The sequence below is a fragment of the Sminthopsis crassicaudata genome, chromosome 4 (assembly GCF_048593235.1).
Source record: "Sminthopsis crassicaudata isolate SCR6 chromosome 4, ASM4859323v1, whole genome shotgun sequence".
Taxonomy (NCBI): domain Eukaryota; kingdom Metazoa; phylum Chordata; class Mammalia; order Dasyuromorphia; family Dasyuridae; genus Sminthopsis; species Sminthopsis crassicaudata.
The window spans coordinates 178,820,768-178,892,856 of record NC_133620.1 but is presented as its reverse complement, the minus strand read 5'-3'; the positions used below and the strand labels follow the sequence as shown (position 1 = coordinate 178,892,856).

General features: G+C 34.0%; 1 long non-coding RNA gene across 1 annotated transcript; it reads right to left on the bottom strand.

Moving 5' to 3' along the window:
- Positions 1 to 21,022: 21,022 nt before the first annotated feature.
- Positions 21,023 to 53,707, bottom strand: LOC141566017 (uncharacterized). Its single transcript, XR_012489219.1, has 3 exons — positions 53,575 to 53,707; positions 27,488 to 31,657; positions 21,023 to 21,951 (listed from the first exon to the last, which is right to left on the bottom strand). It is a non-coding gene; the product is annotated as an uncharacterized LOC141566017 (long non-coding RNA).
- Between the last annotated feature and the right edge of the window lie 18,382 nt (positions 53,708 to 72,089).

Below are 72,089 nucleotides of genomic sequence, written 5' to 3'. Positions count from 1 at the left end.
GATAGAGGCCACCTGGTTCAACTCCCTCAATTTAGAGATGAGAAAACTGAAACCCAGAGAGATCAAGTCTCTTAGCCAGTGTCACATATGTAGCACCCATGAGAAGATTTTAATTCAATTCCTTGAACTAAAGCTAGTGTTCTTTCTACATTACCATAGTATCTTTTATTCTGGGTAAATTTCTATTTCTTTGATTTGTAATTGGATGCAATAATGCCACAAAATATGAAGGGAAAACTAAGGAGTTCTGGCTTGTTAAAGACAGGAAAGACTGCTTCCCAAGTATTTTTTAGATTTTGTTCCAAGGTGTACTTGATTTTTAGATTTTTTCATGAGGCAAATTTGAGATTAGCTTTGAGAGAGAATAGAATAATTCAAAACTAAAGCCATATCTTATTTCTAATTGTATATAGGCCATCTTCATTTAAATGTACTATAACACCACAAAATTAATCTATCAAAAACTGAACTCATCATCTCCTCCAAAGCAGCATTTCTAATCACTATCAAAGATACTATCATCCTCTCTATTACCTAGACTTTTATTATTAATTCTGTAGTATCACCCCCTCTTTTTCCATCACCCCATAACTAATTCATCTAATTCCTAAATATTTTGTTTACAAAATATGCCTTTACTTATGACATTCTCCCTAAATGGAAATACTCCCTCTCTTTGAATATGCATTTTTTACCAGCTAATATTTCTCTGGGATGCTTTGACATTCAACCTGATCTGTCTCTGTAACTTCTTTAGCCTGCCTCTCTTCCTCCCCTATTTTTTAACTTGTACAGATTACATCATTCACATTTTTTCATTCTATTAATTTTTGTCTATTTCTTTCCACATGATTTTTCTGCAAATCTTTTATCCAATACTCTTAAACCTTCCTGGTTTTTCTTTTTTTTTCTTTTTCTATTCTATGATTACCAATGAATTAGTTGGGATATCCCAACTATGACCCCCCATTAGTCTATGTTGCTAATCAACCTTATTTTCTGGTCATATATATCTTCAATAAAGTGTGTTATGCTACTTTTTACCAGTCATCATTAGTAATGATGCTAAAGTTCACTTACATGATGCTTGTTTCCTTGCTTTGTGTGCTGGAAATTAAATTATACCACATTGACCTATATCTGTTACTATATGACTGAAATTAGCCAATAAGTGAATGATAGTTTCAGTAATTTAAATTCATCCATGTCGCTACTTCCTCCAATGAGATAAGATACAACTCCAATGTTTAACATATGATTCAATGAGTTGATGAATCATTAAAAAAAAAATCACTCTTCAGGTAATGAGCTTGTATGAACACACATTGACTAGTCTTCCATTAGTTGTACTACGGCTAACCCCATATTTAGTGCCTTTTTAACTTAGTTGAATCTTACAGAATGTGTAATCTGATGGGTATACACAATAAGAAGCTTGGGTCATTACTACATCACAATGAAGAACTGAAGCAGAATTTTAATGGTGGAGCTCTAGTATCCTATTTAGAATCCAAAAACAAAAAGCAATTACTTGAGGGTAAGATGATGATTTAGTATAATTGATTTTCTTTCTTGGACATCAATAGCTTTGTTGTTGTTGTGCAGTCTTCATGACCCTATTTGAGGTTTTCTTGGTAAAGATACTAGAGTGACTTATCATTTCCTTCTCCAGCTCCATCATTTTACAGATGAGGAAACTAAGGCAAACAGAGTTGAATAACTTATTTAGTTTCATATAGCTAGTAAGTATCTATCTGAACTCAGATCTTCCCACTTCCAGGCTCAGCATTCTATCCATTGTGCCATCTAGCTGCTCTAGCTACTAGTTCAATATATAAAAGGGCTGGAAAGTCTAAAAACAAAATATCCCACAAGAAAATTATTCCATAATTGTTTCCAAGTTTCCAACAGAATCTTTTTTGGTCAATCCAGATGGCTACTATATAGTTTATTTAGATGAGAGAATGTTTTTTGAAAAAAGTTTGCATGTACATACCTTTTCAGTGAATTAGTAATCACGTCCAGGTAATGCCTTTGTTGTAGAGTAAAAAATATGGGCTATGCAACTTGGAAAATAATGCTTTTATTTAATACATCTATTTTGAGTCATTTTTGAAGCAAACATCTGGATCTTTGGTATCAGAATATTTACTTATATACTTATCACTAGCAGAAACATGGTATGGTGGGAAAGAATTAATGAATTTAAAGTTAATAGAAACCAAATAAACCCTTTATTTTAGTGGAAAGAAAAGTAAGTGGAAGAAATTATTTTATAAAACTCTGGTTATCTCTTGTAGTGGGAAAAAAACATGAAGATAGAAATTAATAAATCTCCCGTTCTTTGTGATTTTGTCACACAGACAGTAAATCAAAATTTTTATTAACCACATAGAAAGCAAAACATGACTCATGTGTCTTTATGAGGTTTTTTTTCTTGTATCCAAAAATCCATTTTAGTCTAGGTTATACTTAAAGTTAATCAATGAAATTCAAGTAGGCAAAGCACCTCTTTTGTATTTCTTTGTTAAAGCTACAAAAATTGATGGAATGTATGTTTTTCCTTCTGTATATTTTGTTAAATTTTGGTATTGATGTCAGAAAAAAAAATCAGTACTCAGATCCAGATCCAGTAATCTTTACTGCTATAATCTTATAAAAGAATAGAAATTAGATATATCCAGGAATACTCTCACTATTTTACAGCTAACCAGAATTGTACTTTATTTTAAATTTTTATTTCAATAATTCACAAAATCTCACACTTCCACCATTGAACGGGAATTGGCATACTATTTAGAGCATCCCAAACTTAAAGAATACTAATTACAACAATCTGGATAGTCATCCAGTAGTGCATCATCTAGTAAAGGGGAACTAACTACCTCCAGAGACAGCCACTTTGGGCAGCTTTAAAGGCCACAACATTTTTCCTTATCTTAAGCTTAAATATTCCTCTTTGCAAATTCTTTCATACTTTGTAGAATCCCTAGTTTTCTTCCAAGCCTACTTCAAGTCCTTTCTCTCACATACCCCCAGCTATTATGGTATCCCACATTACCTTGTGTTTATTTTTCACCTACTTAATTAAATGTATATTGCCTCTAGAATATAAGTTCTAGGGTGACAGAGACCATTTAATTTTTATTCTATTATCACCAGAGCCTAGTACAGTGCTGGCTACATATAAATTCATATTCACTAATTAATTGTACTAATGACAACTGAAAAATCTTCAATCAACTGGATCTTTAAATCTACATAACCCTAAGCACCTAGATATTTAGAAAGATCATATACATATTCATATATATTTTATATATATGTACATTTTATATGTTTATATATTATATGTGCATATGATAAATATATATGTGTATATATACATATGTATGATATATATATATATAATTCCCTTTATATCTAGATGTTTTATCAAACTATATTATATGATGATATTTTTACCTTGCTTTGATGAAATACACTACTTGAAAGAAGAAAGCTTTTTTTCTCATTCCATTTTTAAATAGCCTATTGGGAATGTAATAGATAGCAGGTAAGGAAATATAAAATGTCAGAGGAAACAATGGAATGTTTTCATTTAAGCAGCTTTTTACTCATGATATAGATTTCCATGGTTAAGTTGGGGGTCTTTCATGTCTGTCAAAAACTTTGATCCTAACCACAAGGAACCTGCAGGATGAAGAAAATTAAAGGAAACATTTTGTGAAGTTCTCTTTTCTCTGAGAGCTTTGAAGTGCCAGAGATGGAAAATGGTTAAATGCTGAAAAAGCCAATCCAAAAATTATAACTAGACTTTCATATTTATTCATCTTATTTATCATAAGCTTATTTCAAATAAATGAGCATGACCTGTTTGAATATGATTGCAAAAAACAACATTTTTAACTACCTTCCTTCTGAAAAAAAAAATACAACAGCAAAATGTGTTTTTAAAAATCCTTTTTTAGAACTGGAAGGAAGGACTTTTAAGACAAATTAAAGCAAAAGGAAGAAAGCAACACTCCAGTATATAATCATTTGGCTCCATATATAACCAATATCACTATCTCAGACATCTAAACCTCATTTCTCCCTCAGTCATCCTGCTTAAGGAAGTATTTTAATTCATGTTGGTCATTACCATTGATCACTATTGGAGGTCTGGATCAATAAAATATTAGATATACTATATGATCATATACTATATGATCGTAGAAGAATCAATTTAGAATTTACAAGGATTTGAGAGAAAAAATGAGTTATGAAGATATAAAAAAGAGATTATAACTGGATTACATGAATATTTTTATGTTCTTCATTATAACTTGCTGTATAAACCCCAAATAGGAGCATATGAAATCTGTTTTATGAATGAGACCCAAAAGTAAATGGTAAATCAGAAATTGATCTGTACTTTGAAGATTGAATGACTGAGGTAGTAGAAACTATTAAAATTTAATTAAATATTCTTAAGTCTCCAAAAAGCTACCTCCTCCATAATGAGAATTTAACTTCCCAATTCATTGCAGACAAGTAAGAAAAAATATGATTCATTAAGAGTCAAATAAGAGTTGTATTCTGCAGGGGCAAGGAGTGTTTACAGCTGGAGATGGCATAAAAATTAGCACATTACATAGTTGTCTCTTTGCAATTTGGAAGTCTTCTATTCATTCAACTCTGAAAGGAGTTGAGTGCAATACTTGGGAATCTCTTAAAAACTAACATATGCCAAAGAATCAAAGATTCCAATTGGACTTGAACCACTGCTCATCTGCTCCTGACTTTGCATTCCTTTGGGATCCTAATCATCAACAAACAGTGTTTCCTAGTAAGACTAATAGAACCTGGTAATTAGGAAGCACATGAAATGAACTTTGTGTTTTCTCAATTTGTACAGTATTTTCTGAGAAACAGAAACACTGTTTTAGAGGAGAAATGGCTCATCTGAATAGTTGAAAATAAAAGTTTATCCTTAAAATTAGTGCTTCTAATTTCCACAATAAAGGGAGGGGTGGAATCTGAGTTTGAGTTTTTTAAGTCAAACCAATACAATGCTTACCAATTGCTGCTTTTCTGGTTGACAATATTCGTTTTTCATGGGTGATAACCACAAAAAATGTTTTAAGAAGGAAAGGACAATGTCAGTAGTGGGATCTGTTAATAAGTTGTTTTTGTTTTTGTTTTGTAAATGAATGGTGTACTCACTTTGCCCACAGATAGAATCTAAAGAAATTCCAGCATATAGATAGCTACAGAAGTTTTCATTTAAACCTGGGATAGAGCAATTATGGATACTGACGTAACACAGGTGGTGAGAAGAATGTCTTTTTCTATCCACATAGGACTTTTCACTAATGAGTCTGAGGTTCATTAGAAACATTGCAAATCATTATGCTATGACATAGATGGGGGAGCAAGTACTATGTTTCTCATTTTCCATGGAAACTAAAGTTCAGAGAGATGTAGTGTTATTCGTGATGGTGAACTGGCACCCCAGTCTATTGCAAGTCTCACATTCTTTCCATTAGACACTTTAAAATTCATTTCTCAGAAATCTAGGCCACCTTAACTTGTGGACCCATTTTCCAGTTTATTTTTATAGGAACTTAAATACACACAGAACAAGAAAGCATTCACCTATAATGATAGCTAGGTAGTTTGGCTTGAAGGAAAAGATTCCTTCCTAAACAATCATGATATCAGAAGGGGCACCTTCTCAGTGTTATCCTCACTAGCTATATTATGCAGTGATTGACCATTTTCTTCAATTAGAGAACTTTAAGAAAGCACAGAAAACTACATTGTTATTATTATAGTGAGAGAAAAAATGGTTAATAATAACCACATCACTAAGTGCAAAGCTCCTCAGTTTTTGATTGACAGACATGTTTAAAGAGAATATTTCTAACCTAGCCTCTGAAAGTACCCTCTCTATACTCTTTATACTTCTATTCACCAGAAAACAACCTGCCCAATAACAAAAAGACTTTTTAACCTGAGGTTCTTTTTCATTTCTCTGTCTCTGTCTTGTTCTCTCTCTTTCTCTATCTCTCTCTTCTCTTTCTGACACATAGACATATATATGTATATACATACATGTACATATCCATATATATGTATCATACATATATGTATTATATATGTATATATACATGTACATATCCATATATGTGTATTTTATATATGTATATACATACATGTACATATCCATATATATGTGTATATATATATATATATATATATATATATAATTTTAAAAGGGCTGTTAGGGAGAAGAGAACTATCTGAAACCAGGAAGATCTGCGTTCAATTTGCTCTTAGCACATTATGACTGAATGAGTCATTTAACTTCTCAGTGCTCTAGGAAGGAAGGAAGGAAGGAAGGAAGGAAGGAAGGAAGGAAGGAAGGAAGGAAGGAAGGAAGGAAGGAAGGAAGGAAGGAAGGAAGGAGGAAGGAAGGAAGGAAGGAAGGAAGGAAGGAAGGAAGGAAGGAAGGAAGGAAGGAAGGAAGGAAGGAAGGAAGGAAGGAAGGAAGGAAGGAAGGAAGGAAGGGAGGGAAGGAGGGAGGAAGGGAAGAAAATAATACAATAAAAATAGTCATTGTTTGAGGGACCACAACAAATGATACATATATAAATGATACATACAAAAATGAAGATTTAATAGTGAAATAGTAAATAATTATTTGATCAAAGAACAAGTAATAGATACAATAAATAATTATGTAAAAGAAAATAATAATGATAAAATAATATTTCTTCTGAGATGTTGCTAAAGCAATCCTTAAGGGGAAAATCATTGAAAAGTGTAATAATAAACTTTTAGCTAATTTGATTAAAAATAAAGGGCAGAAAATCAAATAAATAAAATAACAAATGAGTAAAGTCACAATAAAATGAGAATAAAAAATAAGAATGATCAAAATACATCATACACAGTTAAATGCGAACAAAATCAGGAACACAAAAGAAATTAAGGAATACCTGCAAAAATATAAAATGTTCATACTCTTAGAAGACTAGATAAAGAACTTAACCTATCTGAGAACAGGAAATATATTTAGCTAATTTTTTTTTTAATTATCAAGGGAAAATCTCTTAGTCCTGGTGAATTCATAGTAATTCTATTAAAGTCTTAAAGAATAATTGTTATTCATATTTTAAAATATTCTCAAAAATTAATAAAGCATCCATTGAAAATCCTTTTATGAAGCAACTATTAACCTAGTACTAAAACCAGAGAAAGATAAAGCACATAAAGAATACTATAGGTTTATCATTAATTAATAACTTTTCTTACTCAAATTTACTCAATAAATTTTACTCAAAAATTTTAAATGAAATCCTGTTACAACTCTGAGATACCACTGCACACCTGTCAGATCGGCTAAGATGATAATAATGATAATGACCATTGTTGGAGGGGATGTGGGAAAACTGGGACACTGATACATTGTTGGTGGAACTGTGAACAGATCCAACCATTCTGGAGAGCAATTTGGAACTATGCTCAAAAAGTTATCAAACTGTCCATATCCTTTGATCCAGCAGTATTTCTACTAGGATTATATCCTAAAGAGATCTTAAAGGAGGGAAAGTTACACACATGTGCAAAAATATTTGTGGCAGTCCTTTTTTTAGTGGCAAGAATCTAGAAACTAAGCGGATGCCCATCAATTGGAAAATGGCTGAATAAATTATAGTATATGAATGTTATGGAATATTATTGTTCTGTAAGAAATGACCAGCAGGATGATTTCAGAAAGGCTTAGAGAGACCTACATAAACTAATGCTAAGTGAAATGAGCAGAACCAGGAGATCATTATACATGGCAACAACAAGACTATATGATGATCAATTCTGATGGATGTGGCTCTCTTCAACAATGAGATGATTCAAACCAGCTCCACTTGTTCAGTGATGAAAAGATCCATCTATACCCAGAGATAGAACTGTGGCAACTGAGTGTGGACTACAACATAGAATTCTCACTCTCTCTGTTATCTTTTGCTTGCCTTTTGCTTTCTTTCTCAGTTTTTTTCTTCCTACTTGATCTGATTTTTCTTGTGCAGCAAGATAACTGTATAAATATATATATATATATATATATATATATATATATATGATTTAACACATACTTTAACATAGTTAACTTGTATTGGACTACCTACCATGTAGGGGAGGGAGTGGAAGTACAGAGGAGAAAATTTGGAACAAAAGGTTTTGCAAGGGTCAATGTTGAAAAATTACCCATGCATATGTTTTGTAAATAAAAAACTTTAATAAAAAAGTAAAAAATTAAATCCTGTTAAGCAGGTGATTTGCCCAAGAAATCTCTCATTATTAACAAGTGAGATTTATATCAGAAATTTTAAAATAGTTCAACATTAGAAAAACAATCAGCATAATCATATTAAAAGACAAAACATTCAAAATGACACAATTATCTCAATAGATAAAGAAAAAGCCTTTCAAAAAGCACAGCACTGTATTATGCTAAAAAAAAATCACTTTACAAAGTAAAAACAGAGGGAGCTATTCTTTAATATGATCAAAAAAGCATTAAAGTAAAAAAACAAGCATCATATGCAGTAAATGTATATTAGAACTTTTCCAAATGAATACAAGCATGGATCTCATTCCAAATAACTAAAAAAATGTATAAAATATGTAAGGATTGACATCTCAAAGCACACAAAAGAAATATAGACATTTGATTTAAAAATACTCCTTGAAGAAATAAAGATCAACTTAAATAGCTGGAAGAATATTCAGTATTCATGACTAGATCATGAAACTATAACAAAATGATGTTACCAAAATTAATTTATAATTTTTGATATACCAAATTATCAAAGAGACATTTTATAGAATTGATAAAATAATTTCATAGAACTGATAATGTTTCAGATAGAAACACAAAAGAACCTTGAAGTCAGGAGGATCCAAATTCAAATCTGTTCACTTAACAATTCCCTGAAAAAGTCACTTATCCTCAACTGTCTCAGCAAAAACAAAAACAAAAACAAAAAAAGAAAGGGAAAGAAAGAAACACAAAAGATCTAGACTACCAAGGAAATGATGAAAAGAAAAAGAGACAAAGATAGAATAATCCTTCAGACCTTGGATTGTGTCATAAAACAGCCATCATCCACATTCTCTGGCATTAGTTTAATTTCTTTTTTTTGTTTTTTTGGTTTTTGTTTGTTTGTTTGTTTGTTTTTTGCTGAGGCAGTTGGGGTTAAGTGACTTGCCCAGGGTCACACAGCTAAGGAGTGTTAAGTGTTTGGGCTTAGATTTGAACTTAGGTCCTCCTGACTTCAGGGTTATTGCTCTATCCACTGCGCCACCTAGCTGCCCCCTAATTTAAAAAATTGAAAGAGATAAATGAAAGAGAGTAGACAAGAGAGATTCAAAAACAATTGTAATTAAGTACTAAGTATTAGATAAAGTGGAAAACATAAATTATTTGTGAAAAAAAATCCTTATTTAAGAAAAACTTCTGGGAAAATTGAAAAGTTATCTGACAGAAGTTAGGCTTATATCATTCTAAACAGATATACAATCTTAATATTAAAAATCATACATTAAAAATTAGAAGAAAAACAAATCATTTACTTTCCCCAGCAATCAAAAGGAAATATATTCTTAATGAAATAAGAGATAGAGGAACTAAATAAGATAAAACAGATAACTTTATATTAAATTGTAATATTTCTACATAGATAAAATTAATGTACCGGGGATAAGAAAGTGGTCAAATGGGGAAAAGATTTTTATATTTAGGACTCACTTGTCACTTTTACTATAGCTTTAAATATTTTTTAAACTAAGTCTAACCTCAACCTAATTAGTAAAAATAGAAAAAAGGAAATTATTCCTATGAGCACACAGAAAATATTTACTGTGAGACACTTCCCTTAATGTCTAATTAATTGCATTCTTAATTGATTTAATTTGTGGTATGAGTACTTCATTAATTGACTAGAATTGATCATCACTATTGCTTTGTTTCAAGGTCACCATAAGCCAAATCCTGATACTGGGGAAAGTTTTCTCATCAGTGGAAAATAGTACAATCAAAAAGCATTAATGAAATACTGAATTCTCTTCCTTGTTAAGTTTGCTATAAAATTTCTGTATTTTCTCCAAACCAGTTTCAGCTCAGCTTTTCTTGATGGTTTTGAAAATAAAAACAGAACAAGTTGAAATGGCAGATTGCCTCCAATGCTATTCCCCCAAGTAGAATTCAGCAGCACTGCATAGTCCAGATTGTTGCAGAATTGACAGAAATATTCTTGCAGTCAGCTATGATTTGAGTTTTCAAAGAGTCTTTACTCATGGTCCATCCTCTTGGGTAACAATATTTTTTTTATGACTTGCCTTTGGAATTATTTGGGCATTGTCTTGAAAAAGATATATACCATAGGCATTTCTCCTCAGCTCTTCTCTCCTTAAGCAATTTGCTTCTTTAAATTAAGAAGAATCCTTCAAAGCTACATCTTTTCCCAAGATGAGTTCACTACTATAATATATTGGTTTCAAGTCCAAATGATGATTACACCTTCATATTAAGTTCTGTAACTCAGTCAGTCCAACTAAAGAATTGTCATGACTAAAGAATAATCCAACTAAATGTCCAACTAAAGAATAATCATTGTCAATGATCTTTGGTCAGGGATTCCTAACTTTTTTTTTTCTTTTCTATCATGGACCCCTTTGTCACTCTGGTGAAATCTATAGTTCAGAATATTATTTTTAAATGGATAAAATAAAATACATAGAATTATAAAGAAAACCAATTGCATTAAATATCATTATTAAATATTTAAAACAAGTCAGCAAATTATTAAGAACTCCTTCTCTAGATCCTAAACTCTGTAAGGCTTGAACTCTAGAAAGTCCTACCATCTAGAGAGATTTAGGCCATATGATAATAACTGAAATATAGCTACACACAAGTTTGTAGAGGTCTATCACCTATCCACCTAGTGATTAATCTTCCTTTAGGGGTAGTATTTCACAAAAAACTATTATTTAGAATCAAAAGGCTAACACTTCAATGCCTGATCTGACAATTACTACCTGTGTGATCTTGAGCAAGTCATTCTCTTTTTCCTAAAGCTTCCTTATCAGAAAAATAATTGGGTGAGATAAAGTCTTTTACCTCCAAATTCAATGATTCTATTTAAGTCTGGTGTGGGGGAGGGCTACTGGCAGAGCAATGGCAATGTGTGTCATACAGACAGAGACACAGATTTTCAGTATGGTATACTAGTTAGAAAACTGAATCTAGACTCAGGATGATTCCTAACTATATCATCCTTAGCAAGTCCCATCTTTCTGAGCCCTGGTTGCCCTAAAATTGGAGTCACAATACTCATAGTCTTTCCTTCATGAGATTTTGTAAGAAACAAATGATATCACACAGCCAGTCAACTAGTATTTACTTAAGTATCTACTATGTACCAGATACTGTGCAAGGAACTGGATCATGAAGCATCAGAATAGCACATAAATGCCAGCTGCAATTATTATTTATTTTCATCTTCACACGGAATAAGGAATGAGATCGTCATATTATAAACTGAAATATAGTTATATAACCCCTCTGGATCACTGCCTTGTCATGTCAGAGGGGTTTATGTAATTCAATGAAACTATGAGCTATTTCCCTGCAGAGATACCTAAGAGAGACAGGTCATAGTAGAGAGTTCTGACAAACAGTGCTTTACTGAAGAAGGAAATGACAAATCACTCCAGTATCTTTACCAAGAAAGCCAAAACGGATAGTATTAAGATGACAAAGAGATGACATCAAAGGATGAGCCTCTCAGGTTGAGGCTCAGGTGAAAAGTATCTAATACACTACTGGGGGAAAGTAAAAGAAAATTACAAGTAGCTTCAGTACTAATGAAGCCACAGGGACAAAGCTGAAAGGAAGCTCAGTTGTGGGTATGTCTTGCCTAAGAATCCAGAATGTAAGGTCTACAAATCAAGATAAGCTGGATGTGTGTGTGTGTGTGTGTGTGTGTGTGTGTGTGTGTGTGTGTGTGTGTGTGTGTGTGTGTGTTTAAAGAGAGAGAGATAGAATGGTTAAACACTGACATCTTGGGTACCAATGAACTTAAATGGACAGAAATGGCTTAATTTAATTTAGGTGATCACTATATATACAGCTATGGGCAAGAAACCTTTAGAAGAAATGGAGTAGCCCACATAATCAATAAAGGGTGAGAAAAGTAATACTAGAGTATAATCCCAAAAATGACAGAATGATGATATCTATTTGAATATAAGGCAAATCATTCAAAGTAACAGTAATAAAAATCTATGCTCCAAGCACTGATACCAAAGTTGTCATAGTTGATCAGTTCTATAGGGTCTTCCAATGCCTTCTAGAAATAACACCCCAAAATATCACAGTTATCATAGGGGACTAGAATGTTAACTAGGAAATAAAAAAAATAATTGAAATAATAGACAAGTTTGGTCTGAGAGAACAAAATGATGCAAAGGAGAGACTAATAAAGTTTTATCAAGATAACTCCCTGACCATAGTAAATACATTTTTTGAAGAATCCAAAATATAATTCTATCCATGGATGTCACCAGATAGTGAATATCAAAATCAAATTTATATAGATAGATAGATGTGTGTATGTGTGCATTATATATATATATATATATATATATATATATATATATATACAGAGAGAGAGAGTTATACAGTCAGTTAAAACAAGATTTAGATTTGACTGTGGTTCAGAACATAAGCTTCTTATTGCAAAATTTAAACTTAAATTGAAGAAATTTGGTGGCCATCAGACTGTACAGATATAACCTAAATAACATCCTTTATGATGTGAAGTGATAAATAGATTTAAGGAATTAGATCTGTTAGAACTCCTGAAGACAAAGCTTTGTGATATTCTATAGGAGACAGCACCAAAACACATTTTACAGAAAAAAAAGAGCAAGAAAATAAAAAAGCCTTGATGGGGCTTTTACAAATATGTGAAAAGAGAAGAAAAGTAAAAGACAAAAGAGAAAGGGAAAGATAGATCCAACTGAATGTAGAATTCCAATGAGAACAGATTAGGTTTTTTTTTTTTTTCAAATGAGCAATGCAAAAAAAAAAAATAGAACAAAATAATAGAAAAGGAAAAACAAGAGATCTCTTCAAAAAAATTAAATTTTTTCTGACATCATCTCTTTATCATTTTAATACTATCTGTGAGGCTTTCTTGGCAAAGATACTTTGCCATTTCTTTCTTCAGTAAATCACTGTTTGTCAAAACTCTCTACTATGACCTGTCTCTCTTTAGGTAACTCTAAAGAACAAAAATAGTAGGGACTTAGCAGAAACAGAAAAGATTAAAAAGAGAAGGCAAAAATACACAAATGAATTATTCTAGAAAGATCTTGACATCACTAATATTTTGGTGTTGTACCTGACCAGGCAGACATCCTGGAGAATTAAGTCAAGTGGGCCTTAGGAACCTTTACTGTCAATAAGTCTAGTGAAAGTGATAGAATACCAGCTATGCTAGTTAAAATCCTAAAGGAAGTGCTGCAGTCAATAGTTCAGCAGATATGTGGTCACTGGATTGGAAAAAGATCAATTTATGTCCCAATCCTAAAGAAAGGAAATACCAAGGAATGTTCAAATCATCAAAAAATTAACTCATTTTATTTACCAGCAAAGTTATGCTTAAGTGTCTGCAAGTTAAGCTTCAGAAATATATAAGCTAAGCATTATCAAGAGAGCAAACTAGTTTTAAAAGAGGCAGAGGAATTAAAAGTCAAATTGCCAACATTTTCTTGTGGAGAAAACAAGGAAGTTACAGAAAAAAAATCTACTTCTGTTTCATTGACTACACTAAAGCTTTTGACTGTGGATTACAACAAAATATGGCAAGTCCTCAAAGATATTCAAGTAATAGATAATCTTAGTTGTCCCCTGAAGAACTTATAGTGGGGTTAAAAAAAAAGTTAGAAACCGAACATGGAATTACTGATTGGGTTAATATTGGAAAAGGACTATAACAAGACTCTATATTGTCATCTTATTTTTTGGCTTATATGACAAGTGCATCATGTGAAATGCCAGTTTGCTGAAATTTAAAGTCAAAATAAAAAGTATTGGGAAAAATATCATCAATCTCGGATATTCAAATAATAGATGGCAGAAAGTAGAGAAAAGTAAAGAAGCCTTTTGATGAAGGTGAAATAGGAGACTGCAAAAATTAAGATCTTTGGAACTGGTCCTATCACTTTTTGGCAAACAGAAAAAGAAGAAATAAAAGAAGTATCAGATCTTATAATCTTGGATTTAAAGACCACTGCAGTCATTGACTGCAGCCATGAAATTAAAAAAAAAAAAAAAAAAAAAAAACACTTGTTCTTTGAAAGGAAAATTGTATCAAATTCTGACATATAGCAGAGAAAATAGTCATCACCTTTGCAAACAAAGGTTTGTATGGTAAAAGTTATGGGTTTTTCTCAGTAGCAGTGTATTGCAGTTTTTGAATTGTGGTGTTGGAAATGATTTTAGAGAGTCCCTTGGACATCAAGGAGATCAAATCAGTCAATACTTTAAAGAAAATGAATTCGATGATTTGTTTATTGAAAGGTCAAATACTGAAGCTCAAGCTTAAATACTTTGGCTATGTAATAAAACAGAATTTATTGGAAAAGGTCTTGATGTTGGGAAAGATTGAAGATAAAGGAAAAAGGGGATGGAAGAGGATGAAATTAATAGATAGTGTCATGGAAGCAAATGAATATGAACTTGGACAGACTTTGAGAGATAAGGGGGTAGAGAAGGAACAGGTGTACCAAGGTACATGGGATTATGAAAAGCCAGATATGACTGAATGATAAACAATAATAGCAACATAATTATACGTGCAAGTTTATGTTCCCACCTGGGCATAACTAAATAGAATGTTATAAATAAATGAGTTGACAAGAAAAATTAAGCTCCTTCAGGACAGGAAATGTTTTGGTTTTGTCTTTGAATGTCCCCAATGAGTTCTAAGGAAGAGAAAAAGTAATATGGTACTTTGCACATAGTAGATACTTAATAAATACTTGCTGAATGAATTAAATGACCAGACAATTCTCCTCTATCTTGTGTGGGAGAAAAGCTATGAATTAGCCCAGAAAAATAAGTATCTGTCCTTTTTTAAAAATTCTAGTATAGCTCAATAATTGGAGATGGGAGGAGCATGCTTTACTTTAGCATAATACTTTAGCCTAACACTGGATTCTAACTTTTTTCTTAACCCCACTACAAGTTCTTCAGGGGACAACATAGCATAAAACTAGTAGAAGTGGTCATAGGAAGAAAATGTGAAGTTAAGTGCTTCCCATGTGGTTACTGGAATTCCTGCTCCTAGGAAGTCAGAAACTGGTAAAATTCAAATAGCAGTAGAATAAAAGCCAAGTATTTGCATTAATTGAAATAAATATGATAAATCTTGAAGGCAGAGGACAATCAGGCTGCCTAAAGAAGGAAGAGCGAACCTAAATCAGAAAAACAGGGGAAGTAAAAGCTTCCATGATAAAATCATGGGAGTACTACTGATCAGTACTGCAACAGGGTATACAATATATTTCCAGTCCAAATAAGATAGGGAGATCGAATCTCAAAAGCAAAAACAAAAATCATCAAAACAATAAATTGTCGTCCTGCTCACAATAATAGAAAATGACAAATAGGTTGAGGTAAAGAATGTTTAAACAATGGAATAGTTTCTATCTTCCTAAAAAGGATAATAGTTTTCACTCTATTCTGGCAGATATGAACTATTTGAAAACATGTTATCTTTTTCTTGGCCTTTCTTTTCCAAAGAAGTAGAGATAACCCTTTTATCTTGGAGAAGTATGTGATGGGAGCTAACTATGATAAAGATATCAGGCATGTGCCTCAGACATAGCTAAACTGGAAGTATATTTACCTTTAACATTTTAAATGATCTATTTTTCTATTTTTCAACTTTTTTACAAGCTCAGTTATGTATATATAGTTTTATACCAATCAATTGTACAATGTTTTAATAATGACCAAAGTCCGAGGAAAGAAATATTACTTTTAGTGGCTGCTTTAAAACAGAATCCACAGCTTTCTTTCATAATTTTTTTCATTATAAAACTTTTTTTAAACATGAAAGGGAGTGCTAACCATTTTAACTACAACTTACCAATCAAGTCTCCTTAGAGATACCAACTGACAAATCAAATGTAAACAAGAACATCAATTGTATTTGAAAGAATCTAAATACTGTCTCTTCTCATTTTATTCACATTTGTACATGAAGTTTATATGTCATTTAAAATATAATAGTGATTTAATATTTCATTGTCTGTATGTACTTTCTGATTGCTCACATTTGTTTTATTTTAGAATTTAAAATTATTGAAGTAGGAAATTGTACTTAACATGACAGTGCTTTTAACCCTAAAAAAGTACATCCACCAAAATTCCCAGAGGTCATCCTCATTATTGTGTTTGTTTTGTTTTGGCTGATTGATTGGTTTTGTTTGCTTGTTTTGCACTGTTTTTCCAAGACTGGGTCCCCCCCCCAGTGGGGCAACTCACAGACATATCCCACTACTCATCAGCTTGGGAGCTTCTTCTTACTTTTGTTTCTCCTCTGTAATAGTTCTCTCCTCCTGAGGCAATGGAATGGCCAAGACCTTGAAGCTCAACAATAAAACCATATTTAATGTGCACACATTGAATTCAGTTCACTACAATTCAGAATTCCTGAATTTAAAAGATCTGCCAGCTTCAGCATCAGACACACAGGCATTACAGGTCCCACACTTTATCTAGTGTTTCTCACTATCAAAAAGATATTTACATCACTATTGTCTTTGATGTCTCTAAAAATTTCTAAACACCCTGGGCAACCAACTTGCTCCATAATACTTTCTCTATTATTGAATTTTAAGATAGTTTTTTTTTTAATTATTTACCTTTTAGCTCTCAAATTATTACTATAATGTATCCCCAGAGATTCTTTTAGGCAAGAGTTGGAACAATGGATGAAACCTGTAAAGAGGAATAGTTAGAGTACATGCAAGTATACAATGTGACCAGGAGAACCTGATGAATGTGATGAAGCTAAAAGACACTGTCTAGATTTGGTATTTTGATTATACTTCTTTGATAAGTTTCTGTAATTGATAAGAGTCCTGGTATAAGCAGATAATTTGAAGTAGTTGAGCTGTTGTAGATGCAATTTAATATGAACCTATCAATCTGAACCAATCAGAGTGATTCAAAGAGAGACCATAGGCTAGAGTTCAAAGAACCAATATCAAACTTTGGACCATGAGTGGTAAAACCTATACATTGGTACCTAAAGACTCTCTTCCTCCCTTTTCCCACCTTCCCTCGTTCCCTCTCTCTATTCTCTTTCTTTCTTTCACTCTCTTTTTCTCTCTCTCTATGCCTCCTTCCCTCCCTTTTTTCCCTTCCCTCTCTCCCTACTCTGCTTTCTCTATCTCTGTTGCTGTCTCCCTGTCTTTCTCTGTCTCTGTCTGTCTCTCTTCCTTTCTCTCTTTTTCTCTCTCTCTCCTCTCCCTCTGCCTCTTACACACACATACACACAGACACACACAGACACAGACACAGACACACACACACAGACACACACACACAGACACAGACACACACACACACCCTCCTCCCAATTCAAATGGTGACTTTGGAAAGGCCCAAATATTTTGGGGAGCTATAGAAAGTAAAGGGCAGAACAACTAATGAGAATGGAAATTATATGTCCTGAGAAGGGAATAGTTTTAGACATCACCCTCTTAAGATTCTTGATCTCAGCCTTTTATAGAAGAAAGAGATTCCAGATAATGTCAAGTTCCAAGGTCTAACTTGCTGAGAACAAGAAGAAACACTCAGCTTCCACTATTGTTATGAGTTATTTGTCCATTAGGGTGATTTCTAATCAACCGTTAGTGCTATAGTTTCTTCCAGTGGCAACTCAGACCAAAGACTACAATGATATAAATGTCAGAGATCCCCCTAATGTTCCTAGAAGGGAAGCAGAAAATTATGAAAAGAAAAAAAAAAAAAAACATATCAATAGACATTTTTAAATGGCATACCTCTCTAAATCGCAATTTCTACCATTCCTCTTAGAAACATATTTTACCTTTTCCTTCTTTATACAGATACAATTCACTTTTTAATGTGCTCTGTATTTGTCCTAGTATATGAATGGCTTGTGTTGTTTTGTTTTTTATGTCTATGTATGTCAAGGCTGTCTGATTTAGACAATAATTCCCTGGAGAATAGAAACAAATTTGCTTTGTCTTTCTCTTAGCATAAGGTTCCTTGAAGAGTTTATTGCAGATTGCTGAGTTGATTATTATTTCTACTTCCTATGTAATAATGGTTTACTCTGGTTTGATGTACTATACCTTATTCAGACTGAAATGTATTATTTTCCCCTTTACCTTTTCAATTCATTCTTCCCTCTATAACTCAATTGAACCAAACAAAAATGTTTCTTTCTTTTTCTAGTGGAGGTCTGCTTTAGAGTTGAAAAATCTTTCATTCATCTGACAAAAATTCATAATCTTGACCCATTGATAAGAAGTATTTGTACTTAGTATTTTGCATTTGGACAATGAAAACCAAAAATGCATTTATGACAGGCACTCAGTCAAAAAGCATTTATTGAGCACTGACTGTGTGACAGATACTATGCTAACTGATAGAAATATAGAGAAAGGGGGAAAATCAAAAAAAAAATCTCATTTCTCAAAGAACTCACAATCTAATCTTAGGAAATGACATACCATTAACTATATATAAACAAGATGTAGAAAAGATAAATTGAAAATCATCTCAGAAGGAAAGGACTAGCATTAAGAAAGAATAAGAAAAGATCCTGCAAAAGATGGGATATTACTGGAACTCAAAGCCAGAGAGTGTAGAAGGTGGACATGGAGAATTCTAGGCTTGGGAGACAAATAGTGAAAACGTCTGTTATCATTAGACAGCTTGTTCTGTTCAAGAAACAACAAGAACAGTGTTACCTCATTGATGGAGTGCAAGGCAGGCATAAAGTGCAAAAAGAATGGAAAGATAAATAGTTATGAAAGTGTTTAAAAGTAAAAACAAATTTATATTTGATCCTACAGGTAATAGTGAGCCACTAGAGTATATGGAATAGAAATGTGACATAATTAGACTGGTGGGAGATTACTTGAATTGCTGAATGAAAAATCAGCTGGAATATATAGAAACAGTCAAAAAGAAAAATGTTTTGTGGCTTCTCAGAAGACATTAAGTGATAATTAAAAACATAGCAGATATTTGATGAACTTTATATTTATACACATAACTGACAATTGAAACTGCTCCTCAAATATCCAGTTACATTTAAACCTTATCATTAGTCTTCACATTCTCTAATGATCAGAAATTCTTCAAACTGACTAAATATTAGGTGAGGAAAAGGGTTTTTTTAATATGATATATATATATATATATATATATATATATATATATATATATATATATATATATATATAATATAAAGATACATTCTACATTCATGTGTGTTCACTAGAAAGTCCTACCTCTATTCAATCCCTGATATTTATATTTAAGAATTGAAACTAATACCAGGCTTCTTTCTATAAAGTTATATATGTAACTTCTATAAAATATATATATATATATAAAGTATATTCTAATTGAATATTACCATGACTTCTTCTTTGGTATAGCATGGCAACTTTATTTTAGTAATTTTGGTTTTGTACTTTATCTGTAGTTTTATCAATTTAAAGAAACCATACCAACTGCCCTCTGCTAGATAATTTAGGAGCACTAAGAGATTAGGTGACCATTCTGGGGCTACATATCAGATGTACGATTTGAACCAAGGCTTCCTGATTACAAGCTTCTAACCATTATCTCATGCATTTCTCATGGCACATACACAAAAGCTGAAATGTGTGAGGATAAAACAAATCTCAGTTCAATTATCACATTGCTATTTTGAGAATGAGAATCACTGAAATAGTAAGGATTTTTTGATTCAGAGATCCATAAAATACTGAACCTATGACCATAGCAGGAAAAAAAAACAACAACAACAACAACAACAACAACAACAACAACTCCCCTCCCCGTAGTGAGAGTATAATAAAGTTGATCAATTCACTTGGACATATTTGGTGCTAAGCTTCTGCTTAGAGTATTCTTCATTCGTTGCTTGGTTGTTGTTGTTTTCCTTTTCCCATGCTAATTGAATAGCATTGTCCTTGCCTATGTGTCTGCTGTTTGATTTGAATATAGATTAGTTTTCTTTTAAGGAGGTCATATTGCCCAGTTGAAATCAGAAAACAATGAGGGGGGCAGGGGGGGATATATGAAAGAAAATAATTCATTGCCAAATTGTCAAGATGAGGATGATTCCCCATTGCCTCTAAATTAAGACGCAAATGTTCTTTAATCTGCTCCTGGCTACCTTGCAAGTCACATTTTATATGCACTTCCTTTCATATACTCTTCTTTCCATTTAAATTGGTCTGTTAGTTGTTTAAAACTTCACTTTCCACTTCCATATTTTTGCCTAGGTAGTGAGACTCCCGTGACAGGAATACTTTTCCTCCTCAAATCTTAGAATCTCTAGCTTCCTTCAATGTACAAACTGACGCCACCTCTTCCACAAGTCACTTTTCTAATATGAACTCTACTCCCTTGCTTGATTAATGCTCTCAAGCCTAACTTTATATAGCTTTGTGGATATCTTGCTTATACTTATCTGTATGTATGTTTCCCAGCTAGTATTTATATAGCATTTTTAGATTTTCAAAGTTCTTTCCATATGTTATCTCATTTAATGTTCACAACAACCCAGGGAGATAGGTGTCACTTTATAGTTGAGTAAATTAAGCTAAGAAGTTAATTGACTTCCTAGGTGTCCTATGGCTAGGAAGTACCTGAGGTCAAATTTGAATTCAGGTCTTCTTCCCAACAATTTGTGCCGTCTAACCTCTATGTCAACTAGCTGTCTATTAACTCATTAAAAGAAGATAAGCTCCTTGAGATGCTCTTTTTTTTATATATACCCATGACTTAGTATAGTGCCTAACACTTAATAAAAGGTCTATCAAAGTGAATAGTATTGAATGAAATGCTTTTTTGGTAAGTGATGCTAAAATTCCAATAAGCTATTGAGTCCCAATCCACATGTGCCACCATGCTTGCAAGTCTTAACATTTAAAGCAGTAAGTAATCAGTTTCAGAAAAATGGGGAAAGGCAGAGGAAAATAACACCCTCCACATAATGGGAGGAGGTGTAACAAGAAACAGCTTTATACTACCAGAAAAATGAAAGGGCAGTTTAAAAAAAGAAAGAAAGTTGGGGAGGGGCAGGGAGAAGGAAGTCCACTTTCACTTGTGTGATCAGAAGCACTGCATGTTTTGGACTTCAAAAAGATTTTGTATGATTTATTGATGATTTATTTCCCAAGAAGAAACCATATTTTAGCTTGTTAAATACTGTATTAAATACATACAGTAAACACACTTGAACCTTTGGTCTCCGTGAAGCCCAAGACTTGAAAATCAGCTCAGCTTGTTTTTATTGAAATAGTGAGTTCAAAGGCATCAGACAAATGCCTTTATAAGCCATTCAGGAAAGCCATAATCTCAGAGGTAGTTTAGATGGTTTTCATCCACATCAAGTTATAGTTTCAAATAAATTTCTGAATATTAAAACTGGTCAGATAGAAGGAGCTAATGTTTCATGGTTTCTTCCTTGAGACTATATTTCTTCTTTTTATAGAGAGATGCGGTTGTGATCCAGCAAATCTTTTTTCTTTTTGTTAACTGGTATGGACTTTGATCAGATGAAAGAAGATGCACTGCTTTCAGCTCTCTTCTTTTGAGTGGGGGTGACTCTATGTAAAAGAAAGAAAATGTGAAAGGATTCTCAGGCAGTTAAGTTAAAAACTTCATTCTATTAGCTGTAAAACAACATTTTTTTCAGAAATTGGTATAATTCAAAAGACAATGCAGTTACTATGGCATATTTGTCCCCACCAGTAACACTGAAAATTCAGGAAGCCTGAAGAAACTACTATAACTTTAAAAACTTCTGTCATGACCAAATTAAATCTGTAAATGTTCAAAGGAGAGCAAAAGTGTTTTGTTTTGGTTTGGTTTGTTTTTGGTTGGTTGGCTGGTTGGTTTGATTTGATTTGTTTCGGTTTTGGTTTTTGGGTTTGGGTTTCTGGTTTTGGTGGGTTTTTTTGGTTTTGATTTGGTTTGGTTTTTCAAGTCCTTAAAACATCCAAAAGAGGATTTTACTTCCCAATCAAGTTAAAATTAATTTAGACCTTTAGGAGAAAATAATACTATAACCCTAAAAATGTTTTAAGAAGAAGTCAGAGGAGTAAGCTGAAAGCTTAATAACAAGAATAACTAAATTGACATAGCACATTAAGTTTTTGTTTTATTTTATTATTAAAGCTTTTTATTTACAAAGCATATCATGGGTAATTTTTCCAACATTGACCCTCGCATAACCTTTTGCTCCAAATTTTCCCCTCCTTCCCTCACCCCATCCCCTAGAGGGCAGGTAGTTCAATACATGTTAAATATGTTGAAATATATGTTAGATCCAATATATGTATACATATTAATACTATTATCTTGTTGCACAAGAAAAATCAGATCAAGAAGGGAAAAAAAAGAAAAACTGAGAAAGAAAACAAAATGTAAGCAAATAATAACAGAGAGTGAGAATGCTATGTTGTGTTCCATACTCTGTTTCCATTGTTCTCTCTCTGGATGTAGATGGCTCTTTTCATCACTACACAAGTAGGAATGGTTTGAATCATCTCATTGTTGAGGAGAGCCATGTCCATCAGAATTGATCATTGTATAGTTTTCTTGTTGCCATGTATAATGACCTCCTAGTTCTGATCATTTCACTTAGCATTAGCTCATATTAAGTCTCTTCAGGCCTCTCTGAAATCATCCTGCTGGCCGTTTCTTACAGAACAATAGTATTCCATAGCATTCATATACCATAATTTATTTAGTCATTCTCCAATTGATGGGCATCCACTCAGTTTCCAGTTTCTTGCCACCACAAAGAGGGCTGCCACAAACATTTTTGCGCATATGGGTCCCTTTCCCTCCTTTTAGATCTCTTTGGGATATAATACAATAGAAATACTGCTGGATCAAAGTGTATACACAGTTTGATAACTTTTTGAACATAGTTCCAAATTGCAGCACATTACGTTTTCAAGACACTGATACATAAAACAATAAAACAATATAAGGATTGTGGTTATCCCTGTTTTACAGGTGAGAAACCAAGGCTGAGAAATGGTAAGTGATTTTGCCTAGAGTCACAGGTCTAGTAGGCAGGATTTAAACACAGATCTTCCAATTTGTCTCCAAAGCCAGCACTATCCCACCCTGCTGTCTTAAAAATGTGATTGCTATAGCTAATTAGATGGTTTGGCCATGAAATGACCAAACATGGATGAACTCATATTCTTTGAATACTCTTTTTATTAAGTAATACAAGACACTCACAAGCGTCTCTTCTTCCTACTAAAGGAGGTAGACAACGTTAATCATGTTTCTCCCTATCTTTAATTTAGAAAGATAGGGAAGTAAGATCAATCTTTTTTTGTTTCATAAAAGAATATATATGTGGCGGACTCTTCATTTGGATATATATATATATATATATATATATATATATATATATATATATATACACATAAAACCACTCTGCCTCAATTTTCTCATCTATAAAGATAAGGGATTATACTAAACTTATCTTTCAGTTATAAATTCTATAGCCTCTAAATTCATCTTTCCAATTAAAAAAAAAAAATCCTCATATGAAGAAACTATACCATTTGCAGTTGAGTCAACCCATGGGCAATTTGTCAAATAAAACTTTTAAGTGAAGAGCAAGGCTTAAATCAATGCTAAAACAACAGCAACAATAACAATAACAAAAAGGATTGCCCTTTTGAAAAATAAATTTAGAACAAAAAAGGAACTTCAAAAAATCAAGTGAATTTTTTAAGCTACTACATTTGACAGTAAGTTAAAACCATTAATATTACTGGAACAACTTTAAAAATGATTTGATTTATGTCTAACAATACAACTTCATTGTTTCAAAAACTAATATTAGCTTCTCTGTACTGTATCAGGACCCTTCTATTCATTTGAAAGTCACTATCACAAATGGATGTGTGTGTATAGATGTATGTGTACATGTATGTATATGTATGTATGTACACACATATATTTATATATACACACAAAAATGCATAAATGTACACTCATGCATAAGACATGTGTTTGTAAATGTACCTACATATATCTGTATCTATCTAAACATTTATGAGAATATATATATCAGGAGGCAAGACAAAACTTTCATTTCTGTTTTTCATCTTTCTTCCAACAAGGAAAATTTAATTTTAAATAGTATTTTTAAAAACTAAATAACTCAACATTTGATAAAGTTGGTAAGAGATGTTTAGCTTCAATCCAATAAAAGCCTTTGAAAATGAGACATTATGTATTCCATGTAATCTCCATATGTACAGGCAACACACATATGTGTAACTGTCTCTCAGCCCTTTTAATCTGCCTCAATCACAAACATCCAGTACAGCTGTTTCTTAGGCATGAGTCATGTTGTCCATTCATAGCCAAATGTCAATTCTAATCCTTTCTGGCTTTGTGAAACTGTGCCAGCATCCCTCTTCTTTCCTCTCACTCTTTCAATTCTGTCATCTGCCAAAACCTTAACTGATGATAATTATCTAAAAGATGGAACACTAAGCATGTTCACTATATACTTTTTTATTTTTATTTTTATTATTTTACCATGGACTAGTGAATTTCTGACTATACAGCATTTTTGGTGAAAGATGAATTATGTACAACAGGGTTCCCCTACTTTGCCAACATGAGTTACAGGAGGGTATGAGAGGTGCAGACACACCACAAAATTTGTTTTTCTTTCACATCTCCTTTCTTTAATTCAAGTGTGTCTTCATCAACTTACTGTTCATGACTTTTAAATTGTACTACATGACCAAAGAGAGTTATTGAACTTGAACAATTCCAACAAACAAAGTTGGAAATTGTGGTGTGGTCAGGGCTTTGTTCCATGGCATGGAAGTTGTGATGTCTGAGCTTCCTTCTTAGTGGGCAAGGCTACCTCTTTCCCATTGCAATTGCCTTCCTCGAACCTGATAATGTTATTTTCCCCAGATGGTCACAATTCACTTGAATAGAAAAGCAATATTGAATATAAGAGTTCCTATATATCTGTCTTTGAAATAAGGAATTATTAAGAAATTCACATTCAGGATTAACAAACTAATACATTATTGATGGAGCCCCCTATATTCACCAAAATATTTCTAGCCACACATCTATAGCAGTAGTAATAACTTTATATCATGGATGCTATGTGCCACAACCTATACAACTATTACTCCTCTCACAACAATCTCTAATAGGTGTGGTGCTGTTATTATCCCCATTTTACAATTAAGAAAACTGAGACAGACAGCAGTTAAGCGATTTAACATAATCCCAGCTAGTAAATTCTGTGACTGAATTTGAATTCAAATCTAGTGCTCTATTTATTGTACCACCTAGTTGCCTACATTTATCAAAGAATTGTAAATGGAGCAGATCCTCTCAACTGGCTTAACAAATTATTTTTGTTTGTGTGTATATATTGAGGCCCAAATACTCCAGGGGAAACTCCAGGATCTAGAAATCTTCCAAGATCAATGCCAGTAAGGTGATATGCAGACCACTATACACATAACCCTCCATCTTTGAAAAGAAAAGAAAGAAATGCATTCACATAAATGCATTCACATATTTCTTCTCTTGAGACAATTTTAATCACTGAAATTCATAACATTCAGCTGGGTTTCCTCCTATTTACAGATGAGGAATCTGAAGACCAGAAAATTGAGTAACTTGCCCAGGTCACATGAGTAGTATATGACAGCAGCAGGATTTGAATCCATGTCCTCTGACCCCCAAAGCCTGTCATCTTTACATTGTACTATATTGCTTCTCCCAATTTTCCTTTCCATGAAAATAGCACAAAAGTTCTATTTTTAAAGAGATTGCTATCACATCTTAAAGGGAAAAGAAAATATACAAAAGAATATGAAATCCAAAGAATAAATGATCTTAAGGCTGAATCTTTTTTCTATCAGCCAAGGTTTTAATCTTCTTCTAGGCCTCAGTTCTTATGCCCACATCTTTATGCCCACCCAATGTTCATTGGCAATGAACCTAAAGATTTCAAGCTCCTTAACTGCTTGCTCTCGAGAATTTTTTTTTTTCCTTTAGGCTCTTTAATTATAATTCCTTAGGTACAGGATATATATATAGCAAGCACATCCTCATCCAGTATCTGGAGATGCACTTATTCTGGACTCTGGAGTTTCTCACTCTTCCTCATACATCCATCAAGTCCTTTTGTGGTTAGTCTATGTTAAGCAAAATAACATTTGTTAGACTATAGCAATGCTCTGCCCTTTGTACTTAAGTTGCCTCCTGTATCTATCACCACAGACTGTCACAGCTACATTGTACTTCTTTTTATTTTCTTTTAATCCCTACCTCAATATCTGACACATAGCAAACATTTAACAAATGTTTGATAACTAACTGGTAATTGACTTTATACATTCTCTTTCTGAGCTTAAATACCCCATTTTGCTCCCAACATAGTCTTTCCAAAAATAAAAATCTAGTTTTGAAGCTCTTTCCCATGAAGACCTATTCCTAAATGCTATTTACTGAACTGAAGAGACACAATATTACTGTGGCCCATACTACAAATAATACTTATCCATCTTGTGCCTTTCTCAAAGTATTCCGAGTCACGCCATACCAAACCAAAATCCTGGGTTATCTCTACTAACCACATTCTTTGCTCTGACCTGAGTAATACTTGAGAAAATCATATAAACATGCTAACAAGGCCCCCTACAAATTGGTATTTTCCAATCTTGACAAAATCTTTAATGTTATAGAGCAATCCTTTTATTCTTCTCTGATTAATTCTTTGTCACACAATACAGAGTGACTGTTCTAAACATTTTTTTTCATATAATTCTCCTTCCCCTAATAGCATTCTTTCCTTGCCCTTTCTCATCAGAGAAACTTACCTCCTACTTTTCAGAGGAAATAAAAGCTCCTCATATTCCCATTTTCCTCATTTAAAACACAACTTTAGCACTTTCATTCTTTTCTTTTTTACTTCAATCTCTGAAAAGCTAGGCTTTTTTTCCTTTCTAATATCAAGCCCTCTATTGATATCCTCTCTCAACTCTTCTGGGAACTTCTCCCTATATCATACCTTCTAGCAAGGGATGCTTTGAGCCCAAATCAAATTCATACAAAGGATCTTACCTCTATAAAGACCTTAGGAGCTCTGTTTCTTCCTGGCTTGGCAAAAAGAGGAAGCTAAAGAGAGATAAACAATATAGAGTGTCTTTTTCTCCCAATAATAGGAATTTTAAGAATCTCTTGAGGAAGAAGGGAGAGAGAGAGAGACAAAAAGAAAAAAAGAGAGAGAGAGAGAGACAGAGAGAGAGAGAGAGAGAGAGAGAGAGAGAGAGAGAGAGAGAGACAGACAGAAACAGAGACAGAAACAGAGACAGAGACAGAGACAGAGAAAAGGAAGGTATTTGGGCCTCAATATATACACACACAAATCAGCAGGTTGACTATGGCAGCCAGTGGCAAAGACGTCTGCAGATACTCTTCCTCAATCCCAAGAAGACTCTGGAAGATAAAGGCTAAAAGAAGAAGCATTGAGGTATAAGATTGTGCTTTGTTTTTTGTTTTGTTTTTTTTTCTATTTTTATAACTGGTCTTTGCTGAGGCACTTAAAGGAACTGGCTGTCCCTTCCTTTGCCCTCTTTGTTACTTCATATGGGGGAGTGACTTTTTGTTGTTCACTTATTTTAGTCTGTCTATTTTTTGTGATCCCATTTGGGGTTTCTGGGCAAAAACATTGGAGTAGTTTGCATTTCCTTTCAGCACTTTTTAAAAAACTAAATACAAAATAAGAAAAAACAGACTAGAAAAAGATAGAAAAGGAATTTAAAAAAAAAAGCACATTGTACTCAGCAGAACATCAGGGAGGATTCAAAATATATAATAATAAATTTTCTCTTCAAGAAAGCATACATAATAATAGAAGAGATTATATTAATGAATATCCATCTTTTCTTTTTTTCCTTGTAGATTATTCTTTTGTTCTCTATTGTACACTTTTAACTTTTTTCTTTTTCCCCTTTCATACCCTTCTTACTAATGTGGTGCTAATGGTGTGAGAATTGAGATGAGGAATCCCCTTTGATTGGGGCAGGTACAATGTGAAAGAATTCACAAATCTGAAATCTGAATGGCAAAAGGGATTTTTATTGGCACTGAGAAGCCAGCTATGTTAGGAAGACAGACTCCTCAGTGGCAAGGTCCTGTCAGAGAAATAACAAAGGTTATCACTGAGAAGAGGATATCTTTAAAGCAGGCAAGAGTCCTGGAAAGCAGCTATGCCAAGAAGAGAGATTCCTTGGCAAGGCATAATCCTGCTTCAGACTTCTGCAGAGATTTAGAGTTCAGAATTGTCCTTTCTAGCTGTCTGAGGCTAAGGTTTCCATTGAATGAGATTCCTTCAGTGTTATCATGCCCCAGGCTTAGGTTTCCAATTGAAAAGAAAGTACTTATCTTGGAGTTTCAAGCCACTCAATAATTGGGAGTTTGAACTACTGGGAGTGGTCCTGGACTTATCTTCAACTCAATAAAGGGTGAGACCATATCTCTGGCAGATCTCCAATTAAATGAGACCACTTAATTTCCCTGAAGGGTGGGTCTCTGTCAGGGGAGAGTTTCAGAATTTACTCCCAACATTTGGACAGTTTCAGGATTCACCCCTCTCACTACCTCCCCTAAGGAGGCTACTGTTAAGTGTACACATGCACAAACACATACACATATACATACATCTATATAAACATATACATAAACTTACATGCATAAATATTCAAATATACTCAGCCATGCACACACATACACACACACACACATATATATTCATACATACACATTTACCCATACATAAGCATGCATCTAAAACAATATATCTAAAACATAATGTAGATTTTTCTATTGATTGAATCTTTAAGTTTGACTTTATCTAAGATCAATGATTAGTAACCCTCCTTTTTTTTCTAATAAATTCCATAACTGATTCTTATTGTAGTGTTTATGCATCTTTTATTTCCTCTCCTAGCTATCTCTTCTACTTAAATTTTGCTTTTTAACTTGCTTTGCTATTACTTAATCTCCTCCCACCTATGGATCCCTCTCATCTTCTCTCCCCACCCTTTCTTTCTCTCTTTGTTCCATTCACATTACACCATATCCAACTCCTATTAATCTAAATATCCTTTTGTACTCCACCTAATCCTTCACCAACATTTTCCTTTCCTTTATCATTTTCCCATTAATAGACACATCTTGTCCCACAACCATAAATTTAGACATCCTTCTATACCCAACCTTATACTATTCCCTCCCCTTTCTCTTATTTCTTTACAGATTCTGGAGGATGCTATACTGCTTATAATACATGATAGATAGATAGATCTAGATATAGATTTATCTATATATTTCTCTATATATGTGTGTGTGTGTGTATAGTATATATGTATGTGGTGTTCCCTATTTAATTCATTCCTGATATGAGTAGGTTTTCAGAACTACAAGCCCTCTTCTCCCTTCTATGTAATGTCTCTGTGTAGATTCTTCTTCTGTACCTCATTTGTATAATTGCTATTTTTATCTTTTCTGAGATAGTTTTGCTTTTTAAACTCAGATCATACTCAATTTTGCTTCAAGCTTTCTTTTAAGCTACCCAATTACTGATGTCACTCTTAAATATATGGTATACATTTCCATGTAAAAAACATAAATGATTTGTCTGTATTGAGTTTCTTGAAATTAATCTTTGATGTTGGTTCTTATATGTTAAATTTTCTATTAAATTCCAGTATAGTTAAAACAAGTTCATTGATGTGATATTTTTAGCCAAAGGACTAGTTCTTTGAATTGGCGGTATGTGTTCTTCCAAGACCAAGGTCTTTCATTGTGGCTGCTGATAAATCCTGTGCAATTTGAATTGTAGTTCCAGCATATTTGATTTGTTGTAGTGGTTTCTTGCAAAATTTTTTCTTTGATCTGGGAATTTTGTGGAATTTGGCAATAATATTCTTATGTATTTTCTAGAAAGAATCCTTTTGAAATTGTGATCAGGGTTTTGTTTTTGTTTGTTTGTTTGTTTTTCTATTTCTACTTTCCTCTCATGCTCTATTATTCCAGCAAATTTTTCTTTGACTATTTCTTGCATTATTGTATTGATTTTTTTTTTTTTTTTGGTCACAGCTTTCAGGCAGTCCAATTATTCTAATATTTTCTCTTCTTTTTCTGTTCTTCAAATCTATTGTTTTTCTTATAAATAAGATGTTCTGTATTCTATTCTATTTTTTCATATATTTTATTTTTTATTTATTTTTCTCATAATTTCATTGGCTTATTCTTGAGCAATTTTAATTTTCAAAGAATTATTTTCCTCTTTAAGACTCTGTAACTTCTTTTCTAGTTGGTTAACTTTTTTTCATAATCTTGTTTTTCTTGGGTAGTTCTCATTTTAGTTTAGTTTAGTTTTTTTAGTTTTTCTTCAATTTCTCCCACTTGATTTTAAAGCTTTTTTTTGAATTCTATAAATTCTTTCTGGACAGGTAGCCATTTAATGTTACTCTCTGGTATAGAAGAGGCTTTTTTTTTTTTTACTTGACTGTCATTTCTTCATTTTCATATTCATACTTCATTTCTGAAGATGAAACTTGGTTTTTCCTATTCCCATGGCAGGTTTCTATGTTTGGGTCTTTTCTTCTTTGCCAGTTCATTTTTTTTAATGAGAACTATTAGCATAAACACCTTTAATCTTGGGGTGGAGAGGATGGTGACTCTGCCTTCACTTCAGCTCTTCCCTCTGACCAGGAACTCCAAACCAAGAGGTTCTCTGTCCTGTAAGTGCCCACAACCAGCAGAGTCCCTGCTTCATTGTTTCTGAACTCACAAGTATGCCGGTAACTTCTTACCCAGGATCATGCTCTGAAGCTAGGCCTGGAATTCTAGTCATCAGAGGTTCCTCAGTCTTTTACCTCCTGGAGTGAAGAATTCCTCCTGGAGGTAAAAGTTCCAGTGGTTCCAGTCAAGTGCAGCTTATCCTAGGGGTCCCCATTCAGATGTTTTAGAAGAGCCAGCCTAGAGATGTTTGCACTTCATATTAGTTAATCACTGGCCAGGCATCTTTCTTTGTATGTTCTTAGGTTGTCCCAGGAGGACCACTATTCTTCCCCAATGTCTTCCTGATATTTTCCCCAGTCTGTGTTTGCTCTGATGCACAAATTTGTTCCATTTGTGGGGGAAATCTGTAGAGCTTGAAATTCACCAACCTCCTCTGCCACCTTTCAAATTCTCCCTCCAAAACTTTTTTTCTTGAATGAGGAGCTGAAATAAACAGTTTTAAGTAATAAAGATGAGTTTTCCTGAATTTCATTCCAGCACTCTATCACTATGCCTTCTTTTATTCTGTTTAAAGCTGCATTTTACTAATCTAATCTATTTTTCATTAATACTGGTGGTTAATCTTTAACATTTCCTTCTGCCCTTTTTTTTTTAAAGGCATGAGAATAAAGCATAGTTCTGGGAACCCCAAATAGGAGAGGGCCCTGTACTAGTACAGAGTGGGAAATCCCAATTCCCTAGTCCAGTGTTAAAAACTAATACTCTCTAAGTGTATCACCATGAGTCATTCCAATGTTTCACAAATATACTTCCAAAAGCACTATTATTGTGAATTTAGAGCTTTCTAAATCCTCTTTATCAGACCAGAAACCAACACAGCAATCCCAAAGTTTATATCTCCTTAATTATTCTATCAGTTTCTTTCTTCTTAGTTCTCTCCTTATCCATTGTTTATTTTCCTATTGCCTACTGACATGCTAAGGATTCTCCTATTAAAAAATCATTTTTCTCTTACATTTTCTCAAGCTATCAGTTATTTCTTCATCCTTTTAAGACTCTAGATTCATCTAAAATGACTATTTCTTCACTTCCAAATCATTTCTCAAGGCCTTTTAGCCATTCCACAAATTGGATCATTTCTCATACTTGAAAAACACATTTTCTTCTCCTCTGACCCTGAGAATCACTTAGATTCTTTTAAGGTTTAGTATCAGTGCTACCTTCTAAAGAAAGCCTCTCTTCTTACCCCTAAATCTCTCCAGTCTTCAATGTTCTCTCTCTTGCATGAGATGACTTTGTACTGTTTTATATCTATAAACTTTCATGTTCCCTATGACCTAACTCTCAAAGAATGTAAGCTTCTTAAGGAGAAATACTTTTTGTATCTTTGTTCTTTTTTTTGTCTTAATAAGCATAGCACTTGAATGAATACTTTGAACATAGTGATTGCTTAATAAGTATTTGTGAGTGCAAGCCAATCAACTTTTATTAAATATCTACTATGTTCCTGGCACTACATTAAGTGAGGAAATCCAGTCGCTCTAATATTCTCAGTTCACTACATGTTGTACTACATTTACTGGGAGAGAAGTTTTATGAATATAGGTATCTAATGAAAAAGTGAAATTGTATAACAAATGCAACCCATTAACAGAACATTCTTCACTCAAACTCACATCTTCTGATTCCAAGAACAGTCCTTTTTTCCACTATCCCCTAAGTAGCAATGGTAAATAGTAGTAGTGATACTACTAATAGTAATAGAAGAAACAAAAAGAAGAAGAGGAAGAAAAAGAAAGCAAATTACTTAAATTTACATAGTGATTTATATTTCACAATTAACACTGAGAATTTATAAAGTAACTACTATGTTCAAGGAACTGTGCTGGAGTTATAAAGACAAAAATGAAATACCAATTTTCAAGGAAGTGGTTTAACATTTTTCTTGAGACACAATGTATACACAAAAAAAGAAAATATGAGAAAGATAAATAAAGGAATGAGACCACTAATGACTAAAGGACTCAGAAAAGTTTCCCCTAAGAGTTAGAAAATGAGCTAGATCTTAGAGAAAGAAGAGGGATTTGGCAGAGATAGACTATTATATAATAAGAATGAAGGAAAGCAGGTACAAAGATATGATAAAGAAAAACATAGTGACGTGTACAGAGAATAAAAAATACATCACTTTGATTACAAGGCAAAATAATTTTAACTCAATCCAGAAAGAATATAAAATGTTTAAAAATACCAGAAAGGTTATTGTTTTATTTTACAGGCAATTGGGCAGTTCAATGGCACAGGAGACAGAGTACCAGGCCCAATAGTTATGTGACCCTAGGCACATAACTAGTTTGCCTCAATTTCCTCATCTGTTAAATAAGTGAAGAAGACCATTCCAAGATCTTTGCTAAGAAAACCACCAAAAATGAGGTCATAAAGATTAGTACTCTACTGAAAAGCAACTGAACAACAACAAAAAGAAGCAATAGGGAGCTGCTAAGCTTCTTGAGACAGGAAACAACATGATCAGACCTGTGCTTTAAAAATATCCATTTGGTATCTATATGAAGGATGGATTGGAGAGAGGAAAAACCATTAGATATAAGAAAACCAAGTTAAGAGGTTAATACTCGTCTGAGAGGTGATGATGCTCTGAACTTAAGTGATAACTATGTAAGTAGAAAGAATGGTATGGATACAAGAAATGCTTTTTAGCAGTAGACTGGACACCTTTTGACAACTGACTAGAATATGAGGATAAAGAAGGATGAAGAGTCAAGTATTTGATTGCAAAACCCAGTTGACCAGAAGAATGTCAGAAATACTAATTTGAAGTAGAAAAATTAGGAAGAGATTTAGGGGAAAAATAGAATAAGTTCTATCTTGGACATATTAGGTCTCCATTGTCTTGGAGGATCAGATAGAGAAGTCCAGTAGGCATTGGTGATATAAAATCAAGAGTTCAGGAGAGAGGTGATTACTGATCTATAGTTTTCGAAATCAAATCTAAAGAAATAATATTTAAACCCATGGTAACTAATAAGCTCTGTGAAAAAAAAAATTAAAAAAAAAAAAAAAAAGAGGGTCTAGAACAGAGCTCTGTGAGAATATCCACATATGGGGGATTTTAATAATAAGCTAGCTCCGGATATTGGGAATCATCAGTCAGAGAGATAGGAAGAAATCCAGGAGAAATCAGTGTTTTGGAATTCAGGGAGGAAAGGGTGGCCCACAGTTAAGTCAATCAATTAAACCAAGTTTACTTCCTAACCTTAGCAAAGGCAATAAGCATTTTGTTTATGACTTATTAAACTAAATTTTCTCTGTGACAAGAAAGAAACAGCAGTGACCTACTTGCCCTTGAATATTTTGCCTACCTTCAGGAAGTTAAGTAAGTCACTTATTAAGCACCTACCATGTGCCAAGCATTGGCAACTGTTGGCTTCCAGCTTTTCTATATGCAGAGAATTGTTTGCTTTTTCCAGTAGACAGATTTTTCATATCAAACATAGTCATGGTGACAGGGATTAAAGTTATTTTATGTCATTTTCTGTTTCAATATGTTTTCCCAAAAAGAGGGAAGAAATGTTCTTACGCTACAAAGACATAAAAATTCCGTAGTAGATAAAGCATACTAGCATAGAAGCCCAATGAAAATACTAATCTTTTACCATAAAAATTATGTGAAATCCATTTACAATTTGGTTCACTAGTGTATTACTATATAGACAATGATCACTTGACTTAAATAGAAGTAGGATAGCATGAACTATTTGGTGATGGAGGAGTGGTAGCAAGAGAGGCTCTAAGAGGATCGCCTAAACATAAGAAGTCAGATAATAGCTCGGAAACCTAAAGGTGTTGGGTTCCTCCCCCTACCCTTAGAATAGAAATATTGTCCCTACTCCATCTGATACTTTCAAAGGCTCACTTTTTGAAGGTGTCATTGCAAGACTGATTTCTAAACTAACACAAAATGAATTCCAATTATGCTGATTATCTATCTTTAGAGTTCATTAAAGTACTTGGCTCTTCTCCTAGGGCTCATGATGTGTGGTATACTTCAGTTCCTTCTGTCAGTTATCACCCATCACGTCCATGAACTTTGCTTAACATTATCAACCTTGAAATATAGCAGAGAATGCCAAACACAGTATCTCAAAGTACTAGCAAACTTAGGGAAATATTAAGGTCTGGAAACCCCTAATCCCACCTCTTTTACAGAAAAAAAAATACAATCCTTAAACTGAGAATTACAACTTATGTACAAGATTGGTTTTATAAGAAAAAGAATGTATTCAGTGAATTATAAAGACTTTGGGGGGTGGCAAATTTTAAATAAAATTGTCCTGAGTCTTTTGTCTGGAATGGAGAATAATGAAAAGAACATGGGATTTGGAATTTGGACTCTGCTTTTAGATCCCAGGTATATTATACTTTTCCTTTTTTAAAAATAGGAATGTTTCTGTAGAAATCAAATTTCTATAAAAAACACATACAGACTCATTATTGTTCATTCACTTTTATATACAAATAACCTTAGAGTTTTCTTTTATACAAAAATTCTTAAAGGTGTTGACTACAGGAATATAATCAGATGAACCTTGTTTTAAGTTTCTACCTTTTACTCCTTTGGTATGATATCCTAGTCTCTGTCTAGATAGGGAGGTTGTATTCACTCTGACCAATAAAAGCAGCTAGGTGGCTCAGGGAAAGAGTGTGATGATTGAAGTCAGGAAAATTCACTTTCTGAATTCAAATCTGACTTCAGATGCATACTAGCTTATGAACTGGGGCAAGTCACTTAACTCTATATGACCCAGTTTTCCCATGTCTAGGGAAGGAAATGGCAAACCATTCCAGAATCTTTTCCAATCTTTTCCATTTCTACTCAGTCATGCTTAGAGCCACTTCTCTCTTTCTAGTTCCTCTTTACGTATGATCTTCCTTCATCGGAATATTGCTTCTCAAAGAATTTGTATGCTTTTGTTTCTATCCCCCATTATAAAGGCTGTTGTTTGTCCCTCATTTTTGAAGTGAACCAGGACATCGGGAAGGCGATAATACATGTAAATGAATTGGATTTAAGTGAGGAAGGGCTGTGTAAGGTCACCTGTCTCACTTTTCCCTTACAGAGCCATCTGGGTCCAACAGCAAGATATAGATCAAGATGATTGGAGATTCCCCATATCACCACAGTGACTGACACATAATAAAAGTGTTTAACAGAAAGAGAGAAATTACAAACCCAGTTATTCATTAGTGTCTCCTTGACAGGAATTCATCCACATTTTCTCAGTATTATTGATATTATTTGAAAGAAATTCATCCACATTTTTATAATATTATTATCAAGTGATTATTTCAAAAGACAGCTCATTCTTTTCTTAGGCAACCTTGATAGTTAGGATACTTATCCTTAGATTGAGAACAAACTTAGTTCCCTATAATGTTCACATATCAATACCAATTTTCCTCTTTCTAGCAACACAGAATAAATCCAATTCCTTTTTCTCCACATGATTGGCATGGGCTATGACATGCTCTGGTTAGTCGATGCATTCTTAAGTTTCTATCATTTTAATGGTTTCTCAAAAACAAAGTTCTATTTACAATTTGAAAGCCAAAAATTCAATCTCTCTTAGGATGTATTCAAACAACTTGGAAATCCTAGCACCTACTCAAATATAAACCTTCTCATTTCTCTCAAAGTATCATAAATGAAGGAGACTTCTGAAAACTTTAATGCCTTTACTCTAAACAACATTTTTGCTAATTGGCATGATAGAAACATCTAATAATGTGTTTATTCAGTGTGAGTGAACAAGCTTGACACATCCAGATGTTCAATCCAGTTTACTTTCCTTTATTGAACATGTATCTTCCTGAGAGCAACAGTACTTTTCTCACATCAAACCTTCATTGTAAATAGGTCAATCAAGCCTGAACAAAGACAATTTGCTCAAAGGCGTGTGTGTGTGTGTGTGTGTGTGTGTGTGTGTGTGTTTGTGTAGTGTGTGTGTGTGTGTGTGTGTGTGTGTGTGTGTGTGTAACTTTCTGTACTTGGGCTCAGAGGCAATCTGGATATTCTCACCCTCAGTAAAGGTTGACTACGCAGTCAATCTAAAACTTCTTCAATTGAGTTCATAAAAGGCATCGGAGGTTGGCACCCCAGAGATAAATGGCATAATCACTGAGTGAGAACTTGTTGTCACTGACAAAAACCATTTCTGCTGTCATCATAATGCCAGAGACACGTTCTCTACAGTAGAGGACTATGCTTTGGAGATACAAATAGCTAAACTCAAATTTCATTCCACTTGAGATGAAGATAAAAAAGAACACCTCAGAAATAACATACCTGCTACATAGTAAATTGGCACTGCAGTCAGTACTACATGGTTATTTAAATTACTACAATATTATTCAATATCTATAAAAATAGAATCCAGGGAATGTTTTAATTATTTAACAAGTATTATAAAGTGAATGTTTTTCTGTCTTTGAAGGAAGCATAATACAACATTGGCCAAGGTTCAGAATGAAAAAAAATTAAAGACTAAGAGACCCCATATACCTAATCACCAAAACAGTTTCTTTAAACTGTTTCATTTTGGCATTTCAACTGCTCACTAAGTTATAGAACTTTATAGAATGTTTTTCATTAAAAATATTTTTCCTCACTCTAAGGAGAGTTACTTTTCTTTTGTTTTGATCATGACAATAAACTGTATGCTTAGGCTTCCAAATATTTAATAGGATAAATGGCAAATCACAAGTTCTATTGCACCTTTATGACTCAGTGGGATCTCTGGTGCTGTATGTATATTATCTCATTTGATGCTTTTAACAACCCTCTGAAGTAGGCAGTTTAACTATGTCCTTTTACAAATGAGGAGACTAAGATTCAGCAAAATTAAAGAACTTACCTAAAGTCACACAATTAAGAAATTTCTAATTCAGTTTCTTTATCTAAAAAAATGAGATTATAATGAAGGAAACATAAAGTCTCTTCAACCACAAGCTCATCATAAGTGGAGAAAGTGTTTCATCATTCTATTTAAATTGTGGTAACAATTTTAAAGGCTCCAAAATAACCCTCCCACAATTCCCATAGTGCTCCATTCTCAACTATCTAACTATAAAGTAACAACCCATTGCCAATTTATATGCTGGTTGATTGGTTGGTGGTTCTTATCCTTTGTTCTTAGAGAGGACCAAAATGACATTACTATGATGGAGTCAAATTAAAGTGTGTCTGATTATGAATGATCAGACCAATATAAGCTGAGAATGCTCTGTCATAGGTCATTTGGGGTGGTTTCTCTAACTTTGTGCATCTTGTGTTTCTTCTGACCTAATCCAATTATTCTTTGCTCAATAGAGTACATGATCTTCTTTGAGGAAGGCACACCATGCTGGATGGTTCTGTGCGAGTGTCTCTCATGTCATATAATTAATTATAAAGTTTTTAAGAGAGACTTTGAGAGTGTTCTTGTACAACTTTTTCTGATCACTTTGTGAGCACTTGCTCTGTATGACTTCTCCATAAAATGGTCTTTTCGGCAAATAAACATTTGGCATTCAAATAAAGTGGCCAGCTCATTGAGTTATCCTCTCTGTTGTAAGTGCTAGGTAGTTTAGTTTGAGAAATGATCTCAGTGTCTGATATCTTATGAGCTGATCTTCAGAATCTTAAGACAATTCAAATGGAAGTGATTCAGTTTCCTAACAGTTTCATTATTTAGGTTTCACAAACACACAACAGTGAAGTCTACAAAAAGGCTCTGTAGACCTCAAGTTTAGTAGTTACTTTAATACCTCTTCTTTCTCACACTTTCCTTAAGAACTTCCCAAACACTGCTCTAGATCTGGGAATGTGTGTGTTAATCTCATTATCAATGTAGACATCCTTGGAAAGTAAGCGAATCTATCCATAGCATTCAAAACTTCACCATTTGCTGTAACTGATGGTTTTGCATGTGCATGATGTAGTGCTGGCTGACGGAGTACCTATGTTTTCTCAAGCCAATGAATAACAATCTAGTGACAATTTATATGCAACAAGAATATGAATGACTAATGCAAGATTAATGTTCTTATCTTTGGGATATTCTATTTTAAAAGAGAATGCTTTTCAACCCAAAAGGATGAATCTCCAGTGGTGAAATTTTAGGCAGTATGACGGGGATGAGAAAAATATTTTGAGAAAGAGGGTGGGATATTAGAGGAAAGGGATTTGCAATTTGCAACCATTCTGATAACTTAAACCCTCTTTCTCATATTGTACATAGGTAAGGTTCTTTTAGCACAGCTCAGAGTAATAAACTATACTAAGGACTTCCTCCCAGTAGAATCAGATTATAACACTGGTCAGTTATATAGATACTATTCAATGATTTGTCCAAATTAAATATTTTCCAGTCAAACTGGCCATTTTGCAATTTTCTAAACTCAACACTTTCTTTATCACTTCCATATTTTGCACAGGCTATCTTCAATACTTCCTCACTTCTACCATTTTAAACCCTTATCTTCTTTTAAGGCTCAGCTCTTATGGAAAGCCTTCTCTGACTTCTCCTACCATTAATTATTAGTACATTATTCCTCCTCAAATTATCTTCTAATTATCTATTTATAAATTATACCCCAAATAGAATGTAAATTCTTTCAGAACAGGACTTTGTATTTTTGTCTTTATATATTCATTCTAATACAGTTCTTTGAATATAGTAGCTACTTAAAATTTTTAATTGAATTGGGATTGAAATGGTGTTTTAAAGGTTAAAGTAACTTCCATGGACCTAAAAAAAGGGGATACTAAAAGACCAGCTGTGCAATTTCATTGGTAAAGTGATATCCCAAAGAGAAATCCCTTTCCATTAATAAAGATCTGTCCTCTTCTCTTCAACTAAAACCATTAGAGAATAGCTTAAAGTACTAGGGGATTAAATAATTTATCCAGGTATAAAATTTTGTGTTGCAGAAGAGATTTTAGTCTTGTTCTTCCTGATTCAGAAGTGGGCTCTCCAACCATGATTCCAACCCTGTCTCTCAATACTTGGGTATAAGTTGGGTCTTAGAGAAGATAAGTAAACAAATTTGGAGGATACATGGACTCATTTTGTTTTGCTTTATAGAATTTTTTAATAACTAATTTAGTGCACACAGTGCTATTTTGCTATATTATGAGGTAAGCATAAAGAAAGAACATCTGTCCATGGAGGATTGTATACTCATTAATCATTTTGAGCATTCTTGGACCCCAGGCACAAATTTTACCCCTCCAAATGTTTTTAGAAGGAAATCCTGTTCTGGGCAGGCAGTTCATCTATTCATGACCACTGGCAAGTAAACTGGCAAAAAACACTCAAAGAAAACACATAGAAGTCCAAAATGTACAATAGGTGTTTAATAATGACTTTAACTCTTTTTCTCATCATCCTCCTCCCCACCACACCCAAATCCTATCCTCTTCTGCATAGATTCTACTTTATTCAGATTCTGCATAGATTCTGCTCTATTTATTTAAAAGTCTTAAAGGCTTTAAGGAAATATGAGACATATACAACATGACAAATATGGAAATGTATTTAAAAGGATTGTACATTTTTAACCTGTATCAGATTTCTTGCTGTTTTGAGAAAAGGATAAGTAAGGGAGGGAGAGAGAAAGATTTGGAACACAAGATCTTAGAAAACTGAATGTTGAAAACTATCTTTATAGATTTGGAAAATTAAAATACTAATGAAGAAAAAAAGAAGTATTAGACATATTTGAATTGCTAGTTTCCTTGGTATAAAATTTAGAGATAATCCCATTGTCTTTATATATCACTTGGTTTTATGTGCCTTATGTAAGCTGTTTAGCATTTGAGTCTGATATCATGGAAAATGCATTACTTCTAATTGAAAATTCAGGATATTCTGAGCTCCCAGAATTATAAATTTAGAAAGGAAAAAGAGATTTTTAGATCATCTAGTCAAAACTTGTTCATGGTCACATAGTCAGGATTTTAACCCACATCCTCTGATTCATAATACAATACTTATATTAACTATCTCATTGTTGAATAAAATATTCCTTGAGATATTAGGTCTTCCTTCAATAGAAGCCTTCCAAAAAACATTGATTGCCTAGTTGGGCATTTGGTGTCCTCCTCTGAAAAATGGCCATAGCATTATCTACTTCACAGATTTGTTGTTCTAACCAAATGAGAATATAAGTAAATTACTTGCTTTATAATGTTAACCACTGTGTGTTAAAGAAATTTTTGGAGATGTAGCATAATATAATGGATAGAGATCTAGTCTCATAGTCAGGAATATCTGGGTTCATTTCTATCTCTGATAATATGGCTTATGTAACACAGGCAAATCAACTTAATTGTTCACTGATTCAGACAAATCTTATAAAGCTGTAAAGCAGATGTAGTTGCTGTTGGTCAGTGATTCAGTTCTGACTCCTTATGTCTCCATGGACTATACATACATGCCAAGCCCTTCTTTCCTCCACTATCTTTCAAATTACGTCCAAGTTCATGTTCATTGTTTCCATGACACTGTCTGTGTTATCCTCTGCTTTTCTTTTTTGCCTTCAATCTTTTCCAGTTTCTGAATCTTTTCCAATGAGTCATGTCTTCTCATTAGGAAGCCAAAGAATTTAAGCTTCAACTTCAGTCTTTGACCTTCCAATGAATAGCCAGCATTCATTTCTTTAAGTATTCACTGATTTGATCTCTTTGGTGTCCAAAGAACTCTCACTAAAGTCTTCTCCAGCACCACAGATCCAAAGCACTGATTCGGTACTGCTCAACTTTCTTTGTAGTTAATTGTCACATTCATACATTGTGATGGGAAAAAATATAGCTTTTTCTATGTGGACCTTTGTCAACATAGTGATGTCTCTGCTGTATAGATTTGCCATAATTTTCCTTCCAAAGAGCAAGCATCATAAAATCAGTACCAACTCGCAGAATTCAAGATAAATAACAGATCCAGTCAAAAAACAAATAAGCCCAAAAAAATTATCCTGGAAAAGATGGCATCTTAAAACAACAAAGAAGGATATCACTAGATGGACATGGGGGTTAAGAGGTTCCATCCATTCCAAATACAGAGGATAGGGTAAGCAAAGAAAGGCACATTATGAAAATAGAGTATGAAAAGTGGTCCTGTTTGATTGGAATATAAAATGAATGGTTTAATATTTTGGCATGAATATATTGTTAAGTTGTAGCCAACATGTAGAGAGCTATGAATGACATGGTCAAGAGAATATATTTTATTCATTGGACAACAAGAAATCTTAAAAGTTTTGAATAGAGAAGTGAAGCATTAGGAAGAATATTGAAGCAGTAATTTGGAATATCCATTGGACAGTGGCTAGACCAGAGGCAGAGAAAACAATTAAGGGAGTTAAAATAATTTGAGAGAAAAGATAAGGGATTGTATACGTGTAGGTGATTTGATAGTGGAAGAGGAGCCAGATGTGATAGATATTTTGAGGGCAGAACAAACTTGGCAACTGATTGAATTAGAAAGGTCAGAAATAATTATTAGACATAGTTTTCAAGATTATATTTCCAAATGAATCATTAGTAACTCTAATTATGAGTAGGTATTTGCATTAACAATAACCAAAATATTAGAAAACTAATTATGATCAATAAAAAATGAAGAATTCAGATTCTGTCTACCATCCCAGTTCCCCAAATATGGCCTAAGATACTGATTAATTAAAAAAACAAAAACAAAAACAAAAACAAAAACAAAAACAAAAACAAAAAACAAAACAGGGAAATAGTCAGAGTGGCAAACCCCTACACCAAAAGGTTCTTTATAGAGGAGATTCACATTTCTAAAATATAAGGTTTAATTTTAAGCAATTGGAGATGTACTAAATTTAACAATTCTAAACTACACCAGATTCTACAACTTACTTTAAAAGGCAGGGAGTCCGGGAAATATTTTAATTAAATATATGGGTATGTTGGCAACAATCAGGTGAGAAAAGGATTTGGCATTCAAATCAACTTCCTTTCTTAGCCAATAATTCCCTTTCTTAGTAAAGAGGACACAGAAAAACAAAAAGAGGAAAAAGTGTAGAAGTATATGATAAAGGGAAATACACATAGCAATAACCATAAACATGATTCAAATGAACTCATCTATGATATGCATGTACATTTATTGTTTTATTATCTCATAAATCACTCAAAAAAAGAAAAATCATATTCAACTTTCTTCCTGTAATGAAACAGGATATGAAGCTCACAGGATATGAAATCTATTTCCTAAAGCATTACAAAATTATCCACACCTTTACGAAGATTCTTTTAAAAATTACTTCCCTATATTGTTTATCCATTTTCAAATATAAAATTTTTCTTTCATTCAATTAAGAATATTTTATATGAAGTATGTATATATGATAGAATGTAATATATATATATATATTTATATCAATTCCACAATGAGGAAAAAAACTGATTTAAAAGAAAATAACACATTCACCTAAAGTTCTTTGAATACTATAGAAATAAAGCTGCGCATTCATTCATTTGCATGTTCTCTGGAAAATAGCCAGGAATTTCCCATGTGTTTTATTAGTCTCAGGAGACTTCTCAGGATGTTTTCTGAATATGGTGGAAACATATTAAAAATTTAAAAGAAAAATGGATTTAAAATATTAGCTATAAGAGTTATAGAATTCCATAAAAAGAACTTTATTAATGCCAAGATCTACAATCATGTACATTTTGGAGCAAAGGCAGGTTATTTTCCTGGGCAGCTAGGTGGTTCAATGGACAGAATGCCCAGGCTAAAGTCAGGGAAATTCATCTTCCTGAGTTCAAATCTAGCCTCAGACACTAGTTGTGGGCAAGTCATTTAACCCTGTTTAATTCAGTTTCTCTGTCTATAAAATGATTTGGAGAAGAAGCTGAACCACTCTAATATTCTTGCCAAGAAAACCCCAAATGGGGTCACAACTGAAACAACACAAACACAAAGACTATTTTCCTGGACACTTTTTCTTTGGTTAAAAAAATGAATTTTTCAATCTTTGGAATATATATTTACAAATTTGTAAAACAAAGAGCTAATTTTTCCCTAGGTTAGTCTATAAATGATTGTATACACTACAATAGAAAATAAATTAGCCAAGCTTTCATGCTTCCTATTTTAGTTTTCTCTACTTTCATTACTCAATGTTACCCCACAAAATGTGTGCCAATATATATGGCAGTTATAGGAACTAATAGGCACATTAAAGCTGCAGCTTTATAACATAGCATGAATTATTGGGAAGGGAGAGATTAGGGAAGGAAACTAGAAATCTAATTTCGCTGTGCAGAATGCCTTTCATTTGATTGAAATCTCTTTGAGAGCTTTGTCTATTTAGGCTTTATCTTTCTTTGTATTCTTAGAATCTAATATGTTGCCTTGTACTTAAAGACACTTAATAAACACTGACTTAATTGAACATAACAAATATAAAATAGAGAGGTAACATTTTAAAACATTTTAATTTTTTTTTATTTTTTTAAGTTGCAAAAAAAAAAAAAATCAACCAAAATTCATTAAGAGGCAACCAGGTTGTATAGTACAAAGCTTCTCAAACTCTAACTTGTGACCCCATATGGGGTTGCATAACTGGATGTGAGAATTACAATATTTTGAATTGTTATAAGTAAATGTTTGATTTGCATACCTATTTTATGTGCTTATATACCCAGAGTTACATAAAAATTTCTTTGGCAAAAAAGACTTGCAAGTGGAAAAAGTTTAAGAAATCTAGGCATAGTAGGTAAAGGAAATGGAAATCAAGAAGAAATGAGTTTGAATATAGCCTCAGACACTAAATTGCAAGTCATTTACCTTTTTGTTTCCTCTTTGGGGATAATAATAGTACCTACATCCAGGGTGATTGGGAGGATTGAATGAGATAATATTTATATAGAGCTTAGCTTAGTAAAGGAAATGCTTATTTCCTTCATTAAAGACAAGTATTCCTATAATTCCTGCAGGCATTACTATAATAAAACAGTGCATTCATTCTTATCATGACCTCAATTTATAAGAAAGAATTAAGTTGCATCAGTAAACTATTACAATAGCCTCCTGATTAGTTTTTCTACCTTAAGTATCTTTCAATTTACATTCTACTTTGTACCAAGATTATTATCTGAAATCCCAGATGTGAATATGTCACTCCCCGACCTAATCAAATCCAGTGGTTCCCTATTACCTCTAGGATCAACTATAAATCCTACTTCTTGGTATTCAAAATTTTTAATAACTTGTCTCTCTGTCCTTTCTGTCCCAATAAAATATTACTCCCCTCTACACACTCTCTGGTATAGACTTAGAGAATACTCTATCCTCTATTTTGTTGTCTTTGCAATGACTGTGCTCTACATCCAGCATATACAATCTTCCTAAAGTCTGCATCATGGAATCCTTGTTTTTCTTCAAGCCTTTACACAAGCATCACTTTTCCCAGTTGCAAATGGCTTCTATTCTCTGTATCCACCTCACTCCTGAGGTTGCCTTTTATGTCTTTTATTCATGTGTTTAATATACTGCTTTGTGTATAGGCTGTTTCTGTCTGAAGAATGTAATCTCCATGGGGTCTGGAACTTGCTTTTGTTCATCTTTATATTCCCCAGTGCCTAGGTCCTGGCACAAAGTAGGTACTTGATAAATATTTGTATATTGATTTATTGATATTCTTTTCCTTCTTGCTCTGTATTCCAACAGAGGATAGATAAAAAAGGAACAGAGAAAAGAGGACCTTCAGCTTCTTCCTCTGAAAGGGTTGACTGATGAGTCATATGTCACCATAAGAGCAAACTGTACTGCCTGCTATACTTTCCTGGACAAAGGCCCACCATAAGGTCCTTTTATCATCTTGCCAATTATGTCTCTAACCGCATGGGTGTTGTCTCCAATGACATGCATTTGAAAAATTATACAAATGTATGGAGTTCAATGGAATTTTGATGAAATTTTTAATAAATACCATAAATTGGTATGACTTATTTGCATCTTCTCTCACAAACCTGTGGTTAAGTTCATGTTCCATGAAGCCCAATCTAATTGGATTGAGTAATGCAGATTTGAGCCAAGTGGTTTCCTGTGCTAACTCTCACGAAAGGAAGCATTTTCCTGGCTACAGTCTTCTGCTGGTGGAAAAGCATGGGTGCAGAATTTAAGACACTTATAAATCTCAATTCATGTTGTTCAGGGGTTACCCTCCAAGAGTTGAAGCATCTTTGTCAATTTAGTAGGAAAAATATGATTTAAAAATGGAAATTAGGGAACTAGTGTCCTACCACTAGCTCCTAAATTATATAATTTAGTTATTTTACTTACCCACAGTAGAAGCTCTTAACCTGTACTCTACTAACACCTCCCAAGGAGATCTAATAAGGAAAATATATATATCTTCTCTTCACTGTAATAAGTTTCCTTTCTAATGTTACATGTTTTTTTATTGATTCAAAAATCTCATGCTGAGAAGGGATAGATCCATGGCACAAAAAGATTAGGAACTTCTGCCTTAAAATCTCCATTTTGTCATATACCAGAAAATTTTCTATGATTGATTTACTCTACCTAGCAAACTGGATTTATGCCTGTGAAATGAAATAGGGTAGCTCTGAATACTTTGAATTGAACAGAGGTCTACAGGCTAGGATAATCAGTCATTCAGTCAGTTTAGTTTCATTTTGTCATTTGTGATGCTCTTTGCATTGACATTGTTGGAGTCATCATATATACTGTTTTCTTCACTTACTTTATAACTTTGCTTCATTTCCTATGTCTTTGCATGCTTCACCTAATTATCCATATTCATTGTTCCTTAAAACCTAGAGATATTCTGAATTAATATCCCCAAATGACAATCTGTTTCCACTTGATCTGATAGGTTTAAAGAACAAAATGTGAAATAAGAATATTAAGACAACACAATAGCTATTTTTGTGACTTTTTCATTCAATATCGTGCAAACTTGTTTCCAAAAATGCAGGACATTTGCCAACTTTTTCCTCATCCACCTAAACTATAAGCTCTCAGTTAAAAATCACAAAATCTGGGAGCCAAGATGGCGGAGAAGAAACACACGACTCTGTGAACGTCCTCACTCCCTCACAACCAATTAGATAAATCAGCCTCAGAAATAGCACTGGACTGATAGATACCACAAGGACTGGAAGCACGACTTACCAGCTGAAAAGAATCTGGAGTTTCAACAGAAAAGGAAGAAGAGAGGCCAGCACAGACGGCTGGGCTAGCATACTGTGCCAATCGAGCTGGGAAGGGCTCTGGGATCAGAGAAGCCACTGAGATAAAGGAATCTGGCACAGGCTGTTAGCTCTTCTCTGCTTATAATATAGCAGTTCAGAAGAGAAAGCTAAAATACTTTAAAAATTCAGATAGATTAGATTTTCCAGGACCCTGGGGTGACTCAGCAGATCTCCGCACCAGGGGGTGTGGCCTCAGCTCCCACCTGAGAATAGTTAAGAGATTGACAAGTGGGTGGATACGGCCCAAGGCAACACACACTGCCTAGCTTAGCTGGAGGGAGTGGAACTCAGCTCCAGGAAGTCCCAGAGAAGCAGAACCTTTGAACTAGGGACCGCGGTTTCTGGCAGACACTTCCAGTTTGAGCACAGGGGCTTTTCACGTCACCTGCTGCAGACATCCACGCCCCACCGGGACTCATAGGCTAGGCTTTGTGCCGTATTTACTGTCCAATCTCAACCTCAGGGAAGCCACTAAAACACAGCGTCCTCAAGGCACAGCAGTGCGAGTCACCTCTGAGGCACTTCCAGGGAGGGGATGGGGAACTCTCTCCCAGAGATCTATCTTAGCTCAGGCGCTAGAGCCACTGCATCCATCCAGTCTGGGAGGAAGCTGGTAAAGAAGTAAATAAATAATTTCCTACCCCAGGGACAGACCCCAAAAGATTTTTTAAATATGAACAAAAAAGCCAGAAAAACTATAGATTCCTTCTACACAGAGAAAGAGAGGGTATCCAACCCTGAGGAAGTTAACAGCAGAGAGTCAGCAGATAACAACCTAAAGGGGAACGATTCCTGCCCCCCATCACATAACTCTCTCCTAGAAGAGACTATTAAAAAGTTAAGAGAGTTTGAAGAAAAATGGGGAAAGGAAAGGGAAGCTATGATAGAGAATAACAATATCCTGAAATTGGAGTTGGAAAAAATAAAGAATTCACAGGAGATGCAGGGAAACAAAATTTGTGAATTAGAAAAGGTTAAAAAATCACAGGAAAGTAGGATTTCTGAATTGGAAAAGATTAAAAAAGTCTCAAGAAAATAGAATTTCTGAATTGGAAAAAAAATAATTCTCAAAAAAAAATTAGGGAAATGGAAAAAAATTCAATAGAGCAAAATAATTCATTTAAAAATGAAATTGGGCATTTACAAAAAGAACTAAATACTGTGAAAGAAGAAAATAACTCCTTAAAAGTCAGGATGGAACAAATAGAAATGAATGATTCACAGAGAACCCAAGAATCAGTCAAACAAAACAAAAAAAATGAGAAGCTGGAGAACAACGTCAAATACTTACTGGGAAAATCTATAGACCTGGAAAATAGATCTAGGAGAGATAATCTGCAGATCATTGGACTTCCAGAAAACTATGACCAAAAAAAGAGCCTAGATTCTATTTTACAGGAAATTATCAAAGAGAACTGTCCAGAGATAATAGAAAAAGAAGGGAAAGTAGATGTGGAAAGAATTCATCAAACTCCTGCTGAAATAGACCCTAAAAAAAGAACACTACGGAATATAGTGGCTAAGCTGCAGAATTACCACACAAAGGAGAAAATCCTGCAAGCAGCTAGAAAAAAACAATTTAAATACCAAGGTGCCACAATAAGGGTCACTCAAGATCTGGCTGCCTCCACATTAAAAGATAGAAGGGCCTGGAACCTGATATTCCATAAGGCAAAAGATCAAGGACTGCAAACAAGAATGAACTACCCAGCTAAGTTTAGCATCTTTTTCCATGGAAGAAGATGGTCATTCAATGAAATAGAGGAATTCTATATGTTTCTAAGAAAAAAACCAGACTTAAACAAAAAATTTGATCTACATCCACAAGACTGAAGAGAAACAGAAAAAGGTACACAGAACCCTTGAGAACTGTAACTCTGTTGTGGGTATATAAAAAGTACTCATGGATAATTTGATTTTACTGATATAAAAGAAAAAAAGGGGGGTGTAGTAAAGGGAAGGAGGTCGGTTCAGAAAAAGGGGAAGGAATGATAAAAAGAGGGAAACTACATCCCAGGAAGAGGCATAGAAAATACACCATATCTGAGGGAATTTAGTGAGGGGGAAAATCATTGTGTGAATCTTACTCTCATCAGGAGAGGCTCAAAGAGTAAATAATTAACATATTTGTTTTTCAGAGAATTTTCTCTCACCTCATTAAAAGGGGGGAGAGGAAAAGGGAAAAGGAAAAGGAGAATAAGTGAAGGGACTTGGAGGGAGGGGGGAGGTATACTAAAAAAAAAGGGAGGTTTGCGCGTCACAAGGGGGGTCTGTAAATTAAATATCGGGGAGGGGGATCAGGAGGGTCAAGAGAAAAAGCATAATCTGGGGATAATATGATGGCAGGAAATACAGAATTAGTAATTTTAACTGCAAATGTGAATGGGATGAATGCTCCCATCAAACGGAGATGGATAGCAGATTGGATCAAAAATCAGAACCCTACAATATGTTGTCTGCAGGAAACACACTTAAAGAAGGGAGATACATACAGAGTAAAGGTAAAAGGTTGGAACAGAGCCTATTATGCTTCAGGTAAAGCCAAAAAAGCAGGGGTAGCTATCCTTATCTCAGATCAAGCAAAAGCAGAAGTAGATCTAGTTAAAAAAGATAAGGAAGGAAACTATATCCTGCTGAAAGGTAGCATAAATAATGAAGCCATATCAATACTAAACATATATGCACCAAGTGGTATAGCATCTAACTTTCTAAAGGAAAAGTTAAGAGAATTGCAAGAAGAAATAGACAGTAAAACTATAATAGTGGGAGATCTCAACCTTGCACTCTCAGATTTAGACAAATCAAACCACAAAACAAACAAGAAAGAAATTTAAAAAGTAAATAGAACATTAGAAAAACTAGGTATGATAGACCTTTGGAGAAAACTGAATGGCAATAGAAAGGAATATACTTTCTTCTCAGCAGTTCATGGATCCTATACAAAAATAGACCATATATTAGGACATAAAGATCTCAAAATTAAGTGTAAGAAGGCAGAAATAATAAATGCCTTCTTCTCAGATAACAATGCAATAAAAGCTACATTCAGTAAAAAGTTAGGGGTAAATAGACCAAAAAGTAATTGGAAACTGAATAATCTCATCTTAAAGAATGACTGGGTGAAAGAGGAAATTATAGAAACAATTAATAATTTCACCCAAGATGACAATGATGAGACATCATACCAAAATCTTTGGGATGCAGCTAAAGCAGTAATAAGGGGAAATTTTATATCTTTAGAGGCTTATTTGAAGAAAATAGAGAAAGAGAAGATTAACGAATTGGGCTTACAACTTAAAAGGCTAGAAAAAGACCAAATTATAAACCCCCAACCAAAAATAAAACTTGAAATACAAAAATTAAAAGGAGAAATCAATAATATTGAAAGTAAAAAAAACTATTGAATTAATAAATAAAACCAAGAGTTGGTTTTATGAAAAAGCCAATAAAATAGATAAACCTTTGGTAAATTTGATCAGAAAAAAGGAAGAGGAAAATCAAATTGTTAGTCTTACAAATGAAAAGGGGGATCTTTCCACCAATGAAGAGGAAATTAGAGAAATAATAAGGAGTTACTTTGCCCAACTTTATGCCAATAAATTTGATAATTTAAGTGAAATGGATGACTTCCTCCAAAAATATAGGCTACCTAGATTAACAGAGGAGGAGATAAATTGCTTAAATAGCCCCATTTCAGAAAAAGAAATAGAACAAGCTATTAATCAACTCCCCAGGAAAAATTCCCCAGGGCCAGATGGATTCACATGTGAATTCTACCAAACATTTAAAGAACAATTAGCCCCAATGTTATATAAATTATTTGAAAAAATAGGGATGAAGGAGTCCTACCAAACTCCTTTTATGACACAGACATGGTACTGATACCTAAACCAGGTAGATCGAAAACTGAGAAAGAAAATTATAGACCAATCTCCTTAATGAATATTGATGCTAACATCTTAAATAAGATATTAGCAAAAAGACTTCAGAAAATCATCCCCAGGATAATACACTATGATCAAGTAGGATTTATTCCAGGAATGCAGGGCTGGTTTAATATTAGGAAAACTATTAATATAATTGACCATATTAATAATCAAATTAATAAGAACCATATGATCATCTCAATAGATGCAGAAAAAGCATTTGACAAAATCCAACATCCATTCCTACTAAAAACTCTTGAGAGTATAGAATAAATGGACTATTCCTTAGAATAATCAGGAGCATAGATTTAAGACTGTCAGTAAGCATAATATGCAATAGAAATAAACTACAACCTTTCCCAGTAAGATCAGGAGTGAAACAAGGTTGCCCACTATCACCATTACTATTCAATATAGTACTAGAAACGCTAGCCTCGGCAATAAGAGCCGAGAAAGAGATTCAAGGAATTAGAGTAGGAAATGAGGAAATCAAACTATCACTTTTTGCAGATGACATGATGGTATACTTAGAGAACCCAAAGACTCTGCTAAAAAGCTACTAGAAATAATTCAAAATTTCAGCAAAGTGGCAGGATACAAAATAAATCCAGAAAAATCCTCAGCATTTTTATATATCACTAACAAAATGCAACAGCAAGAGATACAAAGAGAAATTCCATTCCAAACAAATGTTGAGAGCATAAAGTATTTGGGAATCCATCTACCAAAGAAAAGTCAGGAATTATATGAGAAAAATTACAAAACACTTGCCACAAAAATAAAGTCAGATTTAAATAATTGGAAAGACATTCAGTGCTCTTGGATAGGCCGAGCGAATATAATAAAGATGACAATACTCCCCAAACTAATCTATTTATTTAGTGCTATACCAATCAGACTCCCAAGAAACTATTTCAATGACCTAGAAAAAATAACAACAAAATTCATATGGAAGAATAAAAGGTCGAGAATTGCAAGGGAACTAATGTAAAAAAACTCAGAGGAAGGTGGTCTAAGTGTACCTGATCTAAAGCTATATTATATAGCAGCAGTCCCCAAAAACATTTGGTATTGGCTAAGAAATAGACCGGTAGATCAGTGGAACAGATTAGATACAAAGGACAAAAAAGGATACATCTATAGCAATCTAATCTTTGACAAACCCAAAGATACCAACATTAGGGATAAAAATTTATTATTTGGAAAAAACTGTTGGGAAAACTGGAAATTAATATGGCAGAAATTAGATATGGATCCACACTTAACACCATATACCAAGATAAGATCAAAATGGGTCCATGATTTAGGCATAAAGAGGGAGATAATAAATAGATTAGAGGAACAGAGGATAGTCTACCTCTCAGACTTGTGGAGGAGGAAGGAATTTATGACCAGAGGAGAACTAGAGATCATTATTGATCACAAAATAGAAGATTTTGATTACATCAAACTAAAAAGTTTCTGTACAAATAATACTAATGCAAACAAGATTAGAAGGGAAGTAACAAATTGGGAAAATATTTTTAAAAGGAAAGGTTCTGACAAAGGTCTCATTTCCAAAATATATAAAGAACTGACCATAATTCATAAGAAATCAAACCATTCTCCAATTGATAAATGGTCACAGGATATGAACAGACAATTCTCAGATGAAGAAATTGAAACTATATCCACTCACATGAAAGAGTGTTCCAAATCACTACTGATCAGAGAAATGCAAATTAAGACAACTCTGAGATACCACTACACACCTGTCAGATTGGCTAAGATGACAGGAACAAATAATGATGAATGTTGGAGAGGATGTGGGGAAACTGGGACACTAATACATTGCTGGTGGAGTTGCGAAAGAATCCAGCCATTCTGGAGAGCAATCTGGAATTATGCCCAAAAAGCTATCAAACTGTGCATACCCTTTGACCCAGCAGTGCCACTACTGGGCTTATATCCCAAAGAAATACTAAAGAGCGGAAAGAGACATATATGTGCCAAAATGTTTGTGGCAGCTCTTTTTGTTGTAGCTAGAAACTGGAAGATGAATGGATGTCCATCAGTTGGAGAATGGTTGGGTAAATTATGGTATATGAAGGTTATGGAATATTATTGCTCTGTAAGAAATGACCAGCAGGAGGACTACAGAGAGGCCTGGAGAGACTTACATCAACTGATGCTGAGTGAAATGAGCAGAACCAGAAGATCACTATACACTTCAACAACAATACTGTATGAGGATGTATTCTGATGGAAGTGGAAATCTTCAACATAAAGAAAAACCAACTCACTTCCAGTTGATCAATGATGGACAGAGGTAGCTACACCTAGAGAAGAAACACAGGGAAGTGAATGTAAATTGTTAGCACTAATATCTGTCTGCCAGGTTACATGTACCTTCAGAATCTAATGCTTATTGTGCAACAAGAAAATGGTATTTACACACATGTATTGTATCTACGTTATATTGTAACACATGTAAAATGTATGGGATTGCCTGTCATCGGGGGGAGGGAATAGAGGGAGGGGGGCATAATTTGGAAATATGAATACAAGGGATAATATTATAAAATATATATATATATATATATATATATAATAAAAATTAATTAAAAAAAATCACAAAATCTTAAGTTTTAGAAGGTAACCAGAGGTTTCCTAGTCTATTCCATCCACAAAGCAGGAAGCTCTACAAAAACTCTGAGCACTTATCACCCAGCCTCTTTCTTGAATTCTTTCAGTGACTGAAACTATTGCTTTACTGAGTAGCTGAAGACATTTTGATCAATTGCTAGTTGCTAAAAAAATCCTCTTTATGCTGAGCTGAAATATAATCACAAGTAGATAATGATGCAACAAAGATCTGTGATTATATCAATATGAGAACTTAAAGTCATTTTCAATCTAGAAAATGTTTTAAGGGAGACATTTGAGACTCTAAAAAGTCAAATGACTTGTCTGTAAGTGTCAGAGATGGAACTTGAAACCAAATTCCTATCACTCAAACTCATTTAAGATATGGCCTTTTCCACAACTATATTAACTGGAAAATCTTGTTTTTTTGATTACTTCTTCTCATACATAAATCATTATAAACTTAGTGATCATCTATTTTTACAACTATTTTTATTTCTTATATTCCTAGCCTAGGTTGAAAAGAAAACCTTTAAAAATAAAGTAATTATTAATATTCATAACCCAAGGAGCTACATGACAAAAAACTGCAGGAAAACATTACACCAAAACCAGCTAGGTTATAGTGTATAATAATAATAATAATAATAATAATAATAATAATAATAATAATAATAACAACAACAACAATAGCTAGCATTTATATAAGACTTACTTTGTACAAGGTACTGTGTTAAGCACTTTACAATTATCATATCATTTTATCCTCACCTGGAAGGTAGGTACTGTTATTGTCCCCATTTTACAGATGAGAGAAGTGACAAATGGAGGTGAAATCATATGATCAAAGTCATACAGCTAGAAATATCTGAAGCTGATTTAAACTTGTCTTCCTGACTCAGGACCCGGGACTTTATCTGCTGCACCACCTACTGCCTCAGTTTATCAATGTCTGTATCAGTGCACTAACATTAACTAAAACCTTTCTTTCTAGGGAAACTGAGAAATTTCTTGTTCATCCTGAGTTAGTTTGGGTTTCAATTTGGTTTCAGTTCAATGCATTTCAATAAATAAATATTAAGCAGCTGATATGTACAAGATACTGCTAACTACAGTGGATACAAAGATGGAAAATATAAATGTTTATGGATGCATAGATATACATAGGTAAATATAATATTCTCTTGCAATTTAGTAGAGATGTATAAAGTACATACAAATAAGTATGATTCAAAGTTTTATGACATTGCCAAACACTAAAATATAGAGTCCTATTATTTCCCCTATTCACTGTAAATTTCTAAAAAGTGGTTCCTTCTCAATGCTTCCATTTCTCACTACTTTATTTACTTTCCAGTCCTCTCCAGTCTGGTATAGTCTCTTCATCTTTTTATTGGAATTGCCTCCATGCAATTGCCACTGACTTCTCAATTACCACAATCACAATAATCTTTATAATCTTTACTTTAACTTTTAAAAGGTTTATCTTTCTTTCTGCAACATTTCTTTCTCTCCTTCATAATAACTTCTTTTCTTCATAATACTCTCTTCTTCCACTCATCATATTCCTAAATAAAGGTGTTAATGAAGTGAACGTATGGAGTGAATGAGAAAGAAATTGACAAGATAGAACTGGAAGGATTTTTTTAGTGTGGGTGGAGAAAGAGGTAGAGAAAAAAAGTCAAACCTCACTCCAAGCTTTTTTTTTTCTTTTTAATTTGCATGGTTGAGACAATGGTGATACTATCAACAGAAATAAGGAAATCAAGGAGGTGGCAGAATTTATGAAGATAAAAAAATTCAGCATTGGACATATTGAGTTTTAGGTGTCAGAAGAGCAAACAGAGATGAACAGCAGACAGGAGAAATGGAGAATTGGGACAATTGATTAGAGAAACACAAATTAAAACAACTCTTAGATACCATCTCACACCTATTAAATTGACTAAGATGACAGTAAAAGATAGTGATAAATGTTGGAGGGGATGTGCATTGCACTGCATTGTTGGTGGACTGATCTAGCCATTCTAAGGCCCAATTTGGAACTATGCCCAAAACGCTATAAAACTACAACCTTTGAACCATAAGTATCATAACTGGGTCTATATCCCAAAGAGATCATAAAACAGGAAAAAGGATCCACATGTTCAAAAATATTTGTAGCAGCCCTTTTTATGGCAAGAAACTAGAAATTGGGTGGATACCAATCAACTGGGGAATGGCTGAATAAATTATGCCATATGAATGTAATAGAAAATTATTGTTCTATAGGAAATGATGAGCAGAAACGCCTGGAAAGACTAACATGAACTGATGCTATGTTAAGTGAGCATTTCCAGAAGAAAATCATAATCAGTGATAGCAAGATCATCTATGGTGATCAACTATGATAAACTTTACTCTTCTCAGCAATCTAAGATAGTTCTAATATACCTGAGACAGAAAATGTCACCTCATCCAGAAAGAGAATTATGGATATTGAATATGGCTTGAAGCATATAATTTTCACCTTTTGTTTTGTTTCTTGGGTTTTTTTCCCTTTTGTTATTATTTTTCTTTTACAACATGACTAACATGGAGATATGTTTAAAATGATTGTGCATGTATAATCTATAACAGAGTGCTTGCTGTTTTGAGAGGAAGAAATATTAGGTAGAGAGAAAAATATTTGGAACTCAAAATGTTTTTTTCCTAAAAATGTAATTAAAATGATTCAGACACATCTTTTTTATTTACTTAATTTTGTTTCCCAGTTACATTTAAAACAAAATTTTTTATTTGTTTTTAAATTTTTTTAAGTTCTAGGTTCTCTCCCTTATCTTCACCCATAATTAAGAAATCACATTAAAGTTATGCAAAATATTTCCATAAAAGTCAAATTGTGAAAGAAATCAGATCTCCCACCATAATTAAAATTAGAATCTTCAAGAAAAATTAAGTTAAGAGAAAGAGAGAGAGAGAGAGAGAAAAAGAGAGAGAGAGAGAGAGAGAAAGAGAGAGAGAGAGAGAGAGAGAGAGAGAGAGAGAGAGAGAGAGAGAATGTTTTGATCTGTATTCAGACACAATCAGTTCCTTCTCTGAATATGGATAAGATTTTTCATCATAAGTTCTTCAGAGTAGTGATAGATGACTGTACTACAGAAAATAACAAACTCATTCACAGCTGGTCATCCCAGAACATTACTCTTAATTTATATACAGTACATTTCACTTTGCTTCAGTTCATAGAGGACTTTCCAGATTGTTGTTGGTTTGGTTTTTGTTTTTCTGAGAGCATCCTGCTCATCATTTCCCATAGAACAATAATATTCCTTCACAAAAACATACCAGAGTTTATTGAGCCATTCCATAAATGATAGGCATCCCCTCAATTTCCAATTTTTAGGCCCTGAGAGAGCTGCTGTGCATATTTTTTGTACATATAAGTTATTTTCTTTTTTTTAAATCTTTTTTTGCTATTCATGCCTAGTAGTGATGTTTTTAGGTCAAAAGACATGCATAAATAAATTTATAGTCCTTTAGTCATAGATCATATCTTTTGATCATTTATCAATTGGAGCACATGCTTTTTTTTTTTTTTTTTTTATAAATTTGACTCAGTTCCCTCTGTGTTTGAGAAATGACACCTTATCAGAGAAACTTGCTTCAAGATTCTTTTTACTATTACTATTGCTAACTGTATTCCCCCCCACACCCTATTTATTCTCTCTGCTTTCACCCTATGCCTCTTCAAAAGTATTTTGGTACTGACACTCCCTCTCCCAATATGCCCTCTTTTATCATCCTTCTCCTTCTTATAACTCATTTTCCTCATTCACTGCTGTTTATATATACTTCTAACTTCCATAATAGCAAGAAAGTTCTGAAATTATAAGTATCATCCTCCCATAAACTCTATTAAGTCCCTTCTGATATCACTTTCCTGATTATCTCATTATACTTCTCCAGAGTTCTGTATTTGAAAATCAAATTTTTCATTCAATTCTGATCTTTTCATCATGAATGCTTGAAAATCTTCTATTTCAGTGAATGACCATCTTTTCTAATGAAGGATTATATTCACTTTTGCTGGGTAGGTGATTCTTGGTTGTAATCTAGCTCCATAACTCTCTAGAATAACATATTCCAAGACCTGTGGTCCTTTAACATAGAAGCTGCTAAATCTTGTTATCCTGACTGTGGCTCTACTATATTTGAATTGTTTCTTTCTGGATGCTTGCAATATTTTCTCCTTGAGCTGTGATCTTCAGAATTTGGCTATAATATTCCTGGGAGGTTTCATTATGGGATCACTTTCAAGAGGTGATAGATGAATTCTTGTTATTTCTATTTTATCTTCTGGTTCTAGAATATAAAGACAGTTTTCCTTGTTAATTTCTTGAAAAATGATTTCCAGGCTCTTTTTTCAATCGTGACTTTTTAAATTATCTTTCCTGGATCTATTTTCCAGGTCATTTTTCCAATGAGACATTTCACATTTTTCTATTTTTTTAAAATACATTTTTGGTACCTTTTATACCTTGATTTATTTTTAATTGTACCTTGATTTCTCAGAAAGTCATTAGCTTCTATTTGCTGTATCCCTGTTCCTCTCTAGTAAGAAAGAACTAAGCATTCATTTCCTAAAGTTAATGGGCATCCCAAAATTTGGGGTCTATAATATGTTTTATATTTTTAAAACCTCACTCATTGCTAAAAATATATGAATAATCACTTTATAATTATATGCAGAACTGATTAAATCTTCCCTTTTTTTTTCCCCCTTCTGAGGCTGGGGTTAAGTGACTTGCCCAGGGTCACACAGCTAGGAAGTGTTAAGTGTCTGAGACCAGATTTGAACTCCTGAATTCAAGGCTGGCACTCTATCCACTGCACCACCTAGCTGCCCCTGATTAAATCTTCCCAAATAAATCTTTGCTAAATTATTAGAGCTGAAAATAATCTTGTAAAATGGTTCCAAGTTATTCATTTTACTTAGCACAGTACCTGAAACTTAGTAAGTACTTTTAATAAATGCTTTTTCTTTCATTCATTTTACTTATATGGAAATTGAGCTCCAGAAAGGTGAATGGATTTATGAAAGGTCACATAGCAAGCAGATGTAATCTCAATAGGATAAAAAGATGAATAATTTTCCACATTTCTTTCACTGTTGTGCTAATGAGAAAAAACCAAGAATATAAAGTAGAGTAATATCCCCACCCAGTTCAATCAGAGTAACTCATGAAGGGACTTAGAGAATCTAAATCCATTTGAAAAAGCATCATTTAAAAAAAAATCTATGTTTGTTATAAGGAAGCATGGGATATCTTCATTTATTTTAATTATAAATTTAAATATGTATATAATATTTTTTCTAGCTTACTATATATAATTTTGTATATATCATATATTAAATTATATTAATTATGTGTATCATATATGTGTGCATGTATATGTATCTATGTATGTAGACTGGGAAAAAACAACATTACCCAGTTGAAATGAGTAAAACATTTTACTTAAAAATCCTGGCCAGACCAATATATTGATTACTTTAAGTCTTGGTTCTCTAGCTCCTGCTGACAAAACTGTTCTCATCATTACAGTTTAGAAAAGGGGTTCAGCTTTCCATGAGAAAACAGGAAACAAAAAGAGGTTATGTTAGGTTAAGATGACAAATAATATTTATTACAAGTAATAATCTTTTGTGGAGGAAATAAAGGTACTTTTCTGCTTTGTTTTCTACCTTCTCCATTTTTCTTAATCTTCTGGCTATTCTCTCCTTTATTAACAGAATTCTGGCATATATTATATGTGTGTATACACACAGATATATGTATAATACATATATACATTCTATACCTTTATACATACACACATATTCATATTTACATGTACATATATTCATATGTATAATATATATATATATATATATATGTTTATACTATTCCATATCAGTATCAGGAAAGTCATTCTGGGACCAAAAATATAGGCTTATCAAGCTGCTCTTCAAAAGAAATAGATTATCTTCTAATGATGGACAGTTTGGATAATGTTTTTTTTCTGTCCTCGGTCTCTTTTATCGCAAAAAAACTGCTTTCTTGTATTAAAGAAGTTGGCTCAACAAAAAGGAAATTATATCTTTTGGTAAAATGGGATGGAAAGACAAAGCTTATAAAATTTTGTATTTCACATGTTATTATAATAAAAATAAAATGGAAACATTAGCTAATTTAATTCTGATTTTAATGTTTTGGATCCAGAGTCAAAAACATTTAAAGCTATCATCTCTAGAAACACCAGGATCGTGATTTCATTGTACCCAACAGGAGCTAAAGATGACTACTAGACGATTTTCCAATTAAAACTTGATTAGAACAAATATGAGATATGAGGAAGAATTCTTTTCTGACTACATGCAATACCAGGCTAATAATGTTTTACAACTGTAGATATATCCCTAAAAAATAAATACATAACTAGATACATAATTAGACAAATAGATAATCAGATAGACATATATATAGTTAGACATGGGAATAGATAGAGAGGTAGATAGATGATAGATAGATAGATAGATATAGAAATAGATAAAGCTTAGGGATGAATTATGGAAAACTTGAAACTACAGTATAAACTTCTTCATGTTAAAATCAAAATGTATCCTTGTGATTCTCCCTCCCCCCCCCCTTTTTTTTTTGGTACTGAAATTACCTCATTCAAGTCTCATGGCAGAATTTGTCTTCTGAACTGAGAAAAGAGTCAACCTGTATTTAAAGTGGCATAGTGGACCTTGCTTGTTTTTCTCCTTGTTCTTTCATTTAGGTTCAGAACTTTCTTGACAAAGGTAATGAATCTCTTTTTCTCTTCCCATATTCCCCTGTTGTCCAGTATCCAGGAAGTAACTCAAAGCATGTCTGGGCTGATTTTAGTGTACTTGAACATTGTAAAAATGGGAGAGTTTCCTGGGAAGAAAGAGCAGCAACATTGCATTATTAACTGTCCCAAACTTTCTGCTTAGCAACAGCTTTGTCCCAGTGAAAGGTATTCATCCTGAGTTACCCTGATAAATAATTCAAGAGGAACTTGAAGTACCAGAAAAATCTTTTGGACACTTTTGGATGCTAAATTACTAGAGACAAAAAGCGAGATGCTAATTTTTGTAAACAGCTCTTTTTTTTTGATAAACATTCTGGAATGCTGGAATTGGGGGACTTGAGAGGAAAATAGAAATGGAGGAGTGTTTGTTTAACAAGAAAAAAATCTTCATTATTCTTATAAGAATAGAAATGGTCTGATCTAAATATCCTAATTAATTTAGTAGAGTTTGCAGCAATATCTCTTGCAAGGAAAGGGTGAGGAAACTTCAAAATGCTTATTAGAATATAAAGTTCAATGTCTCTTCAGTCTAAAAGACTGATTCCCAGGGGAATCTTTCCCTATTCTGAAAATCCTTTGGTGACCTACTTAGAATTACACAATTTTAGCATTAGGGAGGACCTTAAAGATCATCTAATCCAATCTTCCACTGAATGGAATTCCCTCACTTTGGATTCTGTTATGAAAGCTCTGCTCTGACAAGGCAGACAATTCTCTTTCTGAATACTTTTGATTGTTAAAATGTTCTTCCTTGCACTGAGCTATGGTCTGCCTACCTCTAATTTATGTCCAGTGTTTTGCCTTCTAGAGTTCTACAGTTTAAATCCAATATCTCATCTAAATGAAAAGCCATTCAGATATTTGAATACAATTATCATGTTGGCTCTAAGTATTCTCCTTTCCCTCTGAACATTGTAAGTTCTTTCAAATACACAATATAGTTTCCCAATCATTCCTTCACCATTTAGGTTACTTTCTTCCATATGCAATCTAATTTATCAATAGGATAGGGGTTAGGAAAAATATCTGTGATTTTATTGATAAATGAAATTCTCAGATAAAGAAATGCTATCTATGGATGTAAATACTACTAATGCAGCTCAGCTTCTTTGCAATTTAGAGAACTTAAAGAACTGCCTAAAAACTGAGAAATTAAGTTATTGGCTCAGCCTCACACAGTCATTATGCTATGGGAAATATCTCATAGGAGAAACATAGGTATTCCTGTTCTTGAGATAATTTCTCTAGCTAGTACTCCATGCTGCCTCTCTGATTTAGAGAGCTTATCAAAGCTCTCTTAAAATTTAGATGCAAGAAAGAATAAACACACACACACACACACACACATTACACATACAAGCACTCCAGATGTGGTTTGACCAATGTGTTATATAATGAGACTATTCTTTTAAAAACTAATATACTTCTGACAATGGGGTTGGCTGGCCACAAAAACCTTTGGGGTTTGTAGTTCTTCCCAGTTTGGGAAGGAAGGAAATTAATAAGATTAGCCCTAGGGCAGGGATGTGTAGAGTTTCTCATGCCTATGGAGGTCAGGAGTTTGAAGACTTTGAGGAGAATGAAGGGGGGGAGGGAGGGGTAAAGAATCTGGGTAATTAACCCAAACCAGCAACATGACAACAGATGTAGTCACTTGTCTGTCATGTCTGCAGTTCCTTTTATTAGACCATGAGAAATAACTTTAAATGGACAAATCAAGAGTTATGTGACTGTGTTTTTATGACAGGTGTTCACTCCAGCATCAGGAGCACTGAAAAAAGCAAATTAACTTGAAAGAATGAATGATAGGTCATGGAACATATGGGAAGATACAGGAGTACCCCATTCCACCTTAGCCTGCTTTCTGTTTAATAGTGGAGGGATTATATATTTAATCTGTTAAATATATATTCACATTTGCAGGATCTCATAAGCACCTGTAGTTGAATTTGTTTTTGTGTTTTGCATGAGGATTTTTTTCTAAGCCAAGACTGGGAGCCAAGTTTCAGTCATTGTTAAAGATCTCTGATGACTCAAATATGGCACCATAGGTTCAAAGTTTCTGAGCTAGAAGGACCTTCTGAGGGCATCTGAAGCCTCAAGAGATGTTAACCTTATCCATTATTAATAGGCATTGGAAGAGCAAGTAGTCAACTGGAGATACTCTTATCTCCAAATCTAAGGTTCTCTCATTGCCTATGAAATATTTACATTTCCCAGGACTATCTTGGCCTGAATCTTAGCACTTGAAGGCATCTTAGAAATACTTTAATTCTGCAATTTTCCAGTGAAAAAAACCCTGAAGCCTCATATTCAAATAAGTGATTTGCCCAAGTATTTTCTCTCCCTGTTCTGAATTCTTTGATATCTAGTACAGAATTAATTCTATATGAGGTTGATTCTAGATAATGGATAATTCTCACAGAATTAAGTCAGAAGTAGCTGAGTCTCCACAGTATTTAGGCTGGTTTGCTTTCTGGACTAGAGTCTATACATGTATAAACTGAGCCAAGCATCTAAAGTGTTGTTGGCTCTGTAGTTAAGTCCTGTCAATATTTCCTCAAAGGATGAGAAGCAATAATACATTTTGCATTCATTTAAAAAAATCATTTGAAATTAACAATCTTTCTAATAACAATCTGTTTAAAAGCTCAAGGATACAAAAAAGATAACAGCCAAAAGTAATAACAGGACATTCTTTTTGAGTTTGTGGACTACTTCATACCCTATATATTTATTCCAGCCTTCAGATTAGGTATAATTCATAGATTGATTCATTCATTCTTCAACCATTTAAAAAAAAAACTTTAAAAATTTTAATTGATTTCTTTTTATATTATCTACTTTTCCCAATTCACATCTCCTTTTTCCCCACCTAGAGAACCATTCTTTATAACAAAGATGTTTTTAAAAAAATTAAAATATTTCATCAAAACCAAGCAACATAATTCCAAAATTAAATTCAGTTCTCCATATTAATAGTATCACACTTCTGTAAAGAAATGGAAGAAGACAAATTATAGTAGATCTTCTTTGAGGTGAAATTTGGTCATTTTAACTTCACAGTACTCAGATCTAGCTATTTAGATGTTTGTCTCCCCATTTACATTCTTGTAGTCATTGTCTATATTGTTTCCCTTACTTCATTTTGTATCCAATCAGATGTCTTTACATGATTTTTTTCTGTATTCATCATATGCATCATTTTTTTTTTTTTTTTTTGAGGCTGGGGTTAAGTGACTTGCCTAGGGTCACACAGCTAGGAAGTGTTAAGTGTCTGAGAGCAGATTATTGATCAGCCCACATCAACTCCACCTTCAGAAGACCCAAAACCCCATGTCCAAAATGCAACAGAGGACTCCATTGGGCATCAGAGTGTAGACTGATTCAGGGAAATGGGATGAGGGGCCCAGCTCCAGGGCCCCAGGCAAAAAACACTTGGGGCATAATGGCAGCCGATGCCACACCCAAAGAGTGCCTCCAAGTTCAATACCCAGACATAACCAATCAGCCAGGAAGCCATCTGATGGGAGAAAGGGATTACACAATCAGTCAGCCAGGAAGCAACATGATGGGAGAAAGGGACTACAATTAGGGAGGATAGAGTTGTATGCAGCTGGGACAACTGAGATACCCCCTGGAGAGGTGAAATCTGTTCCTCTCCAGCCTATGGATCCCTTGCTTCCAGGGACAGTAGGCTTGACCATTTCACCTCCTGAGAGTACTTACAAGACAGCGTTCATTCATACACTGATGTGGGAAATGGGGGAATGTGTAGAGAAGAAGTTAGGAGCATAGTAAAAGCCTGTACAGCTTGCCTTCCTTTCTATGCTCCTACACTCCCTCCAGGGAAGAACCCTCATGGTTTGAGACCTAATGAAATTTGGCAAATGGATGTAACACATTATAAATCTTTTGGTCGTCTATCTTTCATCCACATTGTGGTAGACACCTTTTCAGGATTCACTTTTGCAATGCCAGCAGCAAAAGAAACAACCCGAGTAGTCACTGAATTCCTTATACAAGCATTTGCAATTATGGGTGTGCCACAAGCAATAAAAACAGACAATGGACCTGCATATACATCTAAACATTTTGTATACTTTTGTGCACAGTATAAGATTTTACATACCACGGGCATACCCTTTAATCCTCAAGGGCAGGCAATAGTAGAGAGAAGAAACAGAGATATTAAGACACTCCTCCAAAAACAAAAGAAAGGGGGAGCCACGGGTAACCCTAGAGAACTTCTAAATTTAGTTCTCTATACCATTAATTTTTAAATTTTTGACAAAGATGCACTGGCTCCGGCAGACAGGTTTTATAACCCACCAGAAGGGCAGTGTCCAATGCAAGCAGCTCCACTCTCTTTAGATAATCACCAGGTGATGTGGCGAGACCCAGAAAGTGGTGAATGGAAGGGACCAGATAGGTTAACTGCTTGGGGGAGAGGGTTTGCTTGTATTTCTTCAGCAGGAGAAGGAATCAGATGGGTCCCAACAAGTCGTATTCGCCTTGTCCTTCGGAGAGAGATGGAGCAGACCCTTGAAACGAAGGAGAAGACCCAAGAAACATCAGGTGGTTCCGTTGCTAACTGTGCCCACCACTGAAAGAACCTGGCAGTTATGGCATTTGACTCATGAACATCAAAAACTGTTGGACTTGAAAATCCTCAGAAATCATTGGATTCTTTGAGATGTGATAAGACCGTTATAGAACTTGAAAACCTCAGGAATCATTGGATTCTCTGAGACATCATAAGATTATTGTAGGACTTGAAAGCCCTCAGGAATCATTGGATTCTCTGAGACATCATAAGACTATTGTAGGACTGAAAGTCCTCAGGAATCATTGGATTCTCTGAGGTGTTATAAGACTGTTGCAGGACTTCAAAAACTTGTGGCGATCATTGGATTCCCTAACACATGAAGCAATGGACAATAGATTGGTTTTGGACTATCTCTTGGTTGTTGAAGAAGGTGTATGTGTGATTGATGTTTGCATACCCTCCTTCTCTAGGACTTATGGAAATCTTTTACAAAACCGTGTTGATTTATATTGTTTGTTATATCACTACTTGCATGTACAATTCCTGTATGTAACACATCAAGTCTGCACTGACGGTGGGGAGAGTCATTACTAATAGCCTCTGCATTATTGCTATGTGCCCATGCTGATGGGTTTGTGCATACTTGTAACGTGCTGTTGTCTCCAGAACTGCCGATCGCTCTCTGGGAGGAGATCTGTTGTGTCAACTCAAATCTCTCGGACAGATTCTTCTTCCTGTAGAAAACCGTTGTCTCCAGACAGTTGCCATTAATTCTTGTCCAGAGAAGTGACTTCCCTTCCTGCAGAGAGCCGCATCAAGCCTGATGTAGAGCAGAGACTTCTTTTTCTTCCACAGCAGCCCTCTTTATCCTCCCAGAGAATGGGCGTGGGATAATGCAAGGGATTCTGGGAAGAAGTACTTCAACCAATGAGCTTGCTCCTCCTGAGCATGTAAGCTCTTCTCCAGGAAAGGCCAGAACTAGAGAATTGTCAAGTACCGACTTAGCACTTAGTAAGAACCTAATATCTCATTATCTCAGTACTTAGTAAGAACTTAACATCTCCCCCTTTTTTTTGATTTAGAACATAGGGTGGTCGTGACCTTGAAACATAAATCCATCAATATGGGAGGCATTACACATAATTACATAGATTACATAAACACATAGTAACATAGTAACATAACACATGCTAGAAGTATATAATAAATAACATGATCAAATAATCATAAAGTCCATTGTCCATTAGTCTCATCTTGTGTTAGGAAGTCCAATGATTCCTGCTGGTTTTTAAAGTTCTTTAACAGTCTTCTTATTAGCCATGCTCTTTCAGTGTCAGATGTTTTTTAGATTTTCTCCTTTGTTTTGAGATCTTTCTCTTTTTCTGTCTCTCTCCAATGGACAAGGCAAATACGACTCGTTGGCACCCATCTGATTCCTTCTCCATCTGAAGAAATACAAGCAAACCCTCTCCCCCAGACAGTTAACCTATCTGGTCCCTTCCATTCACCACTTTCTGGGTCTCACCACATCACCTGGTGATTATCTAAAGAGAGTGGAGCTGCTTGCACTGGACACTGCCCTTCTGGTGGGTTATAAAACCTGTCTGCCGGAGCCAATGCATCTTTGTCAAAAATTAGAAAATTAATGGTATAGAGAACTAAATTTAGAAGTTCCCTAGGGTTATCCATGGCTTAGTAAGAACCTAACACATACTTATCTCTAATAAGTCCCTTCAACCCAGAAACCCGCTAGTAATCCCCACTTCTCTTTGGTGCTTTTCATCTCCCTTCCTGAGATGTCAGGGAGGGCATGATTATCTCCTTTTTAATGCTTTCATCTCCCCTCCTGAGAAGTCAAGGGGGGTGTGATCACCTCCTTTTTGGGGTTCTCACCTTCCTGAAAAGTCAGGGATGGTGCAACCACCTGTGGTCTAAAACAAAAGAAAGCGGGAGATATAAAGGGCTAGAACTGAGCTATGCACTTGGATAATGAAGCAAGTGAGACTAATTGCCAATTGGACAGTTCCCTATTAACTTGTTTGAAGGTTGACCCTCCCCAGCTGTTCTGTGCTGACTTGATTGGTGGGACAAAGAGGGAGAAGTGAGGTGTGTGGGAGGAGTAGGAGGAGGAAGAGGAATTGAGATGCAGAGGTGGGGTCAGTCTTTCCTGGCGTTTGAGGGAGGAAGGTGTGTGGGGAGATTGCTAGATTTAATCCCCTGACCTTGACCATAAAAGATCAAGAATAAAGACGTTTAGTGATCCTGACTCAGGATAATTTCTAGGAAGACAGAGTTCCAGCAGCTTTGCACAGTACTTCTTACACAGTAGATGCCATATCAATGCTAACTATTAGTATTATAATTATCATTATTATTATTATTGAAATGCATACCTTTTCATTTTTACCAAGAATGAATACCATCTACCTTCAAGTGTATGTTTATGTAGTACCTCTTATAGGAGTGTAAGGTTTCTTACAGGACACGTTTGATCTTTCATAGCACAGTTGGAATTTGAATTCATATCCCATCACTGCAAGTCTGGCGTTCCTTTCTATTGCAGTATGCAATTTAATTAATTTCCCTTGCATGCTAGATGACCTTGCAAACTTCTGCTCTTCTCATTTTGTTTTCAACCAACCTCCTAATCATTGTGGGGTGTGCTCCAGAATCCCTGATCTTCTCAGGTATCTCATCATCAATCAGAATTGCTCTGATGCAGCTGAAATTAATTCAAGGGATTGTGTGTCTTCTGGTCCAAAAGTAATCTATCACTTCTCACCATATTCAGACTTAGAAACCTTGAATCTTTTACTGTATAATTCTCTCATTAAAAAAGAAAAGGTGAAGACAGAGGAATTTATTCAGTAAATTACTTCAGAAAGTACACTGAATATATTAATTTCAAATTAGACATTTCAAAGACAGAATCTGTCTCTGGATCATTTAGTCTCAGATTTCCCATTAGGGACTTGACATAGTCTGAGAAGGACATTGGTACTAAGGGAAAGGGAAGAGATTAGAGCAAGTTAAAAATGAAGTCAGTATGAAGTTGACTTCTGGGAGAGTATTTCCTGAGCAAAACCACAGAATTGGTCCCTAAAGGAATATATTATTTAAGCTGGCAGAGCAAAGTGTTTGTGGTAAACTTGTTCAAGAATCTAGAGGTGAATACTAACTCAGCAAGAAAATATACTTGAATAATTTATGCCAAATAAATGCAGTTTTGCTGGCAAGGCTATGGGAAGATTGACTGTACCCCAGTTGGAATTATGTGATGGGAAAACAATCAGCATTTCCTCACCCTTGATCACATTTTTCCTTTACCATTATAGGAGCATTGTGAAACAATGCATTTTATTTTCCCCTTGGATGTAATGTTGTGTGGATCTGCCTGGCAGTTATTTGCTTTCCTGGAAAAAATTGCATCACAGCCTCTATGGAATGAGATGAAATGTTTTTAAAAAATACAAATTTGATGTAATTTAATTCATGAAGTTACCACTCTGCTACTCTACCCATTGGTAACCAACATATCAATTGTAAGGGAGAATGTTTACTTTTTGAGCAATTATCTCAGAGCTATAATAGTGAAGAGCTCTTTGAAGGTAACCTATCATGTCATCATGTTTTAAAATATCCTCCAATTATCTCAGAAATATGAGAATTCATAAATGTCATTCCTTTTTTAAAAAAACCCTTAAAAAGTTTTATGTACCAACAATAATGACTAATATTTATTGGACAGCTAGATGGCACAGTGGCTAGAGTATCTGGCCTAGAGTCAGGAAAATTCATCTTCCTGAGTGCAAATCTGGTCTCAGGCACTTAGTAGCTATGTGACTCTGCGCAAGTTACTTAACCCTGTTTGACTTGGTTCCTCCTCTGTAAAGTGAGATGGAGAAGGAAATGACAAACCTCTTCAGTATTTTTATCAAGAAGACCCCAATGGGGCCACAAAGAGCCAGACATAACTGAAATGACTAAACACAAACACAATATAGCATGTGCTTTGTGCCATGTATGGAGCTAAGCACTTTAAAATATTATCTAATTCTTTCCTTGCAGCAACCCTAGTAAGTAGGTGCTATTATTATTCTCATTTTACCTAATAGGAAACTGAGGCAAACAGGCTAAATAACTTGTATGAGATCATACAGCTTGTGTCTGAGACCAGATTTGAACTGAGGCTTTTCTGACACCATGCCAGGTGCTTTATTCAATGTATCATCCAACTGTCCTCATTTAAAGATGTTTGCCAGTTATCCTTTCCACGCTGCCCCAAAGAAAAGACACAACCAGATGTTATTGGGTTGATGTTCCAATATGGGACTGCGTGGCCAGTGGCTACTGAAGATCTAACTCAGATACTCAATGATAAGGGTTGGGACAGTACAGTTGAAGTACACAGAACATCCTGGAAGGCTCTTTACTATCAAACCTGATCAGACATGTACAGAATGTCAGCAGTGAAGACTTGGGGCATAAAGTGAGCTGATGTCTCAAAGAACTCAAAAACTTATATATCCATATAATTTTTGAGTTTGCTGTCTTAAAACCTGATCTATATAATTTTTTTAATAGGGGGCAGAATGAAACTCCAGGTCAACTATTCCCTTTTTCTCTTTGATTGTGTCTGTCCTGGGCTGACACACAAGGTCCAAAACTTTGTTCTTGTTCCCTCCCTCTGATACTTTCTCCAGTTACCTTTGCATGGGGATCAAGAGGGAAAAAATCACTAGAATATTGTATAAAGTATTTTGATTTGATAGGATTATTTTGTTGCTGATATCCTGCAGCATCTGCAAATCATTCACATCAAAAACACTCCAAAGTTCCATAGTGGCCATCTCATTGGATCTCCAGGACCCAAAGATTATTTTTATTCTTCCTCTTCCTTTTCCTTCAAAGCCTTTTTCTATCTACACCTTGACACAGTCTTTGAAGGACAATAAATTTGTTTTACTCACAAATATAAAGTCTAGTAGGGATCATGAATTGCAAAACTCAGAAACAATAAAAAATGGAACATGTCACAAATAAGTTGAGATATCTTTTTTTCTTAAAAGGTTTTTGATTCCAATGAGGTGACTCCCCTAATTGAAATAAAAGGTTATCTTGAAAGGAATAAAAGAAATATAAAACTGGGAATAGGTCTGCAATGAGACTGATCATATAGGTCATAGAAGAGCACAATTAAAAATATTTTGTGAGCAGATAGAACACAACTCTGGAATCAGGAGGAACTGAGCTCAAATCCAACTTGACAACAGCCATGTGATCCTGGGCATATCTCTTAAATCCGGTTGTCATATATACACATATACATATCATATAGTACTATAGATAGATAGGTAGATATATAAATGTGGAAAATGCAATTAGCAGGATTGGTAGTAAAAAGATCCAAGTTCAAATCCTATATCTGCCATCAACTTCCTAAGCAATCTTGAATGAATACATTACTTAGTCTAAGACTCAGTTTCCTCATCTGTGAAATGGGGGCATTGAACAATGTGATCTCTCCAGAAATTTCTTCAAGCTATACATATTATTATTCTAGAAACAGTCTATAGGCTAGAGTTTTCTAATCTTTTTTATCTTTTTTTTTTTTTTTTTACTATTGATCATTTATAAATCTGACTTATTTCTCATAATTTTGTTTTAAATAATGAAGGAAATGAAGAAAATTTTAAATAATGAAGAATTTTGTTTTTTTAATTTTTTGCTTTTAAATAATAAAGAAATAAATTCACTTAGAGGGGTTAGTAAAAATAAGGGATATTATATATATATACTTATATATTTACATGTTTATATATGCTTATGCATTCCTTCTTTAAATATATCATTATATGCTATAATATATACCTACTATATCTATTATATATATTTCACTACATATTTATTTTCACTATATTATACATATATAATAACTTTATTTTCACTAACCTCTAACTGAATTTGGCATTTTCTTTGTGTTCCTTCAAAACATTTCCAAAAGGTGAATTCTAAAGGGGAAAAAAAATCTCATGATTTGGGGATTTTTACATGCAATCAGGTATCTAACTCAATTTTATTCATTCTGGTTAATTTTCACTGATGTTATTTGGCATTACCGAGTAATAGCTTTTTTGCAAGTGAACCTTCATCATTATTTTTCTGTATAGAGAATTTTGTTTGACTAGCAAAGACAGGCCAAACCATTATGCATGGATTTTTTTTTTAAATCTACTCAATTTTTAAAAGTTTATATATGCTTTTCTACATAGGAAAAATCAAGTCATTGAAGAATGACTATTGTTCAGACCATGATTTGTAGCTGGGTGAACAATCCCATAGAACTGATCCATCAGCACATAAGTCTTTGAGAGACACTACGGCTGGAAAATGTACTAAGACCAGAATTGAATAGGAGGAAGAAAGTGAACCAGATTATGTTTGGAAAAATGTTTTTAGTGACCCTGAGCTCCAAAAAACAAAGGCATCTGCCTTTATCAATATTCCTCTGATGTTGCTATACAGCCACAAATCATGGAATACTCATACTGAAGAGTTAAAAGTTGCAAAGAGCAATGGGAGAGACATCTAGTGGACATAATCAGGCTGCAAGGTATTACCAAGAAACACTTGCACAAA